A 72089-nucleotide genomic window follows, 5' to 3' on the forward strand; every position below is an offset into this window, starting at 1 on the left:
CCGCAGTGATACTCTCGCACCGGAAACGGTTGGCGCGTACTCTCGAACCCGGACATCAGCGATATTTTCCGCCGGGCTACCAAAACGGCACGAAGCGCCTTTGGGCCATGCCTAACAAGCGAGTTTTGTAACCTCTGCGACTGCTTAGGAATGTCAGTGCCATCCTCCTTGAAGTAAAATAAGTCATCTGGGCCCCACTGCGTTGTCTGTGCATGCATTAACAACCAGACGAAAAGAAGGAGCCGGGTTGTGGGGCGCTGTGTGCGATGTGCGCGACGTTTGTGGAGAGTTCTGCCGGAGAGGAATGATCAGCCTGCATCGCTTACAATCAGGCACAAGAATGTCAATGTGCTTCAAGTATGGATTGCTGCGGTGCATATAGAATGATATACGAGGCAAATACGAAACGAGAAGGACCATACAGCCCACCTGGTCTCCAATTTTGCGGAGTTTGTGCAATGTTGTGTCTACTCTTCTTTGGTTATGGATTAAGAGTCCGAGAATTCGAATCTCTTTGGCCTCATGTATGGGGCCATTTGTTAAGGAGAGATGTATTTTGGTAGTGTCCTTAGGGGATGCCCTAAGGTGTACAAATTCAGATTTGCAGGGTACGCATTGGAGACCTCAGTGCCCTGCGTAGCGATTCACTACGTGAGCGGCTGTTTGCAGGCATTCCACCATGCGTTCTAAGTTTTACTCTGTGGCCCAGATCGTGATATCATCGACATACAGCGCATGCCGTATGCCTTCAATGCCCTGCAACTGGTCTGGGAGATATACCATCGCCAAATTAAAGAGTATGGGGGAATAGCACCGCGCCTTGTGGTGTCCCCCGCGTACCCATTTGATGCGGACCATATTCTGCCTCTTGGATTCTGATTAGGGCTGCTCGATGGGTGAGAAAGTCTTTGATATAGTTAAAAGTGTTGCGGCCACAGTGGGTCTCATTGAGGTGTGTCGGTATGACGCAGTGTTTGATATTGTTGAACGCTCCTTTCGATTCCAAGGCCAGGATAACCTTGTCATTATGTGGGTGTTCAACTGGTTGTATTAGTCTCTGTTGAGTTGGAGGAGTATGTCCTGTGCCGACTTATGCGGGCGAAAGCCGAACATAGTGTCTGGAAATGTGTTTCGTTGTTCCAAGTATTTAGAGAGCCTATCCCCCACCATTGTCTCCATTAGCTTGCCCACACACGAAGTGAGTGAGATAGGCCTCGAGTTGTCTGTGTTGATTTCCTTTCCCGGCTTGAGGATTAAGGTTACTAAAGCTGTTTTCCAATCTAGAGAGAGCGCAGTTTCGCCCTTCCAGCGTTACAGCGCTATCTTTTTCCTAACCCGCCGCGGTGGCTCAGTGGTTACGGCGCTCGGCTGCTGACCCGAAAGACGCGGGTTCGATCCCGACTGTGGCGGCTGACTTTAGATGAAGGCGAAATTCCAGAGGCCCGTGTACTGTGCGATGTCAGAGCACGTTAAAGAACCCCAGGTGGTCGAAATTTCCGGAGCCCTTCACCACGGCCGCTCAATGGAGGCGCACTTGGTGCGGCCCGCCGCGTCGGGCCTCAATGGCTGGGGAAGCGCATATTGGGAGAAGTTCAAGTTTCCGCCGCTATTCTCCGCGGGGGCGCCACCACTCCGTGACAAGCCGCCGACGCGGAAGGAGTGCGCTGGCTATGTTGGCGTCTGTGTTTTCGCTCTAACTGCTCTGCATGACCGCGTGGTTCAGCTAGTTCTGCGTGCTTTTCATCGGTGCCTGTGTGAACAGCGTCGCTAAGCGCATGCGAAACCATGCCACGCAACTTCTGCGTGCCGCTGTGCACCACAAACGCAAGAAAAGATCCGAAGATCGGTTACCCTGAGTTCCCGCAGAAGCAGCAAGCTATGCAACATGGTGGTTTCAGCCCTTCATCCCTATTTTGAGCAATGTCCGGAGTTGATTTGCAAGAGAGAAGACCGCAGTCACACCGAGGACCTCTGCAAAGCTTTTCTAGCCAAACTAATGCGACCACTGCTGACCGATTGGGCAGGAAACATCAATCTTACGATGAAAAAAATCATACTTGCTCATAAACCTCTTCCTAGGAAAGTTCTTCGCTTGTAAAATAGGCTTGAATTCCCTCGGTGCATCACGTGGCTTCAAAATAAAACGAAAAATATAGGCTGGGCCTGCTGGCGTCTAGTTCAACTGGCTGTCTAGAGTTGTTTCTTTTGCAACAGTTCGTGTCAGCAGTATATTTACGAGGGCAATCCCATAAGTGAGGTCTTCAAAGGGCTGCGGCCGCAGAGAAACTATATCGGTGGCTGCTCGCTGTACTGCTGTGCTCGTTGTTCCCCGTCTTCCAAACAAGCCATGACTCAGCGCGAAAGGGACTGTCACTCTTGGTCCGGCAACCATTTGAAATGGAGCTTCCTTTTGTCTCTACCGCCAGGAGCGAAGTTCACGCAAATGGCATGCAACCAATCGAAAATTATCGCCTGTTGAAGGTAGAGTACGGAGAGTCTTGCATGGATGTTAAAAACTCCGCAATTGGTGTAGGAAGTTCGCAGCGGGTCGCACTTAAATTTACGACGAAGAAAGAAGCGGGAGGCCGTCAATTTCTGATCAAACAGTCGCGAAATGATGCGGCAATATCGGAGGATCACACTCGACGAACTCTGCATTTTGGTTCCTAGCGTTTCTAGAAGCACTATTCATAGGAGTTTAACAGCAAAGTTGAAATATCAGAAGGTGTGCGCAAGACAGGTTGCGCGAATGCTCACAGACGACCATCAACAACAATGCGTTGACTCCTCCCGCGAATTTCTTCCGCGTTCTGGAGATGAAACGGAGATATTTGTATTCTATTGTTACGGGTGATGAAACCTAGACATTCCACTTCTCGCCTGAGACCAAACAAGAATCACGTGAGTGGCGGCACTCATCTTCACCCAAGCCGCGAAAATTCAAGCGAACACAGTCTGCCGACAAAGTCATGGCAACTGTGTTTTGGGATCGATTGCACTTCTTGGCTCCTGGCTGGCACCACAGTAAACGCGGACAGATATTGTGAGACCCTTAAAAAAACTCAGACGGGCGATTCAAAATCGCCCGTCTCACTCGCCCCCACGTTGCCTGTCAAACCATCGCCCTCCTAGAACAGTTTGTATAGGACGTCATCAGCCACTCACCCTACAGTCCAGACTTGGCACCAATTGACTACCACTTCTTTCCAAAGCTAAAAGAACACCACGCTGGAAGGCGCTTTACTGATGATGACGAAGTGAAAGATGTGGTCAAACGCTTCCTCAACGGCATAGCGGCGAGCTGGTATGACATGGGCATACAAAAACTGCCCCAGCGTCTGTAAAAATGCCTAGACCCCAACGGCGATTATGTGGAAAAGTAGAATAATGGTGTCCCTTTTAAGTGATTTGTAATTTGCTTAAAATAAACATATCTTTCGATTTATAAAAAACTGCAGTCCTTAATTTTGGGATCACCCTCGTACGGGGTGGTACCCACTTGAAACTATTTCCAGCAAAAACGGAGCAACAGGCTGAACTATAATGCTGGACGTTACGACCGCAAACGTAAGTTTACAAAAAGTGCACATTGACTAAGTGGCCCGAAACCTTGTCCCGAGTTCAAGATTGTAATATGTAATAAGTTATTACAGTGGTTGAAACGCCCGTCACTGAATGGGTGAACGCTCGGCGAAGCGCACTTCTGCCTCGATTCTCGGTGTAAACGCACGTGCGATTTGGAAAAGCGCAGTGATGGTGACATGCCGCTATCACGCTATCCATAGCAAACTTGCACGTGGCATCACCATAATGTGTGAAACGCAGCTCAGAAAGGCTAAAATCATAAAGCGCCTACCGTGCAGACGCCTAAACGAAAGCACTGCCTCGGCCGCTGCGCGTAGCTCTCCGCCCGGACTCGTCCCGGAGCGGTGGCGCCGCAGCGGTGGCGATGAGAACTAGGCGTAATACGGCTCTTTCGGGCGACGCGACGGGCCGCACCCAGTGCGCTCTCCATTGAGAGGCCGTGCCTGAGTCGCTTTGGGACGTTAAACCCCAATAAACCAAACCGAAGCAGGCTTTTTTTCCTATTACAGGAGTGAATAAGACTACAGAGAATTTTCGCCGACCCTCCTTACATGAAGTTGAAGATTTTGACTACAAATATAGAAAATACAGATGTAATGTAATCAATGAGTGTAGGTGAATCGACATTAGACTGAATGGCGGGTGCAATAATGAAGTAGCAGAACTCTAAAGCTTCCTAAATACTTCCGCTTCGTTCATATGGCGTCGAATTCTGCTTTTTATGCGAGCGAAAATATTTTGGAAACTGGAAGAGAATTCGTGCAAACGCTTTCACTCAGCTTTTCCTTAGGAAGCTGAGTATATCATTCAGGAAAAATTTTTGCAATGGTTTTTATACACTAGGCAGTGCAGAATTTGTCAAATAACTCTTTACTGTACAGGGTGTTTCACCTAAGACTTTATGCAATTTTTAAAAATAAGTTATTTGAATTAGATGCGCGCTTTTTCTGGCACACCATTGTCATTGGTGTAGTACATCATAATGCAGCTAAGACGGGCTAATTAGCAGGCTTTGTTAACCAATATTTAATAGTTAACTTTTAAACTATTACCGTTGGGCTCCTTAATTACTGAGAGGCATGTAGCCCACCGCAAGTAATACCCATATCAGTTTTTAGAATTTCGAAAACGCGGTAACCCTTGGCGCTGTGGCCCAAGGAATTTCGCCTATATCGCGCCAAAATACATGCGATTTGAGAAGCTTGCAGGCAAAGCAACCTCTCCAGCGAACCTAACTCGCCGAGATAGCCAAAATTTGTTGGGCCACAGCGCCGAGGATAATGGCGTTCTCGAAATTCTAAAAACGGATATGGACATTACTTACGGTGGGCTACATACCTCTCGATAATTAAGGAGCCCAACGGTGATAGTTTAAAAGTTAACTATTAAATATTGGTTAACAAGCCTGCTAGTTAGCACGTCTTAGCTGCATTATGAAGTACTACACCACTGACAATGCTATGCCACAAAAAGCGCGCATCTAATTCAAAAAGCTTATTCTTAAAAATTGCAGAAAATCTTAGGTGAAACACCTTGCATATACTTTACTTTATATCCGTTCCCTGGTGTCTCTAGCACATTCTAAAGGCCGAAGTTGCAAAGGTTCTAGGGAAAGCAAGCAAAAGAAATGCCTCGATAAATGCATTCATTCCGCGGTTGCATGCGACCTGATGATACTTAGGGTGGTGAGAAGATATACAAAAAGGCGTTGAAGCATTCGTCCTAGGAAACGGACGAAATGAATAGAGGTTGCATGTCTGTAGCTACCAGAGAAACAGTGCCTCAGGAAATGGAGCTACAGTACCTTTGTGGTACCTGTTTCGGGGATATTATTTCCTACTTAGAAAACGGGGACTTTTTTTTTTCTGGGGATAATCTTTGCGGGTATATTTTAGCCCGGGACGTGTCTTCCGGATCCCCGGAGCACGGCTTCTTCGAATTATGGCGCCGAGGCCTGGGTACCTTTTAGCATGTGTGGGTACTTTTAGCACGGACGCGCAAACGAGACATTCTCGCAGTCGGAGGCGAGTGCGTGCAATTGCACACACTGCGAAACGCAATCTTGCAAATCTTGTTTTGAACCAGCGCTGGCTTCGACAATTATATACGGTGTTAGAAATTTGGCTTTGAGGAATTTCTTAAAACACTAACGATTAACTGCAAACATGCTCGTTTGCGTGCACAGTATACACGGCCAGCCGAATATTAAGTACGAGAATAATTATAACATTCATTGGCCCAGATAACTTAAATCAATTGCAAATCATTTCTCATTCATTCAGGTTTGCGCGTACTACTCTGGTTATAAAAGAGATTGTATTCGTAAGCTACGTAATTTGGAATAATTTTTCAAGGACTCAAGTGTTAGGAGGTATTCCCTCTCAAATCGTAGATGTATCAAAGGCTTAAGCGCAGCTCAGTACGCAAACACTTTGCCGGTAATTGCGCATGTAGGGCATAGCTGACAAGCGCTGAAACGTCGGCATTATGGCGCTCTGAGATGTCGTGCTTCTTGCGCGGAAGTGAGGAGAATCAGGAATACAGGAAACCTCTTCCCATTCACTTTCACCAAATTAAATCTAAGCAATGCACCGTTCACCAGTCGCTTCATACTAGGGAGGAGATTCCAGGTGATTATCACTATCTTGCATGCGTCATACCAGGGAAGAGTTTCAAAACGATTGTCTCTGTCTTGCAAGCTCAAGCACAGGAAATCTGGACATTCATTTCTAGTTAGCACGGCTTTCCCCGTTTCAGATCTTTTCGATCAACAAATATTACATCGTGAATTTCGACTATTGGGCACGTCCCATTGGTTTGCTGTGGCCGTAGGAAATGGCAGATGGGAGTACAGCTAGGATTTCATAGGTGAGATTTTTTTAGCGATGAGAGGCAGTCAGCCGTGCTAACCAGCACCTTGGTGTAGAACCACTGGGGACGGTAGTTTTATCATTACTGCACGTTCAAAATATCCCCATTTAAAAGGTCAGTCGATATTCGGCAGAAGGGGCACACCGATAGCGAGAGCCAAAGAGAAGGACATCTTCATTGTGGTATCCCTCAGGCATCTCAGGGCACGAACGAGACACTCCATTAAATTTATTAGGCTATGTCGACGACACTGTTTTCCAATGAATTGTGCAGGGTGGCTGCAGTTATTGAAAAGCTTGCTAATATACAAAATTGGTCGAAAGACGATGAAAATTTTTTGCATATTTCATGTTTCCCTTCTTTGAATAACACACATGATAAATATTTCTCGTGTATGTGGCTTGTGTGGTTTTCATAAAAATCGTTATCTCAAATTTACATCATTTATGATAACGATAGGCTCGCTTGCGAGCCTTTGGTGAAAGTACACCCTTGTGATCGGATCAGATAAGGCCTCTTTGGCCATAAGAATGTCAACTGCATGTTATATCAAATCCCCTTGTCTGCAGCTAATATCCCTGCCATAAAGAGCGCATTTAGTGGTCCTTTCAACGCGCGACATTCGCCTAAAGTGTCATTCACGCGGTGTCATACGCTGCGCTCTCTTTCTCACTCCCTGCAGAACGCGATTGCCCCGCGGTGAGTTTTGGCGAACTCCCTCCACTTTGTCCGCAATTGCGAGTGCGTAGTGTCAACAGCTGCGTGCCAATATAAAAAAAATTGTTTTGAGATTTTTTCTTTGCTTATTTAATCTGATATTTCAATGTAACCCACCCCTTATGCAATACCCCCAATCCTGGGGGCCTTTAAGGTAATAAAGTGAAGTGAAGTGAAGTGAAAAGTATTAAAATTCCCATCTAAATTTCTTCATTGTGCTTTTTAATAAAGACTTGTTTTGAGTCGTCAGCCACTAAACGTAATGCGCCCACTTGAACAGCTACTCTGGCTCTGCCAAGTGACGACGACCCACTACGTGGAGAGCAAATTTAAATTTTACCGAATGCCCAACGAGTATAGTTTAGACAGCAATGACATGAAATCGACCGTTTCTTACTTTGCAGGAGGCACATAAGATGAACGCGAAGCGCCGTCTGGACCCAGAAAGCCGCACAATGCTAAAAGCGGCCAGCAGCAGTCATCGCCAGGTACACCAGAACTTTTCTGAGCTGTGGCGCAAGAATTACACAGTTTTGTGTATTTATTCCCAGTTTTATTTACAGCTTAAAGCCTATGTTTCTTGTTCATATTTCACTTAATTTTAAATTTTTCAAAGGTGCATATGTTATTGTGTATAAGGCTAGAATTGAAATGAGCAGCTTTGTAAAGGTTTACACACGGGGACTGATTCGCTGCATTGAGAAAGTGTGCGCATAGTCTGTTTCAAATTCGCTGACCAGCACAATGAGCAGGGTCAGGCAATCAACGAATTCCCTTTGCACATGAATTGTTTAGAAGGATGAGTTTGCCACACTTTTTTTCGTAGCCTTCATGGGGGAAAGCCTTTTTTCTTCTTAATCATTTTATTAGATTAAGTCACTGAATACAAATGCTTTACAACTGGCAAAGCCAAGGAAATCAGTCCCCCAATGTTTTAAACTAGCAACGATCAAGAAATGAAGCATCTGTCAGAAATTAGATTGGAGTTAAAGTAGGTAGAGACTTGGGGCGCTGCCTCATCTGAAGAAATGATGATGGGGCGATAGCTCCGCCCCCCCCCCCCCCCCCCATCTTCCCCCCTTTTCTGGGGTTCCTTGTCAATGTGGTATCTAGTAGATAACAAATAAGGCCATTTCAGTTATTGCGAATGGTCATCAAACACACTTCTGGATATAGTGATTTAAAATTAAATAACTCTCACTTTCGAAAATAAAGAAGAATTTGAGAGAAGCGCCCGACCTTCCCAAGTTCGGTAAGCCGGCTACCAAGTGTCGCCCAGGCACGCGATCGCATCAGCGCTTCCCAAAAAGGTGTCACGTTGCGTAAACAATTAAGTGCAAACTGCAAAAAAAAGCTGGTTAATATATATAAAGCGAAGATTGCGGTTTATATCATGGACATGAGCCCTACCTGCTTGTACAGAGCGCTGTAAACAGAGAACTGCAGTGAAGACGACCTGAGAGGTGGATTTCCTGGAAAATTTCATGCTTATGCGGTAAACGCTCAGTGGTGCGCTTTATTGTTAATCACTCATAAGGTGAGTGCTCAAAATGTTTGCTGAAAAAGCAGCAGAAACTATGGAGGACGCTTAAGCTTCACCTTGAAGAGAGCAACGTGAAAGTGTCATCCTGCTGCCACTGCTTATCAGCAGCCGCTAGTGGGAGGGTGGGAGTGGTTCGGTTCGCTGTTTACCAGATGCCGCTATCAACAGCACCAGCGCGAGGAGGAGGAAGGGGGTCGTTTCCCCACTTATCGGCAGCCACTATCTATTGCCAGGCGCGACGTGAAGGGTCCCAATTCCGCGCATTCACCGACCAGCTATGCGAAGCCTCCGCAGCTGCACCTTCTGGGATTTTTTAGACATGAACGACGCAGCAGAGCCGGAGAAGCCCTACACGTGGACAGTCTATGGCGACGTCGACAACGCTTTTTTCCGCCGCAGAAGTTCCTTAAAGCATTCGCGTTAAAAAGGTGAGCAGCACATACGAAAATCAATATCCACAGAACCAAAGCAGTCGTCCGGCTTGGCTGCGGGCGCGGAGAAGCGATGGCAACGGCTCTTAGTGAGCTGGAATATCCTCTCAGAGCTTCATTGGCTCGACCGGGTCCCAGCTGAATGTCGTTGAAAAATTTGTGTGGACCACAAGGCGGTAGTGGAGTGGAATGCCATTCGGTTGGGAGGCATAAATGCCCGTGTAGCAGGGGTATTACTTTTGATGCTTTTTGTAGCTAGTAACATGTGTTGAAATTTGGAAATGAAAATCCGAAAATTTACTTGGAGTGATTAGATTTCCGAAAAAAAAATCTATAGGCAGGTGTTCAAGAGAAAACACATTCATTTCGGCAATTTTTTGCAACGCCCATTGCCACTGCCATCATTTCGAAATGACACTTATTTGTGCTGGATTACAGCGCGCACCACGAGCGCCATCTCATCGAGAGAAGTGTACTCTGTACTAGTGCCACTAAACTTGCTTGTGTAACATAAGAGACACCAATTTTAGGTATCAAGCAGCCTTTATTGGTGTTTAAGCGGCACAGTTGTTGTTGTTGTTGTGACTGGGAGAAGAATGAAAAGGAAATTGCACGGGTCTGCCTACTGGCTGGAGCTGAGCCACCACCGCTACCGCGTGCAGATAGAAGAGAATAAAAAGGTCAGAGGAAGGAGAAAAAGAAAAGAAAAGACGTGCGTCGCAGCAACAACCGCGTCCGCCGAAGCGGACGCTGCTGAAAAAACAGATAAGCGGCCGAAGCCGCGATCACTCCACCACCTCCTCCCTACCTTGCGTAGTCGGAGGTGATACATCACGCTGCAATGTGGGTGTGCCATAATCTATGGACCACAGTAGAGCATAACAGCAATCGTTAATTATTACCAGGCGGCTACTAGTGGCCTGTAGAGTAGCGACAGCTTCCGCATCTAACATACAAAGATGAAGCTACGATCGTTGAGCCTATCGCATATTTTTAGGCCTGAATTAGTGATATAAAACTCCACACTATCCTTAGCCCGTTCTTGTATGATACTTCTAATTTGCGCCACAAAAAGCAGATATATCAATAGCGAATAACCATTTTCGGCCCGCAGAAACACGAATAATCTGGGGCTCTCGGCAGCAGATACGTTAAGCTTCCCCTGAAGGAGTGGAAGTCGACAGCGTGTTGCAGCGCTGCCAGAGTGTCCACGGAACACCATCACCCGTCCAGCGCCACGCCATGCCCGTTGGAAACAGCTTTGGACGGAGCGCATTTGTGAGGAGAGGAAACGGCTCAGTAATTGTCTCACATATCGGTGGACAGCCGAACTTTTACAGGTTCATCACGAGGTTCTCGAACCCATAGAACACCCACACAACGACAAAATAGTCCTAGCACTCGATCTCAAGGGTGCGTTTGACAATGTTAAACACGGCGTCATACTAAAGCACCTTAGCGAGACCAACTGTGGCCCTCGTACATTCAATTACATCAAAGATTTTTTAACAGACCGCTTGGCCTATATACGTATAGAAGAGACCGAGTACGGTCCGTTTGAGATTGGAACGCGGGGCACACCAAAAGGCGCTGTGTTGTCCCCGCTTCTCTTTAACATTGCTATGATGTACCTCCCGGCACAGCTGGCGGCTATCGGCGGTGTTCAGCATGCGCTGCACGCCGATAACATCACCATGTGGGCCACCACGGGAAACATAGTAGAGATGGAGGAATGCCTGCAAGCAGCGGCGAGCATAGTTGACCACTATGCCACGTACTGCGGCCTCGAGTGCTCCCCGTCCAAGTCTGAATTTGTGCATATTCGTTCTTCTCCGAAATGCAAAATCTCCGTTCAGCTTTCTCTCGCAAGCGGCCCCATCCGTGAAGCGAAGGAGCTACGAATACTCGGTCTGTTCATTAATCAACATCGTAAGGCAGACAACTCTTTCCAAACTCCGCTAATTCAACCGTCTGATTATTCATTCGGACAATGAGGACAGCTGCCCCGCTCCTTCCGTCATCATCTCCTTGATGGCGTAAGTAGCTGGCTCCGGAGCAGCCATTCCCTACCCTCCCCCCCAAGAATTTGAAATCATGGCGAGAAACCTTAATCAAAGGAGTTCCGCCATCTCCAATTCGTCCATATCAACTTCCATAACACAATGGAACTGTAGAGGCTTTACAAACCGCACTAAGCGGGCCAATTTTCGCCTCTACCTTGAAACCTTCGAGTCCCTACCAGCCGTGGTTGCCCTCTAGGAGCCAGGCCTGGGCGCCACACTTTCAAATTACACGACGTTCGAACAGGATCCCGCGTCTTGTCTTCTCGTTCACAAAGCCTACGCTGCCAACTTAGTGGATCTCGACCTCCAGCTCGAGTATTCCTAAGTAATGGTGACTATCCTACAACTCCGCCGCAGGGACCCGCTGTTACATATACTCAACGTGTACTGCGCTCCCAAACTCAAGCGAGAGACTTTTGCGGACCTCTTTAGCCGCGCGTTAAGAGTAGCGGGTCGCGATCCCTTGCTGATTGTGGGCGACTTTAACGCTGTCACTCAGCTGTGGAGGTATCGCAAGGAGGAGTAGCGCGGACGTAGGCTGGCGGAGCTTGCGTCCACGTTCGGCCTCACCCTCCACACGGACCCCGTCCACCCAACACGGCTAGGAAACTCCGAGACACGGCATACGTGCCCGGACTTAACCTTCACTCGCAACATACAACACGCAGACTAGCTCAACACCGAGGAGACCCTCGGTAGCGACCACTGCATCCTTAACACTACACTACGCGCACGCCCGTAAAGCGTCCCAGAACACAAGCCCGTATCCCAGATTGGACGAAATTCAGGGAAAATTTGAACTCACTTGATAACACACCCATTTCCGCGCAAGGCTACCCAGCATGGTCCCAACAGCTGCTGACACACCTTTCCTCGTATGAAACACACATCCAGCTCTCAGAGGCGGCCACGGACGTAGATAACCACCTTCTACACCTCTGGGAAGCCCGTCGCAGCCTCGTTCGCCGTTGGCGACGCCAGAAACACAATAGAAAGCTTAAAGCTCGGATTGCAGAGCTTACCCAGAGAGCGGCAGAGTACACGGTCCAACTCGCCGACTCTAACTGGGTGGATAGATGCAACACGGCCGCACGAAAAATGTCCAGCCGAAACACGTGGCTTCTTTTTCGAGCCCTAATCGACCCAACCCAAACACGAACCGAAACACAAAATCATTTGCAGCGAGCCATGCACGCTTTTCCTGGCAACACGACTCAACTGGCAAAGAAACTTCGGGACCAGTATCTGTGTACAGCCCAAGACCCCCGTGGATCTGCGTACTCTTATGCAGGCAGAGAGAACACGGAGCTGGATGAACCTTTCCGGCTCCATGATCTGCGGGCGGCTCTCGCCAAAATGAAACGAGACGCTGCGCCAGGACGGGATAAGGTCACTGTCAAGCTTTTGACGAACCTGCCCGACTTGGCATACCAGTCCCTCCTGGAATACGTCAATATGGCGCGGGTACACCCCCCTGCCAATCGAATGGAAAACGGCTTTGGTCACTTTTATTCCTAAAGCTGGGAAACCAATTGACACAGATAACCTCCGCCCCATCTCTCTCACCTCATGTGTGGGCCAACTAATGGAGACGATGGTGCGGGATCGGTTATCTACATATCTTGAACACAAACATGTCTTAGCGAGCACCATGCTCGGATTCCGCCCACACAGATCCGCACAGGATATCCTCCTGCAACTCAATCGGGAAGTCCTTGAGCCCCTCGAATGCCCCCATAATGACCGGGTAGTACTCGCCTTGGATCTTAAAGGGGCATTTGACAATGTAACACATGAGATCATACTCACTGACCTAAGCCACACCGACTGTGGCGTCAACACATTCCGATACATGAGGCAATTTTTAATGGATCGTCAATCCTACATTCGAGTTCAAGATAGAGAGCATAGTCCTTACCTACTCGGCACGCGGGGAAACCCCCAAGGTGCGGTAATTTCCCCGCGGCTCTTCAATCTGGCCATGATGCATCTACCGGCCCAGCTGAGTGGTGTCACCGGCGTGCAGCACGCCATGTACGCCGATGACATCACTCTGTGGGCCACGCAGGGCAGCAGAGGGGACATTGAAACCAGCCTGCAAACAGCTGCGACGATAGTAGACCGCTACGCCCGCCGCTGCGGTCTTCAATGTTCCCCTCAAAAATCGGAATTTGTGGACCTCCGCCCCTCACAGAAGTGCACAACTAAAATGTCTCTTTTTCTTGAGAGTGGTCCCATACGCGAAAGTGATGTGATGCGGGTACTCGGACTCTGCATCCACAAACACAGGCTGCCAGACACTACATTGGCCAAACTCCGTAAGGTGGGGGACCAGGTAGGCCGCATGGTCCACCGGGCTTCCAACAAACGCGGAGGGTTACGAAGTTAGGATGCCTTGCGGCTGGCAAACGCCTTCGTAACTAGTCGAATTCTCTATTCGACTCCTTATCTCCACCTACGGAAACAAGAGGAGGACGCCCTTGAGGTCATCCTTCGCAAGGTTGTTAAACGTGCCCTTGACCTCCCCATCACTACTTAAAACAGCCGGCTTATGGCCCTTGGGGCGGTGAATACTTTCCAGGAGCTCCGGGAGGCGTAGCTTACAAACCAGTACACGCGCTTGTCACTAACAGAGTCGGGTCGCCGCCTTCTTGCTCGACTCCATATTCAACAGACCCCTCCAATGGAAGATAGGTTTCACACCTCGAAACTGTGGAGACGTGCCCTCCACGTGCGGCCTCTTCCAGCAAACATGTCACATGAAGACCATAATGATCGGCGCCTGGCACGAGCGGAAGCGCTAGCCCGATATTATGGCATCAAAACAGGTGTATACTACGTGGACGCCTCCGGCCCTCACCACGGGGGATGGTAAACGGCCGCGGTAGTTCACCACAGCAACACAGTTAACGGCCTCACTTTCAGAGCCCGGAGTGCAACACAAGCAGAAGAGGTCGCGATTGCTCTCGCGGCCTCACATTCCAATTAAAAATACATAATCACCGACTCGCGAGGGGCCTGTCGGAACGTCTAACAATGCTGCACTCCCTTCCTAGCCTATCGAATATACCAAATTGCATACGGGATACAGACCCCGCACACCGTTACCTTATATGGGCCCCTGCTCATCAGGGGTTGGCAGGAAACGAGGCAGCAGACGCAGCCGCCCGCGCGCTCTCTCACCGGGCTGTTTTCTCCTCACTACCTGATCAGGAACCCGATTTTAATCCGGTCTATACGTTCAAAGATATCACAACGTACTATCAAGATAGCTATCGCCTTTACCCTAGCCCATGTAGAGGCCTCAAGAAGACGGATGAGCGGCTCCTTCTCCGCCGCTTCACCAATACATTGCTGTGCCCGGCAGCCCTAAAACATTTCGACCCCTCCTTTAGCGCAACTGCCCGCACAGTAGTGCGGTGTCTTCGGACGCCTATCACATGGTGTGGGCCTGCCCCTCCAACCCCGCTATTCTCCCCGTCCCCAACCCAACCCGGGAGGACTGGGAGGCGACCCTGCTCGGCTGCCTCGACTTACAGGCCCAACAAGCCTTAGTCGGGCGCGCCCGGGCGGCGGCTACGGCCACTGGGGTCCCAAACTAGGGACCTACACCTAGTGTTTGTAAGGATCGGTCACTTACGGGCAGATCCAAACACCTCCTGTCCGTTCTGAATAAATGTTTTCACCACCACCACCACGCCAGTCGGGGGCCAGGTGGGCCGAATGGTTCGCCACGTTTCCAACAAGCGAGGAGTGTTGTGAAGTAAGGATGCGATGCGGCTCGCGCATGCCTTCGGAACTAGTCGAGTACTGTACTCGACTCCTTACCTCCGCTTACGGAAACATGACGAAGATCACTTGGAGATTGTACTCCGCAAAATTTTCAAGAGAGCCCTCGACCTCCCGATATCCACTTCCAACGCGCGACTCCTCGCGTTGGGGGTGGTGAACACCTATTGACAACTCCGCGAGGCGCATCTCGTTAAACAATACACGCGTCTCGCCCAGACCGTGTCCGGTCGCCGCCTCTTGGACTGGTTACATACGAGTGTCAGACATGATCACTATACCATGGAACGGGTTCGAGTGGCCGAACTGTGGAGAAGCGCCCTCTACGTTCGACCCCTTCCGAATGAGATGAACAAGGAGGACCATAATTTCCGGCGCCAGGCGCGGGCGGAAGCCCTGCACCGCCACTGTGGCTCAAGGAAACAAGTCTTCTACGTCGACATTGCAGGCCCCTACCGCTCCAGGGGGAATGGTACACGGCTGCAGTCATGTACGAGGGAAAACAGGTGGACGGCCTCTCGTTCAGAGCGCCCAACTCAACGCATGCGGAGGAGGTGGCGATCGCCCTCGCAGCCTTCCATCCCGACTCTAAATTCATCCTCACAGACTCTCGCGGAGCCTGTCGTAACTTTGAGTTCGGTTGGATCACTCCACTCGCTCACCAAACTTTACGCCGCAGTACTCGCAACGGCGATCCAACTCATCGCTCAATCATATGGGTCCCCGGCCACCAAGGCATGTTAGGTAACGAAGCCGCCCATGAGGCAGCCCGCGCACTCACTCACCGGGCACCAGGCGTCCCGTGGGAGGAGCTTAACCCAGATCACAGCTTTCTCCTTTCTTTTAAAGACATTACCGAGCACTATCGTGCCGAACACCACCGATACCCAGTTCCTATGAAAGTACTGGGTAAAGCTGGCGAACGAAGTCTCCTCAGGCTCTCTACAAACACCCTGCTGTGCCCGGCGGTTCTCAAGCACTTCAATCCTTCTTTTGACCGCCGCTGCTCATTCTGTGGGGAGGTGGCCGGCACCTTCCACATGGTGTGGGCATGCAGAAAAAATCCTTCTCTCCCCCCATCACCCCTTCCCCTACCCGAGAGGACTGGGAGGCGGCCCTGCTCAGCTGCCAGCAACTATCGGCCCAACAGGCGCTGGTTCGGCGGACTTGTGTAGCGGTCTCGATCAACGGGATCCCGGAATGAGGGACTCAGCCTAGTATTGTAAGGGGTGAGACCCATTAGGGGCCTCTCCCTGAGCACCTATCTGTAAAATACTAAATAAATGCTTTTCACCACCACCACCTCCGCCGTAAGGAAAAGGAAGGTAGGTGGGAGTGAAAGAAGAGAGAGAGAGATTGACAACGGTCGCGTATTGAAGGAAAGGCAAATTGGATTTAAGGCAAGGAAGCTGCAGTCACTGTCTCAAATATCTCGGTCCACAATCCGGCATGCGCCCTATTGCCAGAACCATTCGCCTCTTCCCTCCACATCCTCTCACTCTGCCCCGCGGGACCCACCCCCGCGGGACCTAGAGAACCTCAAGACCTGGGAGGTCTGGGAGCCCCCGCTGTGCTCGTAGGACCCGGCCGTGCAGATTATCCCCACCGGCCGGGCTGCAAGTGTCATGGACCTTAGGAACATAAACACTTGAATGCAGTGGGGTCATGCGGGGACCCTGGGGCGTGCCCCGAATTCCTTGTACATTAAAGTTTTTTCTCTCTCTCTCGGTGGACACCTGCAGCCCGGAATATAGACCGCCGGTTCGAATTCCTGCCCCAAGCTCTCTAACTACTAAGTTTATCCTGCTCGAAAGGCTGAATCATATAGCACCATGTAGAACATTCTGCGGCAGGCGGTTGGCATGAAAGGATTTCTACGAACGAGCGGTTCCGGCAACTACAACTACGACGCCGACGGCTTTTCGACCGAACGAGCTGTATACGGTAGTGCGTAAACGACTGTGTGTGGGATACTGAAAAGGGCACCATAGAACTACAGATCAAATCAAATCAAATTTATTTTCCAACAAGTGGATGGTCGCCTGGGCTAAAAGCATTATAAACAGCTTGACAAAGGCCCAGGAAACCAGTACACAACATAGCAGGAGCATACAGTGTTATACAAAAGTGCTATTACATTGCATAAATCCCTGTAGCACGAGATGAAAACGAAACAAAACGTTGATCAATAATAAAATCACCGGAAAAACCTAAACAAGGCAGAATGTTTGGAATTGCGAGTGTAATATTTAAAGTAAGATTACATGTTTGTATAGATTATATTACCACGAAGTAGGTTCTCAATTGCTTAGGACTAAAACCAATAGTGTCTTTATATTTGTTGAGAAAAACGGGAAGATTATGAGCCAAGGATTTTAATTTGTAGTATGTTCTAAAATGTGGTGGGGACCATGTGTCAGTGCATCTAGTGTTTGCTATTGCAGTGCGGTGTTCAGGAGATGCAAGTTTTACCAAGAAATTATCCGTACCTGCCGAACCGCAATAAGTTAATTGTAACCCGAAAGACGCGGGTTCGATCCCGGCCGCGGCGGCTGAATTTCTTGAAGGCGAGATTCTAGAGGCCCGTGTGCTCTGCGATGTCAGTGCACGTTAAAGAAACCCAGGTGGTCGAAATTTCCGGAGCCGTTCACTACGGCGTCTCTCATAGCCTCAGTCGCTTTGGGACGTTAAACCCCAATAAACCAAACCATATTAAGTGATGTTATTATGGGCTGAATATTTGACGTTGGTTCTAAGTTTACGAGTTTACGATGAGAAGAACAATTTTTCTTTGTTAGACAAGAAGCTTGTTCATATTTGTTTTAGTTGTTGTTGCCCATACTAGAGTACAGTAGTTACTAGAGTAGAGTAGAGTACAGTAGTAAAGTACAGTAATACAGTAGTACTAGAATACAGTAGTAAAGTAAGGCCTGAAGTGATGGCATATTTGCACAAAGTATCCCATGGCCTCTAAAAGGTGGCAAACCGGCACAACGTGCCGTTGGTCTTCTCAGCCCCTCGGGAGCTTGTCCAGTTTGCCCGACGCATCTCAGGTGAAGACAAAAAACCTGGGTGTAAAAAGGGGCACATGAACCGCTTTGCGGAATGCGCCACAGGCGTTGTGTACGAAATCCCCCTGACGGGTGGGAGATCGTATATCGGGCAAACTGCGCGCTGCGTCAACGACCAGCTCAGGGAGCACGCAAGAGACCTAAGGAATGGGGAAGGTGCTAACCTTGTCGAGCACTGCGCTACTTGCAAGGATTGTACACCGGTGTTTTCGGGAGTGAGGATTCTGAGCACAAGCAAATCAAAAACAACCCGTGAAACTATAGAGGCATATTATTTATTTATTTATTTATTTATTTATTTATTTAAGAGAGCAGGGTCAGAATGTGTCCGCCATACTTCTGTTCATCTGTACGCTGCGAAAAAGATGTTCCTATCAAAGTTTTTGCGATAAAGATGTGAAAGGAGTTTTTTGCTGTTTACCTTGCACGGTGTGCGCCTGCGCTGGTCTGAGTGTATTTAAGCTGTGTGTGCGTCCCTAAATAAACAGTTGACAGTCAGCGCTGTGTTCGTCCTTCTTCTCTTCCTGCTTCTTTTCTTTGGCCGTGTGCCGTTGCGCTGAAAAACTATGAGTGTAAATCAAGTATACCAACTAGCCCAAGAACTAACTCTATTATTGTACTACAGTAGTTAACCTGAGAAACGAACAGAGCATAGTAAATTTGCAGTTTAGCACTTATGGGGAGCAATGTGCAACAGCGTGAGATTACACCAGTAACAGCAGAGAGCTTTTTAGAAATATGGTGTATATGAGCGTCCCATTTAAGATGCGGAGAGAAGTATGCACCTAGAACCTTATGCTCGTGAACTATCTCTATGTGCTGGTCCTGGAAAATGAGTGGATCTAGGGGAGAAACTTCTTTCTTATAAGCTCGAAATATAATGGCTTTGGATTTAATTGGGTTTACCTTGATTTTATTTGCTTTGGTCCAGGCTGAGAGTTTAGTAAGGACATCATTAGATCTTAACACTAGTTGGCTGATATTATTCGCAGAAATAAGTAGGATACTATGATCGCCATAGATTACAAATCGAAATGAGGTGTCAATGCTGACAATATCATTTATATATGTGTTAAATAAAAGGGGGCCCAAAGCACTTCCTTGTCGTACGCCACATACTATTGGTAAGAGAGATGACCTTTTTTTACTGATGCAGACAAACTGGTGCCTATTTTCCAGGTAAGATTGCAGTAGAGCCAAAGCTGTTTCACGAATTCCATAAGGTGAAAGTTTATTAATGAGAATACTGTGATCGATGTAGTCAAATGCTTTGCTGAAATCAATAAATATTCCAACTGTCAGTAAATTATTATCAATATTTTCCAAAATTATTTCCTTCAGGCTTAGCAAAGCGGCCTCAGTCGAGCGACCCTTCTTGAAACTATACTATGAGTCTGTTAAAATTTTTTTCTTATGAAAAAAGAGGTCGCGCTCATACTCTCAACCACAACATATCGCATTAACAGCGGTCGCTGAATACTGCGTTGACACGTGGTGACATATTGTTTTTTTTTAACCTTAACCCCCGAGTAAGAGATATGCGGGTTGTGAGGCATCACACGCGAGCGTGAAGCGCTAGCCTTCAGTCGCAAGGATGCAGATGAGCAGTGGGAGTAGAAATCAAAACATGGCCGGGGCACTCACGCGTGTTTTACATTGTGGTGCAGGGGCGCCAGTGTGTGAAAGCGACTGGTTGAAGCAGCAGTAGGTCAAAATCGGGTGTGTCGTTAGGTTGGAAATGAATATTGCGGTAAAGGGAGCACAAATGAAAATATACTCTAATAATGGTCTGCGGCTGAAGATAAGTCCTACTCTTTTAGGATCGCCGACAACGGGAATTGAAAGTCCTTGGTTCTTAATAGGCACACCACTGTCAGCGGCCCATTGTGCTTAGAATTTTGTAGAGGTACCCGGCGAACGCGGTAGCCGCATTACTGTACCGACGAAAGCCTGCACGTACCGGTAAGCAAAAAAAAGTTGGCAGTGGCTTACCTCAGTTAAGCCTGGATATCAGAAGCGAAAAGCGTCGGCGATGATTACGGTTTAGCTTAAAGTTATGCTATACAATACTTCTCGCCTTGTGAAGGTATGCATTTGCTTATCAATGATATATATTGCCACGCGCCTAACGCGCCGCGCGGCCTCCGCGCTGAGTCGAAGACGACGACGAAGCGGCGGTGGGCTCTCGTGGCGCGCTGTTCTGTTCTGTGTCGTGGAAGCTGGCTCCATAATTAAAAGAAGGCTCCCGGTCTTGGGTTCTTCCCGACGTCTACCTTCACGGCTCCTCTGGTCGTGACACTGGTGGAGGTGCGGCCGATGCTCCCTACTCCTGAGGACGACTCGACGCGTCCGCCTCTTGTGACCACCCCTGTCCATCGTGCCAGCCGGAGGATCCGCGGCCTGTCCCCCGAGGCCCTTCCTATCGTCAACGCGCCTTCAACTCCCACTCCACTCATGGCGACGCCACTGCCCGCCCTGCCTACGACTGTCCCTGCAACCAGCCCCACCTATCTCACCCTTCAGACTCCACGCACGCCTAAGCCCTTTCACGGCGACCTGTTTGAAGATGCCGACGACTGGTTGGCTCAATACGAACGGGTCGCGACCTTTAACTTCTGGGACGACGCTACAAAGCTGCGTAACGTTTACTTCAGCCTTGAAGACTCTGCACGAACGTGGTTCGAAAACCATGAGACTACTTTCTCTACGTGGCCGGACTTTCGACGTCAGCTCCTGAGTACGTACGCCAACAGCGACCGCCGGGAGAGCGCAGAGCGTGCACTGTCCTCTCGAATTCAGCTTCCCAATGAGGGTGTTGCCATGTACGTCGAGGATGTGAAGCGTCTTTGCGATCGCGCCGATCCGGCCATGCCTGAAGAAAAAAAGCTGCGGCACCTGATGCGCGGCGTAAAAGACCAGCTCTTTTCCGGCCTCGTGCGGCACCCGCCCAACACCGTCGCGGAGTTCCTGGCCGACGCCGTGCACATGGAGAAATTGCTGCGGCAAAGATCCCATCAGTACGACCGGGAACTGCGCCAAACGTCGACTCTAGGAACGTTGGACCGGTTCGACCATGATCCCAGGACGAATCCGGACTCCCTTCGCGAACTCATCCGTTCCGTGGTCCGCGAGGAGCTGCAGCACCTTCAAGCCACCTTTGCCCCTCGCGTCGATTCCGTCACCAGCGTCATCCGCGAGGAAGTCCGACAGGCACTCAGGGCACAAGACGCTGCAGCTTTGCCGGCGCCGCAACCGCCCCATACGATCCCGCGCCGTACCCGACTCCTGTCCAGCCAGTCACGTACGCGGACGTCGTGCGCCGCGCGGCCCCATCTCCTGGGCCTTCGCCTTACACCGCACCATTGGTCGCGGTGCACTCTGCCCAGCCGACTCCTTACTGGGCGGATAGGCGCCAGGCACCGCGGAAGACTGACATCTGGCGCACTCCGGATCAACGCCCGCTCTGCTACCACTGTGGTGAGGCCGGCCATCTCTACCGGCGGTGCCCCTATCGCGAAATGGGACGACGCGGTTTTTCTGTCGACAGCCCCCGTCCACGCCCTGGAAAGCGCCCTCAAGATATCGCCGAGTATGTCACCCGTCAGCGTAGTTCACCATCTCCTCCGCGCCGCGAGTCGCGATCGCCCTCTCCACGCCGGTCTTCGCCCTCTGGGTCCCGTTTCGCCTCGGGACAACGTGGTTCCTCGAGCCCTCGTCGGGAAAACTAGCTCCGGCGGCCTTTGGAGGCGAGGCCGCCGAACGCCGTTCCGACGCAAAGCTTCCACCGCCGCAGCAACTGAATCGCCCCGACGTCGCACGCCGCATCGCTGCACAGTTTTCCCCGACGCGCCTTTCGTATCGCCGCGATGCCGCAACCCCAATCGCCGACCCGCTTCCGCCGCCACACCGACCCAATCGCCCCGACGCCGAACGCCGCATCGCCAAAGAGTTTCCCCCAACGCGCCGCTCTAATCGCTCCGACAGCGCAACCCCAGTCGCCGACCAGGTTCCGCCGCCGCACCGACTGAATCCTCCACAACAGCCATCGATGGGCCGTGCTGACGGCAGGGTCTCTTTGGATATCCCTGTTCTCGTCGACACAAAGGAGGTCAGCGCGTTGGTTGATACGGGCGCAGATTACTCTATCCTTAGCGGACGGCTTGCGACGGCCCTGAAAAAAGTGACGACACCCTGGGACGGTCCCGACATACGCACGGCAGGCGGACATCTTGTCGCACCACTCGGCATGTGTGCGGCCCGGGTTACGGTTCGAGGCTGCACATTCGTTGCCACTTTTCTCGTTCTCCGCGAATGTTCTCGCGATGTCATCCTTGGCATCGACTTTCTTCGCGAGCACGGTGCGATCATAGACCTCCCGAACCGCTTGGTGACGTTTTCTACCGCAATGGCCACAGAAGAGCCTGCGCACCAGGGTTCTCGGTCCGCCCTGCGAGTCGCCGACGATAACGTTACGGTGCCACCACGTGCCAGCATTCTCACGAGAGTTACCTGCAACGAGCCACATAGGGGACTCCACGTTGTCGAGCCTAATGTCTCCCTCGTACTCACTAAGGGGGTTGCGGTGGCACGGGGCCTTGGATCCTTTCATGACGGTTGTACAGAGGTCCTTGTCACCAACTTCTGCAACGAACATCGACATCTGTTCCGTGGCACAGCCATCGCTTACGTCGACCATGTTCAGGAAGTGGCCGAATGCTTTGCTTGTGCGGAGGACACACCTGGAGCTGACGCAGAAGCGGTCACCAGCGTAGACATAAATCCTGGCCTTCCACCCACTGAAAAGAGGCAACTCCAGGACCTCTTGCGGGAGTTTGGTGCGTGTTTCACGTCGTCGTCCAAAGTGCGCCAAACGTCGATAGTTAAACACCGCATTATCACGCATGAAGGAGAAAGACCAATCCATCAGCAGCCCTATCGTGTGTCCCCTCGTGAGCGAGATGCTATTCAAACACAGGTCGAAGAGATGCTCACAGACGGCGTCATCCAACCGTCAAGCAGTCCGTGGTCGTCTCCTGTCGTCCTCGTGAAAAAGAAAGACGGGACACTACGGTTCTGCGTCGACTACAGGAAGCTGAACAGTGTGACCAAGAAAGACGTGTACCCGCTCCCGCGTATCGACGACTCCCTCGACCGACTTCGTCAAGCCAAGTACTTCTCTTCGGTCGACCTCAGAAGTGGTTATTGGCAGATAGAAGTTGATGAGAGGGACCGTGAGAAAACCGCCTTCATTACACCAGACGGGCTGTATGAATTTCGCGTCCTCCCATTCGGGCTCTGCTGTGCTCCTGCCACGTTCCAAAGAATGATGGACACCGTTCTCACCGGTTTGAAGTGGCAGACCTGTCTTGTTTATCTTGACGATGTCATCATTTTTTCCGCAACGTTCACGGAACATCTGCACCGCCTCGAGACTGTCCTCAAAGCCGTTCGATCCGCCAACCTCTCCCTCAAACCAGAAAAATGCCACTTTGGGTTCACCGAATTGAAGTTCCTCGGGCACGTCATTAGTGCTGACGGAATCCGCGCTGACCCAGAGAAGCTTGCTGCCGTTGCTGCCTTTCCGGTCCCCTCCCACAAAAAAGCAGTCCGACGTTTTCTGGGCCTGTGCTCCTATTATCGCCGCTTCATTAGAAACTTCGCCCAGCTCGCCAGCCCTCTGACGCTCCTAACCCGTGATGACACGTCATTTTCCTGGGGCAACGAACAACAGACTGCCTTCGACGAGTTACGACGCCTACTCCAATCACCGCCCATCCTGGCACATTTCGACGAAGATGCCGATACGGAGGTGCACACGGATGCGAGCAACGTCGGTCTTGGCGCCGTTCTAGTTCAGCGGCAAAACGGTGTCGACAAAGTAATTGCCTACGCCAGCCGCGCACTGTCGCGTGCTGAGTTGAACTACTCTACCACGGAAAAAGAATGTTTAGCGGTAGTCTGGGCCGCCGCCAAGTTCCGCCCATACCTCTATGGCAGACCGTTTCGTATCGTCACCGACCACCACTCGCTGTGCTGGCTGAAAAATTTAAAGGGCCCTTGCGGCCGCCTAGCACGTTGGGCATTACGCCTGCAGGAATTCGATTTCACCGTCACCTACAAGTCAGGCCGGAAACACACCGACGCTGATACCTTGTCACGCTCTCCCGTCGAACCTCCTCCGCAAGACACCACCGACGATGATAGCTTCCTTTGAGCGGTCAGCACATCTGAGCTCGTTTCCAGACAGCGTGTCGACGCCGAGCTCCGTCTGCTCATCGAACATCTCGAAGGTGGGTGCCCTGAAATACCACGAAACCTAGCTCGTGGACTATCGTCGTTCTGCCTGCGGAGAGGGGTGCTTTATAAAAAGAACTCTACTTCAAGTCCGACAACTTACCTGCTCGTCATACCGTCTGATCTGCGGGATGAAGTCCTCCTTGCCTGCCATGATGAACCGACTTCCGGCCACCTTGGAGTTACCCGCACCTTATCCCGAATCCGCCAGAATTATTACTGGTCCAACCTGACTTCAAGTGTCAAGCATTATGTCCGGACATGCCGGCAATGCCAGCGGCGGAAAAAACCCGCGCTCCAGCCTCCTGGACTGCTTCAGTGCATCGAGCCGCCACAAATACCATTCGACAAAGTCGGCATGGACCTTCTGGGGCCATTTCCTCTCTCGTCGTCCGGCCACAAGTGGATCGTTGTCGCCACAGACTACTTGACCCGCTACGCTGAAACGAAGGCCCTTGCGCGAGGTACTGCCGCCGAAGTTGCCCACTTCTTTATGCACGACATCGTGCTTAGACACGGCGCCCCATCGGCCATCATTACTGACCGAGGCAAGGCGTTTACAGCCCGACTCCTACGCGACATCTTAGCGCTTAGCCATACTGCTCATCGACCAACAACAGCTTATCATCCCCAAACCAATGGTCTAACGGAACGGCTCAACAAAACATTGGCGGACATGATCTCGATGTACGTCGACGTTGAACACAAAACCTGGGATGAGGTCTTGCCGTACGTCACCTTCGCATATAATACCGCGACGCAGGAAACCACCCAGTTCACCCCGTTCCGTCTCGTGTATGGCAGAGAGGTCCGCATGATGCTAGACGCCATGCTGCCGTACGGCGACGCAGAGCTTCCCCCTGAAGCTGGCCACTTCGTGGAGCAAGCAGAGCAGGCCCGTCAGCTGGCCCGCTTGCACATCAAGGACCAGCAATCCGCCGATGCCCGACGCTATAACCTTCGGCACAGGGACGTGCACTACGAGCCGGGCGACCACGTGTGGGTGTGGACACCAGTGCGCCACAAGGGATTGAGCGAAAAGCTTTTAAATAGGTATTTTGGCCCGTACAGAGTCCTGCGCCGCCTGAACAGCGTCAACTACGATGTTGTCCCCCATGGAACTGTGGTCGCCGGCCCTCAGCGTCAACGGCCTGAAATCGTGCATGTAGTGCGCTTAAAGCCGTACTTTTCGCGTGACTGAGCGCTGTGTTCACGCTGTTTCGTACCTTTTCCCCTTACCCCACGTGTGAACTTGACTCTACCTGCATGTCATCTAGCGCACACTGTATAGTTCACCTCACCGCCAGTCTTTTTTTTTTTTGTTCCTCCTCCCCTCACTGTACATACCCCATTCCACATCGAGACGATGTTTGCTTTCGCGGGGGGGAATAATGCCACGCGCCTAACGCGCTGCGCGGCCTCCGCGCTGAGTCGAAGACGACGACGAAGCGGCGGTGGGCTCTCGTGGCGCGCTGTTCTGTTCTGTGTCGTGGAAGCTGGCTCCATAATTAAAAGAAGGCTCCCGGTCTTGGGTTCTTCCCGACGTCTACCTTCACGGCTCCTCTGGTCGTGACAATATACCACAATGAAAGAAGTCAACAGCCACAGAAACCAAGGGGCACAGGGGATTTTTTTTTAAATTAATTTATTTATTTTGTGGTGTTGATCAATTTAGAATATTACTGAACATGTCATCGCTTAAAGCTAATTGATTAGAAAAGCAGAAGAAAAAACAACCACTGCCGCCGGTGGGATCAGAACCCACGACCTCCGAATTACGCGTTCGGTGCTCTACCTCTGAGCTACGGCGACGGCTGTCAAATCTTCTGCTTTCGGGGGTATTTATGTTTACAAGTAACCTAACCTTGAGAGTGTTCATCAGCGCCACCCACGTTCATAAGCGGCGGACGTAGAACGTCCTGAGTAACCGCAGGTAGTGACGTAGAACGTCATCGAACGGAGAGGGTGGAAGCTGCGTGAGAACCCTCTTATGCTTCCTATGGAGTCAAGGCTGCCAGAACCGAGGCCCTCGCTAAGCAATTAAGCAAACAAGGGAAGGGGAATGAGGGGCTCGTTATAAATATGAAAGAAGTCAACAGCCACAGAAACCAAGGGGCACAGGGGATTTTTTTTAAATTAATTTATTTATTTTGTGGTGTTGATCAATTTAGAATATTACTGAACATGTCATCGCTTAAAGCTAATTGATTAGAAAAGCAGAAGAAAAAACAACCACTGCCGCCGGTGGGATCCGAACCCACGACCTCCGGATAAATTAATTTAAAAAAAATCCCCTGTGCCCCTTGGTTTCTGTGGCTGTTGACTTCTTTCATATTTATAACGAGCCCCTCATTCCCCTTCCCTTGTTTGCTTAATTGCTTAGCGAGGGCCTCCGTTCTGGCAGCCTTGACTCCATAGGAAGCATAAGAGGGTTCTCACGCAGCTTCCACCCCCTCCGTTCGATGACGTTCTACGTCACTACCTGCGGTTACTCAGGACGTTCTACGTCCGCCGCTTATGAACGTGGGTGGCGCTGATGAACACTCTCAAGATTAGGTTACTTGTAAACATAAATACCCCCGAAAGCAGAAGATTTGACAGCCGTCGCCGTAGCTCAGTGGTAGAGCACCGAACGCGTAATTCGGAGGTCGTGGGTTCGGATCCCACCGGCGGCAGTGGTTGTTTTTTCTTCTGCTTTTCTAATCAATTAGCTTTAAGCGATGACATGTTCAGTAATATTCTAAATTTATCAACACCACAAAATAAATAAATTAATTTAAAAAAAATCCCCTGTGCCCCTTGGTTTCTGTGGCTGTTGACTTCTTTCATATTTATAACGAGCCCCTCATTCCCCTTCCCTTGTTTGCTTAATTGCTTAGCGAGGGCCTCGGTTCTGGAAGCCTTGACTCCATAGGAAGCATAAGAGGGTTCTCACGCAGCTTCCACCCTCTCCGTTCGATGACGTTCTACGTCACTACCTGCGGTTACTCAGGACGTTCTACGTCCGCCGCTTATGAACGTGGGTGGCGCTGATGAACACTCTCAAGGTTAGGTTACTTGTAAACATAAATAACCCCGAAAGCAGAAGATTTGACAGCCGTCGCCGTAGCTCAGAGGTACAGCACCGAACGCGTAATTCGGAGGTCGTGGGTTCGGATCCCACCGGCGGCAGTGGTTGTTTTTTCTTCTGCTTTTCTAATCAATTAGCTTTAAGCGATGACATGTTCAGTAATATTCTAAATTGATCAACACCACAAAATAAATAAATTAATTTAAAAAAAATCCCCTGTGCCCCTTGGTTTCTGTGGCTGTTGACTTCTTTCATATTTATAACGAGCCCCTCATTCCCCTTCCCTTGTTTGCTTAATATATACCACAAGTTATACAAGAAAAATTACGAGGAACTTTAGCGGCTAAATAGTGAAAGGAGAAGGCCTGAGTGCTGAATTCTGCTACGCGATTGTTTACTGCACATTTTGTTGGTGCTTTAATTAACTGCCAATTAATGACTCTTAAGCTTCGCCTTTAGGAGTGGAACGCGACAGCGTGTTGTTGCGCTGCCACGGAGTCCAAGGAACGCCACCACCCGTTCGGCGCGATGCGTTGCCCTTTGAACGCAACGCTTTTTGAGGAAAGGAAATGGGGCTGTAATTCTGTCATATCGGTGGACACCTGAGGCGCACCGTACAGGAAGGGAGGAAGTGTGAGAAAGAAGAAAGAGGGGCCGTAATGAAGAAACTGAAAATTGTATTTGAGGAAAGGAAATTACGCATTAACTGTCTCACATATCTCAGTAGACACTAGTCGAAAATTGTATTTGAGGAAAGGAAGTTGCGCACTAACTGTGTCACATATTTCGGTGGACACCCGTCAAAATTCGCGCGCGGTGACGTCACGACAATTTGGACCAATCTGAAACGCGGACAAATACGCCTTGCTTTGAGGAAAGGAAATGTGTCTCTCATATCTCGGTGGACACCTAAACCTCGCCGTAACGGGAAGGGAGGAAGATGGGAGTGAACGAAGACACCGTATTCACTAGACGCACCTTTGTTCATTCCAATTGGATTGGATTGGAATAAACTTTATTTGTGCCTGCAGTTGGACGCTCGCGCGCCCCGACGAGGGCCTACGTCGTCTACGAGGCTGCCGTTACTCGGCGCGGGTCTCCGCTCGCCGTTGCCGGCTCGCTGGATCCCTGCCTTTTGGGCGCCCCGAGGACCTGCTGGACGGCCCATAGCTGTTGGTCATGGTCGTTGCTCTTCGCGGCTGCCTCCAGCCGCGGCGGGATTGTTCCTGATCTTGCTTCCTTTGGATTTTTGATGCAGTCCCACAGGATGTGCGTGTGATTTGCCGGCTCCCTCCGGCAGACTCTACACGTATCGGTCGGGTAGGTCTCGGGGTACATGCGATGCATCAGTCTCGGGCTCGGTAGCGATCCGGTCTGGAGCTGTCTCAGTAGTACCGCCTCCGCTCGACTCAGCCTCGGGTGCGGGGGTGGGAGAGTCCTGCGAGCCAGGCGGTAGGCCTTCGTGATTTCGCTGTAGTCGGTCATGCGGTCCTTGGCTCCGAACCACGTCGGACGGTGTGTTGCCGGGGCGCGGTTGGTTAGCGCTCGCGCCGCTGCATGTGCCGTCTCATTGTGGTTCGCACTGCGTTCCGACGCGTCGCCCGCGTGCGCCGGAAACCACTTGATTCTTACTCTTCTGTCTTGCAGTTTAGTCGCTCGTAGTACGCGCTCGGCCTCCCTGCAGACTTGGCCTTTGGCGAAGTTTCGCACCGCCTGTCTCGAGTCACTCAGCACCGTGTAGCAGTCTGCGTCGGCAATGGCCAGGGCGATGGCCACCTCCTCCGCTTGTTCCGCTCCGGCGCCTCTCACGCTCGCTGCCGTCCTCGTGGCGCCGGTCGACGCCTCTATGACGACCGCTGCGAAGGCGTTCCGTTGGTATTCGGCCGCGTCCACGTACCGCGCGTGCTCGTCGTTGGCGTGCAGGTCGATGAGAGCCTTGGCCCTCGCCGCTCTTCTTTCCTTGTTATACTCGGGGTTCATGTTCTTGGGTATGGGGTCGATTCTGGTCTGGCGTCGGACCTCTTCGGGGACGGGGAGCTTCGTCTGCGCGTCGTTCGAGTGTCCTATTCCCAGGTCGTCCAGTATCTTCCTCCCGGCTTTGGTCGTGGACAGCCGCTCCAGTTGAGAGGTCCGTTGCGCTTCGGCTATTTCTTCGAGCGTGTTGTGGATCCCGAGTTGTAAGAGGCGGGTCGTGCTCGTGGACTCGGACAGGCCCAGCGCCGCCTTGTACGCTCTCCTGATGATTACATTAATTTTGTTGCGTTCGTGTTGCAGCCATCTATGGTAGGCTGCAACGTACGCGACGTGGCTGATGATGAAGGATTGGACGAGCCTGATTAGGCTCTCCTCTCTCATGCCAGCCTTCCGGGAAGTGACTCTTTTGAGGAGTCGCATAGCGTTGGCCGCTTTTGCCGTGAGACGGGCGATGGTTTCGCCGTTTCTTCCATGCTTTTCGATGACCATGCCTAGGATCCTGATTTTGCTGACCTCGGGGATCACGTTGCCGGATTTGGTTACGATTCTGATTTTTTCGCATTCGCGTTGTCTGGTCTTGCATCTGCCATTGTTGGCAGGTGGGTGTATGAGGAGCTCCGATTTGCTCGGCGAACATCTCAAGCCGGTGCCTTCCAGGTGGTCTTCTATCGCGTCGACGGCTGCTTGCAGAGCGCCCTCGATGTGGGCGTCACTGCCGCCGGTCACCCACAGAGTGATATCGTCCGCGTAGATGGTGTGCCTGACGTCTTCGATGTCCGCGAGCTTCTCGGCCACTCCGATCATTACCAGGTTGAACAGCATCGGCGAAATGACCGATCCCTGCGGTGTGCCGGTGCTCCCGAGCTTCTTCTCTTGCGTTTGTAGGTCGCCTGCTCGTAGCTGGGCGGTCCTGTCCGTGAGGAAGTCCTTGATGTAGTTGTAGGATCTTTCGCCCATGTTGAGCTTAGAGACTTGGGACAGAATCGCCGAGTGTTTCACATTATCAAAGGCGCTCTTTAGGTCGAGACCCAGGATTGCCTTGTTGTCGCGGGCGCTGCCGCCATTGTCTATGATTTGGTATTTGAGCTGCAGCATCGCGTCCTGCGTGCTGAGGTGCTGTCTAAAGCCGATCACCGTGGCCGGATACAGCCCCTCTCGTTCCAGGTAGTCTTGCCACCTGTTGAGCAGGACGTGCTCCAGCACCTTGCCCACGCAGGACGTGAGCGAGATGGGCCGAAGGTTGTCCGTGTCCGGTGGCTTCCCCGGCTTGGGTATCAGGATAGTCTTGGCTGTCTTCCACTGCTTTGGTAGCGCGGCCGCTCTCCAGCACTTGTTGAAGTATTTTGCGAGGTTCTCAATCGAGCCGTCGTCGAGGTTCTTGAGCGCCTTGTTCGTGACGAGGTCCGGGCCAGCTGCCGACCGGCTGTTGAGGGCGTGCAGGGCCGCGCGGACCTCCTCGACGTCGATGTCACGATCGAGCTTCGCGTTGGGTAGGCCGCCGTACGGCGCGTGTTGTTCGGTGGGCGTAGTGGGCAGGTATTTGTCATTGATGCGCCTGGTGACTGCATCAGCACCCAGTACCGAGACAGCCCGATGTATGAGCTTGGCGAGTCTATCCCTTTGGTGCGACTTGGTCTTGGTTTCGTCCAGCAGGTGCCGCAGCAGGTTCCACGTCTTCCCGCTATGCATCTGCCCGTCTGCCGCGTTGCAGATCTCGTTCCACTGTTGCGTGCATAGAGCGCGGCAGTGCTCCTCGATCGCTCGGTTGACCTCCGCCACCTTCTTTCTGAGTCTGCGGTTGAGCCGTTGGTTCTTCCAGCGACTGAGTATCGACTGCTTGGCTTCGATGAGATGCGCCAGCCGGCTGTCTACTTTATCAATCGCAGTGTCCGTTTCAATTTCTTTGGTCGCGTCGCGTACGCTCTTGGTGATTTCGGCCGTCCACGTCTCTATGTCTTCGATCTCGCCGTCAGCGTCTGTCTTCTGGCTTCTGGCGTCTCGGAAGGCATCCCAGTCTACCCATCTGTGTGTTTTGATGCTGGTGTCGTTGTGTTCCGGTATGCTGATTTCCACGATGGTGTGGTCGCTGCCGAGGTCGGTTCCCGTGTTTCGCCAGGTGATCGCGCCCCGGACGTCGTTCTTGACGAACGTGAGGTCCGGGGTGGTGTCCCGGGACACAGAGTTACCGATTCTCGTCGGGTGCGTCGGGTCCGTGATGAGGGTGAAGTCGAGTTCCATGGCGTCTTGGTACAGGTCGCGGCCCTTTGCTGTGTACTTGTTGTAGCCCCAGGCTGGGTTCATCGCGTTGAAGTCGCCGCAGACGATTAGCGTGTTGCGGCCTGCCATCGAGCTGGCATGGCGGAGTGTACATTAGTGGCGATGCTCCGACCCTTGATACCGCAAGTTTGATGACTCCCCACTAGCATGGTTATGACGCCCTGAATTCGCTTTGCAGAATCTTCATGAATATCTTATAATCTACGTTGGCGAGGCTTATCGGGCGATAAGACCCCACCAACAGACGTTTTTCTGGCTCAGCAAACTTCGTTATGAGTACAGTGTGCGATGTTGTGAATGAGAATGGCGTACGCTTTTTCTCGTGCGCTTCGACAATAACTTTCAGCAGAATTTGGGCGATTTCTGACTTGAAATATTTGTAAAAGTCGCCTCCTTAACCATCAGGACCGGGTGTTTTACCGAATGGCAGTTGATCTATTGCTTCCTCTAGCTCTTTTACGGTTATTGGCTGTTCAAGACGAATTCTGACTTCATCGTGGAGCCTTGGCATAAACGGTAGAAAATCGTTATGGAAACTGCCCTTCGCCGTTCTCGTGTGACCCAGCAAGTCACTGAAATGGTCTCTGATTACGCCCATGATAATGACGCTACCGGCCGATACCTCGTCACCGTTTTGTATCTGGCGTATTTCTTTTTGACAAGCGTATCTTTTTTCATCGCCTAATGCTCGTTTTGTTGGCGATTCCCCTGCCCACAGTTTCTCGGCGCGTGCACGCACCACCGCTGCTCTGTACTTATCTGTGTCTATTTTTTCCATGTGCACTTTTGTATTTCTTATTTCTTTAAAACAAGTTCCTGGCTGAGTGCTTTCTACATTAATGAGCAGCGCAAGCTGCTCACGGAGCTGGATTTCTATCTGCTTTTCTTCAAATCTTGTAACACTGCTTGTATCAATTGCCCTCATTTTGACGAACTGCTTAAATTCTTCCCATTGAATAGCGTAACTTGACGGTCGGTCCATGAGCAGCTTTTCTAGCTCTTTTCATACTGTACTGACAAAGCGTTCTTGCTCCAATAACTTTACATTGAGTTTCCACAAAGCCCAATTAGACGGCTTTTTAAAGCGTATCATGCCAAAGTTTGCAACCACTAGACAATGGTCGCTAAATGGAACCGGTTTGACTTCGTACGAGGTACACAAAGGAACAAAGTCTGACGACACATATAAACGGTCCAGTCGAGCATGGCTGTCTCCCTGAAAGTGCGTGTATTGCGGTCGCGTTCCAGTCATATAAACACTTCCTATATCCTCTAAAGAATATTGCCGCCGCGGTGGCTGAGTGGTTATGGTGCTCGGCTGCTGGCCCGAAAGACGCGGGTTCGATCCCGGCCGCGGCGGCTAGAATTTCTTTGGAGGAGAAATTCTAGAGGCCCGTGTACTGTGCGATGTCAGTGCACGTTAAAGAACCCCAGGTGGTCGAAATTTCCGGAGCCCTTCACTACGGCGTCTCTCATAGCCTTAGTCGCTTTGGGACGTTAAACCCCATAAACCAAACCAATCTAAACAATATTCACTGACCAGAGCATGCAAGAATTCAGCACTCTTATCAAGTACGGGAGAAGGCTTGGTCCGGTCGACTGTCTCACAGACACAGTTCATGTCACCCAAGAACATAACAATCTTGTCACATTTTATAAACGACTCAATTCGCTCGAAAAACAATTTACGTTCCCTTGCTACATTTGGTGCATACACACACATAACTCGAAAATGTAGATCGCAGTACAAAAAATCGGCGACCAGGAGACGACCGCTTTCACACGAAAAGAGCGATTGCATTGTTATGCCTTTGTTGTTCCTAATACAGAGAGCACAGCCGCCTGACGCACCAACAGAATGACACACACACACATCAAAGTGCATACGAAAGGTAGACACCATTCTTTCAGTCGCTTCTTGTCTTGCTTTTCCTAAAATAGAATCCCGCTAGGGGGCCGTGGAGTATGGACGCACCCCACATCGGCTCCACACAAAAACGACGGAATTCACCATTCGCCAGCTTCATCGGCCCAGATTTCACCACCCACTGATCTGTGAAGGTGAGAGCCGCACGCTGTCAGTTTTTGGCCCGACTGCGCCATTTTTCGGGCACCCACGGCCCCCCCTTCATCCCTCTGTGACCGCTTCGCCTGAGCTAGGCCTCGCTCCGCTGGGTGTTAGGCCTACTCCGACGGACGCTTCCGCCACCAACGCCAGCATGGAGGTGCAGGTGCAGGGAGAAGTTCTCAACCCCCGCGAATATGACCCAAGGGACTGGAATCACATCCTTGGTGTGGCTGCCCGCGCCAAGGAAGTTCGTTCAGCAACCCAAAGCCAGGAGGCCGCAGCCTCTGCTACCAGTACCCCCAAGCCTGCATGCCTTGACAAGTTGGCGCACATGAAAGCAACGCGCTCAGCTGCGCAGCGTTCGCAGCAGCAGCCCCCGCTTCCTGCTGCGGACCACAAGGTCGTTTTTAGATCAAGAGGCGGGCTGCAGCTTGACCTGCTTCCACCCAGACTACTACGGGAAGCCATCCTCCAAGCGACGTCCCAGATTCACGAACCAGCGCGTACTCAAAGCAGGGTACACCCGGTCAACAATACCTGCACCGTAAGCACGCCCCTAAAAGATGACGCGCTCGCTCTGGTTCGAGTAACCACCATCACAATCCAGGGCAAGGTATTCGCCATCGCACCTTACATAGCACCGCTGGACGGAGCAGTACGCGGAGTCATCTCTAATGCGTACTGGAATGAGACCCCGAAAGAGATCCTACAAGACCTGATCACCGGCAACCCAGACGCCCTCATCGTGGACGCCCGCCGAATAGGCTCCACGCGTTCCATCCTAATAACTTTCCGGGCTGGACCTGTCCCACGCGCTGTTCTGTACGGAGGAGCCCTCCACAGATGTACACCGTACCGAGGGCATATAGACGGCTGCACGAACTGCCGCGTCCCAGGCCACCGGGCGGATGTGTGTGTCCAACCAAGATCAAATAAGTGCCCCCGTTGCGGCCAGTCCCATCCCAAAGAAGATGTGCCCTTATGCACCCCCAGCTGCATTCTCTGCGGAGGCCCTCATATGACCGGCACCGGGAACTGCAAGGCACGGGGCCGCAAACTAGCGTCCACGAGGAACGCTCTCTCTCCTCCAAATACATCGCGGCTTTCCCTCTGCGCTCAACCAAGAACAGCCAGCGGACGCAGCTCGACGGCTTCCCGGTCGCCTTCCACAACCCGGCAGCATGGCAGCAAAAACGCCTCGCGTCTCACCTGGGCAGACCGCGTTTCCGGCAAAACCACCCGTCAACCAAAACCACCCCAGTCCTCCAAGGCAGACCCGAGAGACCAGGAACTCAAGGCCTTGTGTGACGAGGTAATCCGCCTTTCCTCCCTTCTAATCACCCCTTCTCCCTCCATGCCCCCTCAACCCGCACCCCTGTCATTAACTAGACTTCATCATCCACAGACACTTCGAGCATCCCTCCTGCAAAGAAGCAGCGCACCTCAGACGCCACACCCCCTCCAGTGCCCCCAGAAATAGACGCTAAATTAGCAGCCCTAGAAGCCAAATTTGGCCACAAACTAAAAGAGCTAGACGCCCGCTTCGAGGCCAGATTCAATCACCTTGCCGCCACCCTCACCGAAAATCTTGAGCAGCGTATGGACGCTATGCTTAGCAAGATGATGGAACTCTTGTAGCATAATCTTACCCATCGCTTCACCCAACCTCAAACCCCCTCCACACCCTTCTCCTACCTCCGCAAGCACAAGCCACCTTTCCTGAGCAACACATACCATTTGACACCCGTCTTACTACCATCCTCAATCCCCCTACTATCCTATATGGCAGGAGGAGCAATAATTATCTCCCCATTTTAACTTGGAACTGACGCGGCTTCCGGGCCAAGCGCGCACCTCTGCAACCACTTCTTCCTACAATCACACCCACGCCCCACATACTTCTCCAGGAGACTGCACACCGGGCAACCCTCCCGAGCTACACATCTACACATTCAGATACCACTAACACACCCAGGGCGTCCACATCGTCCATCGCAGCCTCACCTAAAAAACTCATCACATCACGTCTGAGACGCCCTGCGTGATCACTGAACTTATACATCACACACATTCACTTCCTTCTATATTTATAGCAAACATATACCACCCCCCCCCTCCCCCTCCCAGCCGATGGCCTCGCTAGAATCATTCTGCGAGACCTACATCATCTAGCAGGGAAACATCCCCAGCTCATCGGTGGGGACTTCGACATTCAGCATACTGACTGGGGATACACAACCACGACACATCGAGGTCGCAGGCTCTGGCTGCTCCTGCAGAACCTCCAACTCACTGTGCACAACACGTTTCAGACGCCTACGCGGATTGGCAACAGTGTCAGCATGGACACCAGTCCGGACCTGACGCTGAGCCGCTGCATCCACGGCGTTACTTGGAACAGAACACAACATACACAGGGCAGGGATCATAACATTATACAAATCACTGCCCCAATACAAACCACCCCGTCACGCAAATACAACACACAAACTCATTAACTGGGATGCCTTTCGCGCTGTACGCACCGCCCTCCCAGGCACTCCCATCGCGGACATCGACGCATGGGTGCAATCACTCACGCATGACGTTTACCACAACACGCGACACATTGAAACTACAACCGAAACCCCTACACTCGACACACGCCTAGCCCACCTGGGAGGCTTATCACAGCCTCCTGGAACGCTGGAAAGGCAACCAACTTAACAGGGGACTTAAAGAGCGGCTCGCCGCGCTGCAGACACAAATTCAACAACACTCTGAGGAGCTCTGGCGGTCCAACTGGGGACAGATATGTGACGGAATCGCAGGAAACCTATCCAGCAAACGCGCATGGCAACTCCTCCGATACCTCATTGTCCCCACACACACCAAATCAGCGACAAAACAGCACGTGACATGCCTCACACACGAAAACATTGACGATCCCGACACCCTCCTAGACAGAATTCAAACCATGTACACCTCTCCAGGCGCCCCCACACCTTTACCTTACTACACAGGACAAGCAAATCCCACACTCGACACCGACATCACGGAGACGGAAGTCAGAGCGGCCTTCCTGATTCTCCGCGCCAACTCCGCACCTGGTGCAGACCAAATCACAAACTCCATGCTCCGTAATCTGGACGACCGATCAATCAACCAGATTACGAAGTACTTCAACCAGTGCTGGAGGGTGGGTAGCCTCCCGCAGTCGTGGCGCCACGCTGAGGTAATATTCATACCCAAACCCAATAAACCACTTACCATCCAAAACCTTCGCCCTATTTCGCTAACCTCATTCCTCGGGAAGCTCCTCGAGCATGTTGTGTTACCGAGACTCACAAGCCACATGGCGGACACCATTCTTTGCCCGCATAGCATGGTAGGATTCCGCCCCCATCTATCCGCACAGGACGCCATGCTGCAACTCACACACGACCTTTTTGACCCGCTTCTTCCAGGTCACACCTAGGCACTCTTAGCTTTGGATCTTTCCAAAGCTTTTGATCGCATTGAACATCAGGCGATCATGACTGCTCTATCCCCATTGAATGTGGGTGTGCGCACGTATGCCTACATTCAAGCATTCCTCACTGACCGCACAGCTGAGATACACTTCAGCCCTGTGTCTTCCCCCTCCTACACGCTTCAGGGTATCGGCACCCCTCAATGGTCCGTCCTTTCCCCCTTTCTCTTTAACATTACCCTCATCCCCCTCGCCCGAAAATTGGCAACTATTCCCCACCTGAAGCACACTCTTCATCCCAACGATATCACCCTGTGGACCACCCACAGCAGTGACGGCGGCATATAGAACACCTTACAGGAAGCAGCCACACTCACCCAAAATTATGCACGGACCATCGGACTGTCTTGCTCCCCAGAGAAGTCCGAACTGCTCCTCATCCATGCTAAGAACCACCGCTGTCCCCGCTCCCCCATTGTCATTGAACTGAATGGTGATCCGGTACCTGAGGTTGGCACCCTCCGTATATTGGGCCTGCACATCCAGAACGATGGCAAAAACACCACCACCCTCAAGAAACTCAAGCAGGTTGTAGGCGCGATATCGCACCTCATCCGAAGGGTTTCGGGACATCACAGAGGCATGAAGGAGCGCGACCTGTGTCGCCTCATTCATGCCTTTGTCCTCAGACGTGTGCTGTACACTACCCCATACTTACAACTATCCAAACATGACATAAATGCTTTGGATGCTTTGATTCGCAAGGCATTCAAGATAGCACTTCATCTTTCCCTCAACACACCCACAGACAGATTACTAGGCCTGGGCCTCCACAACACGATCGGGGAACTGGTGGAGGCCCACCGACAGGCCCAATACATCAGGCTCACACAAACCTCCACAGGTCGGTATACCTTGGACTCCCTCGGAATCAGAATACCGGCCATCGACCCAACCCTCCTCGCCATCCCACGACCCCTTCAGCAGGAGCTCCTCATCAGGCGGCTCCCGAGGAATGTGCACCCGTCCCACCATAAGCAGCGCCGCACAGCCCGTGCGAAGGCACTCCATCGATCGTACGGCCTCGAGCCGGACGCCGCATGGGTGCACGCTGCCTGTACGGGTGATGAAGCGACAGCAGCTGCGGTGGACTCCTCTTTATCCGCCCTCCTCACACTACCTCTCCCTCCAGACACCTTCCCAGAAGCTGCAGAGGAAGCCGCCATTGCACTTGCTATCACCATCACGGAAGCCCGGTACATTTTATGTGATTATAAAACTGCGATTCTAAATTTTGCTCGAGGCCGAGTCCATGACCCTGCATTTGGCATACTAGACTCGCCCGATGCACCCCCGCCCCGCCAAGTGGAGCTGATATGGGTGCTCGCGCACTCCGGGAATCCCGGAAACGAGGCCGCCAACCTTTTAGCCCGAGGTTCTTTAAACCGGGCTCAGGTGCCCTCGGATCGGGGATTCACAAAGGAGCGCATGCACTCATTCAGCAAGCTGACGCAGGCCTACAGAACCTCACGCCAGCTCTACCCCGCGCCCCACCTCTCCCTAGATAACAAACACGCAACGCTCTGGCGCAGACTACAGACACACTCTCTTCCCTCACCCCTTACCCTAGCCCACTATCATCCCTCCTTCCCCACTCCGGCATGTGCCCTATGCCCAGAACCGTTCGCCTCTGCCCTCCACATCCTTTTCATCCTTTTCCTCTGCCCGGCGGACCCTCCCCCGCGGGACCTAGAGGACCTCAAGACCTGGGAGGACTGTGATACCCTGCTGCGCTCGGAGGACCCGGCCGTGCAGACCATCGCCACAGGCCGTGCTGCCAGTGTTATGGACCTTAGGAACATAAACACTTGAGTGCAGTGGGGTAATGTGGGGACCCTGGGGCGTGCCCCAAATTCCTTGAGCAATAAAGTTTTTTTCTCTCTCCCTTCTTGTCTTTCAATTTTGGTTTCCTGGATTGCAACTACGTGAAGGTCATTCTCAAGAAGAAGGCGACTTAGCTGACATTGCCGCGAAGTGTGCTTGAATGCTGCGATGCACTAGGCGATAGGGTGGCAATGATGCAGCTAGATCTCGCAAAGGCCTTTGACCGTGTATCTCATGAGGTTCTGTTCAGCTTGCTAGATCAGGCTAATGTGGGCTGTGTAATAACGGAGGGCGTACGAATGGTGTACGCGAACTGCACAACGCGCGTCATTGTTAATGGCGAGCTGACTGAAAGCCTACACATATGATCTTCAGTGAGGCAGGGATGTCCATTGTCACCCCTCTTGTTTGCAATTTATCTTGAGCCCCTTTGTCTGGCTATACTAAACTCTAAGTGTATAACTCGCTTCAGGTTACTGTCAGCGCATGTTAAAATCTTAGCTTATGCTGACGACATCGCCGTGTTCTGCTCAAGTAAATAGAGTATCTGTGAAGCCACGGCTGTTGTTGAGAAGTTTTGCAAATGCACCGGGGCGCAAATAAATTGTGAGAAGAGTTATGGATTCTGGCATAGTGACTGGGAGGAAACGCCAGCCTATTACTCCCGACTTCGGTGGGCCAGAACTCCTACGATGTATCTGGAGTTCCGCTGAACTCTTATAGCAACCCCGAACCATAATGGAATGAACAGGTGGCAATGGCAAAGGAAAAGGCCAGTGGGTGGCAGGGGCGACGGCTATCAATGTTCTCGCGCGCCACTGTGTGTAACCTGTTCCTCATCTCCAAGTTATGGTATGTCACGAATGTGTTGAGCGCCTCGCGGATCAATATTCAAAGGATTCATCAGGTTTTTGCGGTATTTATTTGCGCGTCGACATGCGAAAGAACTAGTCGAACATACTTATTCTTGCCCGTGAAGAGAGGAGGTCTCGGTCTTGTTCATTTATTTGTACGCAAATCGTGTCCCGCTTTATGTTTCTTCGCGACCAGAACGATATTTTTCTTCGCACAGTTATGAAAGTTCGTTTATGTCGATTGCTACCAGGTGTTATAGTATGCACGGTTGAAATCAAGCGTGGTACAGTGAGAGGTTAATTGCGTGAAGTTGTGCTTGCGTACAGAATGTTACAAGTGCAATTTTCAATGCAGTACCTCTCCAATGTCACTAGAAAAAATCTGTATAAAGATTTAATTGAATCACTGCTCCCTGTACCCATTTACCGATTGTCAAACTGCGGAGGCCCAGGAGCAGATGTGCTCAAAAGGGTTAAAAGAATACCAGTTTACCCATCTTTGAAAACTTTCTTCAAACTTCACACCGGAACACTGTCGGTCAAAACATGGATGCATGACAAAGGACTCTTTGTCCCTTGGTCAACAGATTGTTTTCTATGTAAAAAACCTGAAACAATAGATCACGTGTTTTTAGATTGTTGGGATGCGGTTTTCTTCTGGGATGTGCTTCAAAGAACCTTAAAGAAAGATTTACCGCTACAGCCGCATAACATCAGGTTCTTACTGGTAGGAAAACAGGACATCCCTTATGACACTATTATGCTCCTTGGCCTCCATAGTTTATCGAAAACAAGGACACAATTCAAAAATGCAGAAGTAGTTGTGAGATCTCCGCGCGAGCATTTCATTGAAGGTGTCATACGTCTGAGGGAAGTGTATCAGGCACTGCCTGATCAGCCAACTTGGTTAAATGTGTTGGATGACATGGTTGAACTGAAAAAATTTTAACCTGCCGTGTCAGTGCAACTGTTGCTGACATGTTTTACTTCTTTGTACCCGTTGTGAAAATGCAATAAAGAAAAAAAAAGCTGGCATGGCGGAGTGGTAGCTTGCTCGACTCGCACTCTGGAGACCGGGGTCCGATTCGCAAGCTCGGCCAATTGCTTACTCGGTTTTATTATTTATCTGGTAACGGACATTTACGAAAAATTGGACTTTTTACCGAATTGGTTTCCTCTCCTGATGCGCTGTATATCCTTGCCGACCTTTTAGTTATAATATGTTCCTATTACGTTTCTGCCACGTAGCGTCTACCAAGGTGCTCTGTAAAAAGTTGTTTTTTGTGTGTGTGTGTGTGTGTGTGTGTGTGTGTGTGTGTGTGTGTGTGTGTGTGTGTGTACACACACACATATGTATATATCTGCTTTCTATACAAAACAATGTAAATAAATACCATGAAAGAAAAAGAAAAAAGAGCTGGCATGGCGGAGTGGTAGCGTGCTCGACTCGCACTCTGGAGACCGGGGTTCAAGTCGCAAGCTCGGCCAATTGCTTACTCGGTTTTATTTATTTACTGGTCTGACTAGACAGGTTAATTAGACTAATTGGTTAAGTAAGCAATTAACTAAACTCATTCAAACTTACTTGGAGCATCACTATACGATCCCTTTAATTGGTTGCATGGTTAGTAGCCAAAGTACAATTGGCCCTGTTTTAAATTCGCGCACTGTCACGTCACGACCGTTTCGACCAATTGAAAAGCGTGACATTTCTGTCGACAGCTCCTGCTTACAACGATGAGGCATTAAAGGCTTCCGCCTTAATATTAAACTTCTTAATTCATCATTGTTGGGCACATTGTCTTTACGATTTCTGTGCAGCCATAAACAGTGAATACGGCGCTGTCTTAGAAGGTTGCTTTAGAGACATGTACTGTGATGTCCATTCTTTTCGGGTGTACACCAAGATATGAGAGACCATTTCTTTTCCTCAAGGGGAAGCTTTGGGCCAGTCGGTCAGACATGTTGGGGAGGAGGGATACCGCTCGTCCTGTCCTCTTCTCGATCTTCAGTCCTGTCAAGTTTGCGGTTATCCCTCCTCCCCAACATTTCTTTTCCTTAACACCAATTTTTATTTCATTTTCCTTAAGTCTCTTACGGCACGGTTCGAGTATCCACCGAGATAGGAGAGAGACAGGCGTCGTTTCCTTCCCCTAAATCCAATTTTCTTTTCGTTTCATTTTCCTTAAGGCCCTTACGGCGCGGTTCCGGTATGCACCGAGATATGAGAGAGGCAGGCCTCGTCTCCTTTCCTTAATCCAATTTTCCTTCCATTTTATTTCCCTTCCGGCGCGGTTCGGGTGTCCACCGTGATATGACAGTTTCCTGGCGCGCTGTCTTTCCTTTGTGTTTTTTATTTCTGATATTTTATTTCTTCATTCTTTGCCATCCCGAGGCAGGCCTCGTCTCCTTTCCTTAATCCAATTTTCCTTCCATTTTATTTCCCTTCCGGCGCGGTTCGGGTGTCCACCGTGATATGACAGTTTCCTGGCGCGCTGTCTTTCCTTTGTGTTTTTTATTTCTGATATTTTATTTCTTGATTCTTTGCCATCCCTTCCATTTTGTGGCAACAAAGTTGCAACCACCACTGCCCCCATAAACCTAAAAACCTTTCACTCCTTGCGCAAGGCATTTAAGGTAGCACTTCATCTTTCCTTCAACACACCCACAGACAGATTACTAGGCCTGGGCCTCCACAACACGATCGTGGAACTGGTGGAGGCCCACCGACAGGCCCAATACATCAGGCTCACATAAACCTCAACACGTCGGTATATCCTGGACGCCCTCGGAAGCAAAATACCGGCCAGCGACCCAACCATCCTCGCCATCCCACGACCCCTTCACCGGGAGCTTCTCATCAGGCCGCTCCCGAGGAGTGTGCACCCGTCCCACCATGAGCAGCGCCGCAGAGCCCGTGCGAAGGCACTCCATCGAGAGTACGGCCCCCAGCCAGACGCCGTAGGGGAGGACGCTGCCTGCACGGGTTATGAAGAGAAGCAGCTGTGGTGGACTCCTCTTTATCCGCCCTCCTCACACCAGCTCTCCCTCAAGACAGCCCCCCGCCCCCCGGAGGCTGCAGAGGCAGCCGCCATTGCACTTGCTAACACCCGCACGGAATCCCGGTACATTTTAAGTGATTCTGGAACTACGATTCTAAATTTTGCTCGAGGCCGAGTCCATATCCCTACTTTTGGCATACTGGACTCGCCGGATGCACCCCCGCCCCGCCAAGTGGAGCTGATATGGGTACCCGCGCACTCCGGGAATCCCGGAATCGAGGCCGCCAACCTTTTAGCCCGAAGTTCTTTAAACCGGGCTCAGGTGCCCTCGAATCGGGGATTCACGAAGGAGCGCATGCACTCATTCAGTGAGCTGACGCAGGCCTACAGAGCCTCACGCCAGCTCTACCCCCCGCCCCACCTCTCCCTAGATAACAAATACGCAACGCTCTGGTGCAGACTACAGACACACTCTCTTCCCTCACCCCTTAACCTAGCCCATTATCATCCCTCCTTCCCCACTCCGGCATGCACTCTATGCCCAGAACCCTTCGCCTCTTCCCTCCACATCATTTCCCTCTGCCCGGCGGACCCTCCCCCGCGGGACCTAGAGAACCTCAAGACCTGGGAGGACTGGGAGACCCTGCTGCGCTCGGAGGACCCGGCCGTGCAGACCATCGCCACCGGCCGTGCTGCCAGTGTTATGGACCTTCGGAACATAAACACTTGAGTGCAGTGGGGTCGTGCGGGGACCCTGGGGCGTGCCTCGAATTCCTTTGTAAATAAAGTTTTCTCTCTCTCTCTCTTAAGCTGCGGGAGCTTGGAAAACAGAGGGGGAATAATAGGTAAATTGGTTTGTGAGAAAAGGAAACAGTGCAGTATCTGTCTCACATATCTCGGTGGACACCGGAACCTCACCGTAAGGGAAGGGAGGAAGGTGGGAGCGAAAGAAGAAAGGACGGCGGCGAGACAAACTGCTTGTATTCTACGACGGACTGCCACTGATCCAACACCCAAACGAATCATTTGGGCTCCTGGCCACCAGGGCTTACGAGGTAATGAGGCCGCTGACGCGGCTGCCCGAGCGCTTACTCACCGGGCTCCTCATCCCAGCTCTTCTGGCTCGGAGACTAACCAGCCGCTGCTGCGATTCAAGGAAATTATAACGCATTATAGTGACATCCACCGCCTTTTTCCGGCCCCTGCAAAGGGGCTGAGTAAGACGGAGGAGCGAACTTTAAGGCGCCTGGAGACAGGTACTCTACTCTGTCCTGCAATCTTAAAGCATTACGATCCTAACACGGATGGGCGATGCCCACACTGTGGGGAGACCTGTGATATCTTCCACACGGTGTGGGCATGTACTCAAAATCCCCACCTCCCCCCTTCCCCTACCCCTTCCAGAGAGACATGGGAGACTGCCCTTCTCAACTGCTCTTCGCTTGAGTCCCAAAGGGCTCTGGTGAAACGGGCTAGAGACGGGGCATTGTCATGCGGTGTCCCGGACTAGGGACGCCGACCATGTAGCGGGGCCACTCTGTGGCTCCCAAACTCTATTTCAGTAATTAAAAGTTTTCACCACCACCACCACCACGCCAGCTCTACCCCCCGCCCCACTCCTCCCTAGATAACGAACAAGCAACACTCTGGTGCAGACAACAGACACACTCTCTCCCCTCACCCCTTACCCTAGCCCACTATCATCCCTCCTTCCCCACTCCGGCATGCGCTCTATGCACAGAACCCTTCGCCTGTTCTCTCCACATCATTTCCCTCTGCCCGGCGGACCCCCCCCCCCCCCACGGGACCTAAGAACGTCAAGACCTGGGAGGACTGGGAGACCCTGCTGCGGTCGGAGCCCCCGGCCGTGCAGACCATCGGCACCGGCCGGGCTGCCAGTGTTATGGACATTGAGAACATAAACACTTGAGTGCAGTGGGGTCGTGCGTGGACCCTGGGGCGTGCCCCAAATTCCTGTTACAATAAAGTTTTTCTCTCTCTCTCTTCACTCCTTGCTTCGTTCGCGATTTGCTTTCCTGAAGAAAAAAACGAATTTTGTAATTTTTCCTCGCAGGGCTGTTGACCTTTATTCGTTCTCTTCCTGTTTTCCATCGAGAAAAGGGGGAGTCTTGATGACAATACTAATTATAAAGTGGTGGAAAGGGAAAGGGAAAAGTTTATTTTCACTAATGCTTTTTCCTGCGGTTAGGGGGCATTTTCAGAGACGTCTTGGTTCTACCCCAAGGAGAAAACATTTCGAAGGGACAAGAGGTATGCTTAGATCAACCTTTAAAGGACCGACCGATCCTTATAAGCACAAGGTGGAGGTCCCTAGATTGGAACCCCAGTGGCGGTGGCCGCCGCTCTGGCACGCCCGACTAAGGTTTGAGGCTTGTTGGGCCTGCAAGTCGTGGCAGCCGAGCAGGATCGCCACCCAGTCCTCCCGGGTTGGGTTGGGGATGGGGGGAACAGCCGGGTTGGAGGAGCGGGCCCACACCACGTGATAGGTATCAGAAGGGTGCGCTACAGTGCAGGCAGATGCCGCTAAAAAACGGGCAAAAATGTTTAGTTTTGCCGGGCGCAGCAATGTTTTGATGAGAAGGAGCCGCTCATCCACCACCTTGAGTTGTTTTCATGGACGAGGGTAAACGCGATGACTGGGGTGCACGAAATCAAAGTTTCGGAGCCGTCTGCCTCCAAATACTGCGTGGCGATGCTGCAGCGTAGAACGCTCGAATGTGCACTGGCCGTATGAGCGAATGCATATATTTCTTGCAATGTTTGTGCATTCTGGGTCCTGCGGGAAATTTAAATTTAGCCAACGAGAATATCAAAATTGTGCAACCAGAAGCCAACTGTTGCAAGGATAGCGGGCTGTTGTTGTGTAGGCTCCCACAGAGAGGCAGCTTTGCCTCTACGTCGTCCCAGTTTCCGCCTAAATTATCCCAGGAATGTGTGAAGGTGCTACCGGAGAGAGAGAGAGAAAACTTTATTTCAACAGGAATTCGGGGCACGCCCCAGGGTCCCTCCACGACCCCACTGCACTCAAGTGTTTTATGCGAAGCATATTAACGTAGGTTTCGGGCCTTCGCGCGACGCCCGGCGGTGGCCACCATTGACCTTGAAGTGAGATCACATGAGGTGACGTCACGTGATGACGTCACACCGGCTGCAGATGGGGCCTCATATCGCGCCGTCGGACGTCGCTCGGCGGAGGCCTCCACGCTTCGATTCGCGCCGTCGCGCGCGACGCGGCGGCGGCGCCACCATCGCTGCATGAGGTCATATGTGACGTCACGCCAGGGATGAAGAGGCGCGCGCCCGCCTTCGCGTCAGTCTCTGTGCCCGCAACCGCGCCAGCGTGTTTGCTCCGGGCGTGTATGCGGTCAAGATGCCTCCAAACGCTAAGTACGTTAATAATAAGAATGCAAAACGAAGGCTGCTTCGCATCCACTGGGGCTTAACGTTGATAAGCCTCCAACTTTTTATGTTCCTGAGGTCCGTAACACTGGCAGCACGGCCGGTGACGATGGTCTGCACGGCCGGGTCCTCCGAGCGCAGCAGGGTCTCCCAGTCCTCCCAAGTCTTGAGGTTCTCTAGGTCCCGCGGGGGAGGGTCCGCCGGGCAGAGGGAAAGGATGTGGAGGGAAGAAGCGAAGGGTTCTGGGCATGGGCCACATGCGGGAGTGGGAAAGGATGGATGATAGGGGGCTAGGTTAAGGGGTGAGGGAAGAGTGTGTGTCTGTAGTCTGCGCCAGAGTGTTGCGTGCTTGTTATCTAGGTAGGGGTGGGGCGGGGGTAGAGCTGGCGTGAGGCTCTGTATGCCTGGGTCAGCTCACTGAATGTGTGCAAGCGCTCCTTCGTGAATCCCCGATCTGAGGCCACCTGAGCCCTGTTTAAAGAGCCTCGGGCTAAAAGGTTGGCAGCCTCGTTTCCGGGATTCCCGGAGTGCGCGGGCACCCAATCAGCTCCACATGGCGGGACGGGGGTGCATCGGGCGAGTCCAGTATGCCAAAAGCAGGGACATAAACTCGCCCGCGAGCAAAATTTAGTATCGCAGTTTTAGAATCACTTAAAATGTACCGGGCTTCCGTGCGGGTGATAGCAAGTGCAATGGCGGCTTCCTCTGCAGCATCTGGGGACATGCCTGGAGGGAGAGGTAGTGTGAGGTGGGTGGATGAAGAGTCCACCACAGCTGCTATCGCTTCAACACCCGTGCAGGCAGCGTCCACCCATACGGCGTCCGGCTCGGGGCCGTACGCTCGATGGAGTGCCTTCGCACTGGCTCTGCGGCGCTGCTCATGGCGGGACGGGTGCATATTCCTCGGGAGCGGCCTAATGAGAAGCTACCGGTGAAGGGGTCGTGGTATGGCGAGGACGGTTGGGTCTTTGGTCGGTATTCTGATGCCGACGGAGTCGAGGATACACCGACCTGTGGAAGTTTGTGGTTGGTTCGTAAACATTTATTAAAGCAGTCAAGGGGCCGAAGGCCCAGATCTAGGGGTCGGCCAAGACTCTTCGGAATCAGGCAGCCTGTAGAGTGAGGCCGATGAGCGCTCGTTGGTCGTCTAGGGGAGAGCTGCGTAGAAGAGCCTCCCAGGTATGTTGTGTGGGTGTTGGCATTTGTTGTCGTGGACTAGTCCCAGCCATATGAAGGAGGTCTGCTGGGATATTGAGAGTTTACACATCGGCATATACCGTTCAGGAAATATATTATGAAATCTTTTAGGATTGGAAAAAGTGTCCGTCTGTAGTTGGCGCCATATGGCGGCCTCTGTCTTTGTTAGTTCTTGGTGCGGACCTGGATAGAGTTGGCGAGATAGACGATAGTGTTGGAGCAGGTCGCGTGTAGTGATTATTGTGTCCTTCCTGACCAAGGCGGGCATGTTGGGGCGGGATGATAAGCGGCTCGGAAAGTGAGCCTTCGAGCTAGCTCATGCGCTCCCTTATCACTCTTCAGACCCATGTGGGCTGGAGCCCATATCAGGAGGGTCAGGTGTTTAGGAGGATTTGACATGAGTACGCGAAACACTTCGACTGAAATACGGCGATGAGTAAAACTAAGAATGACGTGCTGTGAGTCACTTATGACTACTTTAGCTTTAGAAGTGGAGAGCGCGAGAGCAATAGCTACTTCTTCCGCTTTAGTGATATGTGAAGTGCGTACGGAGCAGGAGGCATGAAGAGTCATGTTCTCATCTGTGGCAGGGACGATGTCCAGTCCACTGGCAGGGTGCCAGAGGTCCAGGCGTCGTTGATGACTTTAAGAAATGTGTTGGCTTCGGGGGGAATGTTCTTAAGAGTTGTGTACGTGATTTTGTCTGCACCGGAGGCAGAGTGTTTGTTACAACGCGCGAGAGCTGTGTCATGTTCTGTGTGCGTGAAGGGGTCTTCTAGAGCGGGAAGGACTGGGCCATGATATGGTGAGTTTAAAGAGGATTGTGAGGGTGGGAAATAAAGTTGTTGGAGGTCAGTGAAAACCTCCGTTAGAGTATGGAAGGCGTAGAGGCGTTCAAGAGTGGGTGTGGGATGAGGTTGAGGTCCGAGAAGGGAGCGGAGAAGGTACCAGGATAATTTTTGATGTAAAGTTCCGTCTAAGTGGTCGCATGTTCGTGTCCAGTGTGCGGGGTCGAGTGTCTTGCAGTGGGGGATAATGTCGTTGCGGAGTGCTTGTGCCCTGTCGCGGAGCTGTGTGCTGTGTTGTTGTGCAGCTAATGTGCGTTGGAGACGTTTTCTCCGCTTCCACAGTCGTAGAAGGTGAGGGTCACGGCTGTCGCGGGGAGTGGGATTGGAAATTTCACGTGTGGTCCGTTACAAGGTGTTTCTTAAATCAGTGACCCATGAAATGTAGTGGAGGGATTAGTCGGATGTGGGGGTAAGAACCGGCGAAAGTCTCACCACGAAGTGTGTCGCACCTTCGCCCTGCGTCGGTGGCGTTGTGTGGGTATGTTCATAACAAGGATGGAATGGTTGCTAAGTAGGTATGTGTCAGTATTGTGCCAAGTAGCATATGGAATGCATAGAACGAAGGCCAGGTCGGGCGTGGTGTCTCTGCGATAGAAGGAACCCTGTCTATTGGTGTGTACAAAGTCATTCAGCAAGGAGTAGTGTCGAGAGTATATATGACCGAGGAGTAAACGCCCTCCTTTGTCTGTGGTTGTGTAGCCCCACTGTGTGTGTGGTGCGTTGAAGTCGCCTGCCACAAGGAGCGGGGAAGTGATGGTTTGGAGGAAGTCAAAAAGTAGGGGTAGGATGGAATGCGGTTTGGGGGGGCGGGGTTGTAGTAGTTAACGAGACTGGTGGGAGGGAATGTAGGTGCGAGGAAGAGCGCCATTGCAACTAGGAGCTGTGTGAGTATAACAAGAATTTGGAGGACTGAGAATTTGAGGTCTCTTCGGATATATGTTGAGGCCAATGGTGTTCGATCTGTAGAACTCGCATGTATCGCTTTGTATCCCGGGAGGGTGTGTTCGCCTCTGCTTTCCTGTAGTAGGAGACCAGAGAGGGGGGATGGTGAGGAGATGCTGGGAAACGGGCGTACGTGCCGTGCGGATGCATCGCCACCAGTTCCATTTACGAAAGCTATGGAATGGGGGGCGTCTATTAGTCTGATATGTCCGGGGGGGGGGGGGGGAGGGTTGCTCTGAGGACGGCCACAGGGCTTTTTCTTTTTAAGGAGTGGGGAGTCAGATGGGGAGGAGAGGGCTATAAGTGTATGTTGGGATTGGTGGAGAAAAGAAGACGATGACGACGACGACAAGGATGACGTGTACCAACGCCAAGGTTATAAAAGCGCGAGTGATAGCGTGACATGGTGGGGAAGAACAGAGAAGCGATGGTTCCCGCTGGTCAAGAACACCTCGGCAGGAAGAGAGCAAGCTCCGGCTACTGCGCCGGTGACCTCGAGTGCTACGGCGTCGCACCGTAGACTTCCTGCCGTTCCAGAGCCCGTTCCAGGGAGTCAACGGCCGACACAACCACCTGCTACGACCAGGGGTGCCTCCAGCGCTGTTGCCACATATCCGGGTGGGGCCCACTACGCCAGCATCGCCTCTACGGGCACTTGGACCAGGAGCTCGTACGACGCCGCCAAAGACGCTGCCAGCGACGACAGCCTGAGCACTTCACACACCACCTCGACGCCGGCTACCTGGATGCCATTGATTGGACACATGCAATGCTTCATCAGCACCGAACCGTGAGCACGAACGCCGAACGCTAGTAGACTGGGTTTTCCCGGGTTATGTGTATTGGTAGTCTGTGTTTTGTGTTAGTTTTGTTAGTTAGTTTTGTGTGCTAGTGTTTCTGTCGCGTCAGGTGTATTAAATGTGCGTCTGTGTGGGTACACCTGTCGCCTAGAACATTCTTTCGGCGCCAGTGTTCTCCGGGAACCCGTGACAAAGTTGTGGCGAGCTTTCCAGGATTCATTTCCTTTGTTGTTTTGTTTTGTGTCTGATCTTTCCGATCCTCGACAGCAGAAAGCATGAATTTTGCAACAAATTGGGCAGTGGCTTAGCTCTGGTTAAGCCCTGATATACAAGCGAAAAGCTGCAGTTGTGCTAGGTTTGACGTCATGGTTGTCGCAGTTCGCGCACAATGCATTGGGAGCACCACGATTACGGTGGAGGCGTTCGGACGTCCACCCACTCCCATTGTGGAGACGGAGGAGGAGACGGAAATCGGACGGTTAAAATTCAGGGGGCACTATGAACGTCTGGGTGCTTCTCCTTCCATGGCGAGTGCGACCGCCTATTTTCTGACAAGCGCATTTATAGCCCAGTAGCGTGCAGCTGCATCGAAAGGTCAAACAGTGGCGAGGAGGAGTATCACGCGTAGCGGTAGCGGCGGAGCACATGCGCAGTAGCGCGCGGCTGCGGCGAAAGGTCAGGCGACACAGTCGGCGGCGACGGCTGCGGCCGCCGGCGCCGCGTGTGACGTCATTTGGTTTCGTGCATGCGCAGAACTCGCAGATATGTGCACCGGCTCACGCGAAGCTGGGCTCCGACCTTGGTAGTGAGGCTTTTCGCTTCAAAATGTTACAACTGGCTCTCAAGCGAGGTTTAACCAAGCAAGAGGCGATGGGTCTCTATGAGGAGGAGGCAAAGAGGCAGAGAGAGGAAAGGGCACAAGCACGCGCAGACACTCGCGAGGCAGGAGAATGGGAGAAAAGAAGGATAGAACGGGAAGAGGTGTTTTTTTTTTCTGGAAACAGGCGCATGCCGCGGGAGGATATGAGGAGACACAGGCGATGATCAGCGTTCCTTAGCGGGTACAGAATTTCCTAGACCAGCCAGAGTTCGTCCAAGAAAGCTTATGGCTCCTTTCTTGACAAAATAGATGATTTGGACGCATATCTGCAAAGATTCGAGCGGACAGCTTTGGCCAAGGCTGGAAGCGCAGTAAATGGGCCACGGCGTTGAGCATGTGTTTAGTGGGGGAGGCGCTGAATGTGTTTGAGAGGATGCCTGCTGCTGATTCCATGGATTGCGAGAAAGTCAAGAAAGCGCTCCTTCAAAGATTCCAGCTTACGGCGGAGGCTTTTCGCGAGGGATTTTGCATCGCGAAACCTGAGGATTCTGAAACCGCTAAGCAGTTTTCCTGCAGGCTGACCAACTGTTTCGACAGGTGGCTTGATAAGTCAAGCACAGAAAATAGGTTTGAAGGGGGGCGTGACAAGCTGGTGACGGAGCAGATTTTAGCATTGTGCAGTCCAAGGCTAGCGCTATTCCTGAAAGAATATTGTGTTCATGGGAAGAGTTTGCCGACACTGCAGACCAATTCCTCGAGGTTCTAGGGTAGAGAAATATGAGTACGGCAAAGGAGGAAACTCAAAACGTCCTAGAGACAGATGCGACAAAGCCAAGAGCCTATGGCGGTGCATCTAAGGCGCCAGTGAGGTGTTCCCAGTGTGGCAAGGTGGGACACCGTGCAGTTGACTGCCGTACTAGTAGCGTTGCCGCAAAGACACAGGTTGTGTGTCAGGGTTGTAAAAGGAGAGGTCATACTGTGGATGAGTGCCGATATAGAACGCAGGACCGAGCTGCATGCGTTGTCGACTCTCAGGTAGAACTTGTCACACCACCTGAAGTTCCACAGCTAAAAGGAGAGCAGACGTCGCTGGAAAATGAGGTCGTGAGTGGAACACCCAAGTCGAAAGTAGAAATGCCGGAGGTGATTGGGCAAATAGGAGACCGTTCTATAGTGGTGATTAGAGAAAGTGGAGCCAAGACAGTTTTGGTTCGGAGAAGCCTCTTGAAGGACGAGAATGTTACAGGGGAAGCGTCGGCCGTCACTCGTGTAGATAGCACAGTCAGGTATCTTCCCGAGACCAGAATTCTAGTGTGCACGCCATATTATACTGGACAGGTAATGACAAAATGCGTAGAATAACCAATCTACTATCTTATCTTGGGGAACATTACTGGTGCAAGAAGTGTAGAGGACCCCGATCCCGAGTGGAGGATGCTCGACATTGAGGAACACGCAAAGGAGGAAAGGCTCACGACCATTCATGCGGGTGATGGGGCAGTCACTTTCTCGTCGGCAGTGCAGACAAGAGCTCAAGTGACAGCACGAGCAACGCAGCGTCCGCTCTCTACTCCCGCTACGATGTGTCTGAGCGTAACACCGGGCGAAATTTCAATTAGGCAAAGAGAAGACCAAAGCTTGAAAGCCTCCTACAAAAGAGTTGGGGAATAGGTGTAAAGAAAGTGGAGTCCTACGTCATTCCAGTGTCACTTGGTAAACGGTCTTCTGCACAGGGAATGCATATTTAGTTCGGGAAGGTGGGTCCCACAGCTGGTGTTACCGAAAAATATGCGAGAGACAGTATTAAGCTTGGGACATGACGCCATTATGACCGTACACCAGGATGTTCACAAAGCGGTGTCAAGAATCATCGAGGAGTTCTTCTGGCCAGGTGTCCAGAGTGGCGTTAAACTCTTTGTTCGCTCATTTGACATGTGCCAGCGCAGAGTTACCAAGAGAACAGTTAGTCCCATACTTTGTGCAAGATGCCAGCCATCTACGTACCGTTTCAAAGATTGGCTATTGACATTGTGAGGCAAATCTCTCTAGTATCCGCCAGAGGCAATAGATATGTGCTTTCCCTGGTCGACGTGGCCACTCGTTATCCTGACGCTATTTCAATGAAGACTATTGACAGCATCCATGTGGCGGAGGGTCTTGTGGAGATGTTCTCGTGTTATGGGCTCGCGAGGGAAATTTTGAGTGGCCAGGGCTCGAACTTCACATCGGAACTAATGAAGGAGGTTAACCGCCTTTTGTCAGTAAGGCGTGTACAGCGATTCAACGGCATCCTGAAAAATATGATCAGGAAAATGTGCCAGGAGAGACATACTAATTGAAATAGATACCTCCCTGCTCTTTTGTTCGCTTACCGCGAAATACCGAAAATGAATCTTGGTTTCTCGCCCTTAGAGATGTTGTATGGGAGAACCCTTAGGGGTCCACTGGCAATAGTCAAGGAGCTGTTTGCTAATAAAGAGATTGCGTCAGATCTCAAGACAATACACACATACGTTCTTGAGTTGCGGCGAAAGTTGGAGGAAACATGCAGGCTTGCACATCAAGGCCTGAAAAGGGCGCATGAACGCTATAAGGGCTACTGTGACAAGAAAGCCACTCACAGAAATCTGAATCTGGGTGACAGGGTTCTCATCCTGCTACCCACGGATCATAATAAGTTACTGATGCAAAGGAAGGGCCCTAACCTTGTGACGTAGCAGAAAAATGACATGGATTATGAATTATTGATAAATAACACCACGAAGGTTTTCCATGCAAATATGCTGAAAAAAATATTAAGAAAGAGTTCCCGTACGGTACGCCCGCTAGATAGAATGCCCGGTAGTGGCAGAGGAGACAGATGATGTTGCAGAGGTGCCCACGTCCAGTGGGAAGAAAAGTGTAGGGTGAGATAGGGTACTAATGAACCCCAATTGGAATGAAGATTGGTTTGGTTTGGTTTATGGGGTTTAACGTCCCAAAGTGACTAAGGCTATAAGAGACGCCGTAGTGGAAGGCTCCGGAAATTTCGACCACCTGGGGTTCTTTAACGCGCACTGACATCGCACAGTACACGGGCCTCTAGAATTTCTCCTCCAAAGAAATTCAACCGCCGCGGCTGGGATCGAACCCGCGTCTTTCTGGTCAGCAGCCGAGCACCATAACCACTGAGCCACTGCGGCGGCTATTTGAATGAAGACAGATCACAGATAAGTGTTCTACTCCAAGCATTGGGTACGTGTTTGTGGATGTGCCGGGCAAAACTGATGTCATAAGCTGCAAATTAGATGTCTCTACAGATAGACCAATCAGTGTGAAAAAACCCACTACCTTCAGTAGTTCAAAAATCAATTGAGAATGACGTGCGGTAGATGTTGGAGCTTGGTGTGATTGAGAGGTCGGGGTCAGATTTCAATGCGCCTCTCGTGGTTGTCTAAAAGCCCGACGGTACTAGCCACTTGTGTGTAGATTTTCGTCGGCTAAAGAGCATCATAGTACCCGATGGGGAACCTCTACGAATAGCGGAACGCAGTGTTCGCTAAGGTAGCTCACAAAAAGTTTTTCTAAATTTGATATTGGTTAAGGGTATTGGCAAATACCAATGGAAAATTCGTCGGAAGAGAAGGCAGCATTTTCTTGCTCGGCGGGTTCATTTTAGTGTAAATTCATGCGTTTTGATTTGATGACCGCATCCGCAATATTCATGAAGCTGGTTCTGGAAGGTTTTGGATGGGCTCTGAAATGTAGAACACAATACTGATGACATCCTTCTGGCAACAAATGCGTGGGAAGAGCACGTAATTACGCTGGAAAAACTATTTGACAGAATTCCGCAAGCCAGGTTGACATAAAACCGGCAAAATGTGAGGTGGGCTTTGATGCCATTTCTTTTCTCGGACACAAGCTCGGGATGGGCCGCATCGCGACGAAAGACATCTTGGCCAAAATACAGCAAGCCAGAAAACCGACGACCAAGAAAGAAGTACAGTCTTTCCTGGATTTAACGGGATACTACAAGGAATTTATTCCCGATTATTGATCCGCTTGTCGAACTCTCTAAGGAGGGTGCAAGCATTCAGGTGAATTGGACTGCTGAACATGAGGACGCATTCGTGATGTTAAAATGGCATATGGAAAAACCGTCCGTGCTGCTTACTCCAAATTTGGATAAAGAAATTGTTCTTCACAATGATGCACCAGACGCAGCGTTAGAAACCGTACTTTTGCAAGTAGAGAATCGCATGCTACATCCGATATTTTTTGCCAGTAAGAGATTTTCGGCTAGTGAACGCAACTACTCCACTGTTGAAAAGGAATCCTTGACGGTCGTATGGGCAGTAAGGAAATTTCACTTTTATTTTCATGTGAGACATTTCAGAATTCAAACGGAGATGCAGTTTCGCCTTGCAAATACTCGTTTCAGGTGGAATATATTAAACGCAGAGATAACGTTGGAGCGGACTACATGAATACAGCCAACTAAAAAGCTTTAGCTATCTCTGAGAGGTATCTTATTGCTGTTGTTGTTGTGTGTGTATACAAGGAAGTGTGTTGTGTACATTAACCTCTTTATTAAGGATGCCGTACGGGCAACGGCAGTGGTGTGTTAATGTTCCGTAAATGCAAGTTTGTGTGCTGGGTGCAGAATCGTCACAGAAGATAGTCGGTTGGCTTGAAGGCTTGAAGATGGGGGTGATGTGAGCAGTTTTTTATGAAAAAACTCTTGAGAAAAGGAGCCCTTGGCACATATAATATGAAGCATGAAATAGAAGCATTGTAGTGCAGCAGCCGCGCTCGCTGACTGTCGTGAACTGTGGAGGTGAAAGACGACGACGATCCTAAGGTGTGAAGCTCGCTCGCAGCCCGAACGCTTGGCAGAACCTTTGCTGAACGTTGCAGAGCGACCTAGGTTCTGCTGAGTCACAACCCCCTCCTACATTTGGTGGAGGTGCTGGATGGCTTAAAGTCCTTTTAGAAGGATTTTACTAGCCGCCGTCTCCTCCGTGATGGCCACGAACACGTTGCCGCCCCAAGAGGCTAAAGCTTCCTGATGCTTCAGACACTCCTCGAACTGCGTCACATAAAACGGTGGCTGCAGCATGTCTGAGTCGGCTCCATCCGATATGCACACCAAAAGTATCACGTAGTTTGGCATCGGCTCCCGAGGCAGGGGGGAGCGATCGCCGGCCGCGTCTCGAGCGGACGCGCCTCATTTCGGCTCCGATAATTTTCGTCCAGATTACCGAAAAATTCCCTACGACCGCGAAAATTTTGCTTGTACTCGACGGTTACCGAACATCACCCGGCACCCGAAGACATCGCTCTCGACCGGGTGGGCCAATTTTTGGGCCTTTTAGGCCCATTTATGTCTTCATCCCGTGGGAGCCCCAGCCAGGCCTAAAGCCAAGCAGCCAGTCTCCACCGTTCTCCCCGGACGCCATGGCGGCCTCCGCTCGCCGCGGGTACGATCCCGAGACGATGGCATGGACAGAAGTCGTCGCACAAGCCCTGTCTTCTCCTGAAACCTCCACTCCGACGCAGGAGATCGTGGATGAAGGCCTCTTCTCGTTGGTGGCACTTCGCAAACGCCAGCAGCGCCTGAACACCTCGGCAGTGAACGGACCCTCCGTGAGCGCCCCTGCTTCTGTGCATCCAAATACTTCACGTTCCAACCATCAGCTCTCGCCAACAGCGGGATCGACGAAATGACGGCCTGCCGCTATGCCTCGACTCCGCAAAGAAGACTTCACGATCGTCATCAAGCCCAGAATGACGGTCTCCCTGAAGACGGTTCTGCAGAACGGTGACCTTGGTGCTTTGCTCTCCGCCTATGTTAATGCCTCCTCGGTAGACACTCTTAGTATCTGGCCCATCTGGGACCAGAATATCGTTATCGCCACCACTCAAGACGTGAACGCGGCGAACGCACTCGCTCGTGAATTTACTCTGAAAGCTTCCAAAGTCTCCATCCCGATGGTCGGTCACGCCAAAGTCAACGGTGAAGTCTGCAGGGGGATCATTACCGTCCATGACCAGGAAACTTCTACCACCCTGAAATCGAAAGTCCAGTGGCGCGGAGGAGAGATAGCCTTCATCCGCAAGCTGGGGAAGTCGACGATTGCCCTGCTCACCTTCGTGGGGCATAAAGTGCCACGTTACGTGCACTATAACAGTGTGGTGACCTTGGTACGCGAATACAAGTGGACTATTCGCGCGTGTTTCCGATGCGGCACCATCGGCCACCGTGTGGACTTATGCCCGGATCCTCAACGCTATCGCTGCGGACACTGCGGCCAAACGGTCGCAGTCCTCGAAGACGGCTACTTGGAGACCTACGAGTGCACCCCTCCCTGCATCGTCTTCGGTGGCGGCCACCTTACGGGTTCGCAAGACTGCAAGGCAAAATTCCGGCGGCTGCAACGATCGGAAAACCCAACCGGTCAATGAAAGCAACGTCAGTGTGCAGTGCCCCCGGGAACTGACACCACTCCAAAAGTTCCCCCGCCTGGCAACAAGCTGGTGCAAGGCACATCCTGACCAGCGCCACCGGCGGGCGCGTTGCCCGGGCGTGTCTTCAAGTCCCCTCCATCAACAAGCCAAAAGTCGTCACGTGATCCAGGCGCACCTGTATTCCAGAACGGGGATTTTCCGCCTCTTGAGGGCCGTCCGCTTGGCACACCAAAGAAGACATCACAGCCAAAGGTAGGCAGCCGAGACGGGCCTCCTCCGTCCCCCCGCATTCCCCTACCTTCTTCCCCACCAACCCTTCCTCCTCCTGCCCCCCTTAACTCTGAGGTTGCGGACCTCCGCCGTGAGCTCGAGACTCTCCAGGCTCAAAATGCTCAACTCCAGGCCAAAATTCATGCGCTGGAAACGGTTCGGTCCTCCCCGCCTATTGCCCAGGTAGCTCCGGAACCGATGCAACAAGTGCCGGTGGACCCGACGCCATCTAACTCTGACACGCGTTTCACCACCCTCGAAAACGCCCTTGCCGCATTAGCGACTCAGATGTCAAATTTCAGCCAAATTCAAGAAAACCTGTTCAAGTCAGTCACGGCCACGGTTACGGCCACCGTGACGGCCAATATTAAGACGTGGCTGGAGTCAAACCCCAGGCTTTTACGCCGAATGGGGCCCCTCAAAGACGCAAACCGCCCATCAATATTCAACCGCCCCATCGATCTAACCGAACTCACGGAAGAGCCGGAACCGATCCAGCCGCAGGTGACGGAACCTGCGGAACCTGACGGAAAATTATCGGAGCCGGCTCTCCAAGGCAGTCTCCCTTCAAATCAACATGGCTGCGTCCCCTCCCAACCAACACCCTAATGGGCGCCGCCCCCCGCAAAGACAGCAAGTTTTTTCCCTTGTGCACTGGAATTGTCGGGGTTTCAAAAACAGAACCAAACGCGCCCACTTAAGGGCGTACATTGACAACCTCGAACACCCCACCGCAGTCCTTGCGTTGCAAGAAACCGGAGATGCGGTTAAGCTCACGGGCTATAACACTTTTCAAGGAGACCCGTTCACCTGTATCCTAGTCCATAAGGGTTACACAGCGCAGGAGGTTGATCTCGACCTAAATCTGGAACATTCGTACGTGATGGTCTCTGTCCTCCCCCTGCGGCGAACAGATAGCCCCGCACACATACTTAATATCTACTGCCCCCCGAAACTCAAAAACATCACTTTTTCTAACATCTTTAGCGCAGCGCTAACGATCGCGGGTCGCGACCCCCTCATGATAGTGGGCGATTTTAACGCGCCCTGTCTCATGTGGGGTTATTGCAAGGAAGAGACGCGTGGTTGTAAGTTGGCGGAACTTATTTCTACGCTGGGCATCACTCTTCTAACCGACCCAGTCCACCCAACACGTGTAGGGAACTCCGTCACTCGGGACACCTGCCCCGACCTTACCCTCGTGAAACACATCCAACACGCAGAGTGGATCAACACCGAGGACACCCTCGGTAGCGACCACTGCATATTGAACACTGTCATTTACACTCGCCCCTTACGTCGGCCCCTTGCGCAAGCCAAACTTCCCGACTGGAACGCTTTCCGCCATGCCCTCCCAGTAACTTCTCTCATGGAACAGGACTACTCCACTTGGGCGCACGGACTCATGCAAACACTCCGTTCACAAGAAAATCATATCCAGCTTACGGAGCGTGCACCTGACGTGGATAACCACCTAAGGCACCTCTGGGAAGCTCGCCGCAGCCTCACTAAGCGATGGCGGCGGCAGAAACACAACCGTAAACTCCGCGCTCGCATCTCTGACCTCACCCAGCAAGCTGCCGAGTATGCGGCCCAGCTCGCAGACACTAACTGGGTAGATCGATGCAACAGTGCAGCAAGACAGATGTCCAGCCGCAACACTTGGCGGCTCTTCAGGAGTCTCATAGACCCCACACAAACACGCTCGGAGACCCAGAAACACATCAATTGCGCGATACACAACTTTCAAGGAAACACGAAGCAGCTAGCGAACACCTTGCGCTCACAATACCTCAATCAGGAGCAAGACCCGCGCGGGCAGGATTATTCGTATGCAGGCTCCAATAATCCGGAACTGGATCAACTTTTCTAGCTTCACGACCTTCGCGCGGCTCTTGCCAAAATGCGCAGGGGGACGGCGCCCGGGAGGGATAAGGTCACAGTCAAATTATTGGCAAACCTTCCTGATCGGGCATACGAAACCCTACTCGAATATATTAACGCCATTTGGACCGGGGACACTTCGTTGCCACCGGATTGGAAGACATCATTGGTAACCTTTATCCCAAATGCGGGGAAACCGGTAAACACAGACAACCTCCGGCCCATCTCCCTCACTTCATGCGTAGGAAAACTGATGGAAACGATGGTCCGTGACCGCCTCTCAGAATATCTCGAGAGCAAAAGCTCCTTTGACGACACCATGTTCGGTTTCCGACCCAGTAAGTCCGCACAAGACATCCTCTTACAGCTTCATAACGAGGTTCTCGAACCCATAGAACACCCACACAACGACAAAATAGTCCTAGCACTCGATCTCAAGGGTGCGTTTGACAATGTAAAACACGGCGTTATACTAAAGCACCTTAGCGAGACCAACTGTGGTCCTCGTACATTCAATTACATCAAATATTTCTCAACAGACCGATTTGCCTATATACGTATACAAGAGACCGAGTACGGCCCGTTTGAGATGGGAACGCGGGGCACACCACAAGGCGCTGTGTTGTCCCCGCTTCTCTTTAACATTGCTATGATGTACCTCCCGGCACAGCTGGCGGCTGTCGGCGGTGTTCAGCATGCGCTGTACGCCGATGACATCACCATCTGGGCCACTACGGGAAACATAGGAGAGATGGAGGAATGCCTGCAAGCAGCGGCGAGCATAGTTGACCACTATGCCACGTACTGCGGCCTCCAGTGCTCCCCGTCCAAGTCGGAATTTGTGCATATTCGATCTTCTCCGAAATGCAAAATCTCCGTTCAGCTTTCTCTCGCAAGCGGCCCCATCCGTGAAGCGAAGGAGCTACGAATATCGGTCTCTTCATTAATCAACATCGTAAGGCAGACACAACTCTTGCCAAACTCCGCAAAGTCGGCGACAAGGTGGGCCGAATGGTTCGCCGCGTTTCCAACAAGCGAGGAGGGTTGCGAAGTAAGGATGCGATGCGGCTCGCGCATGCCTTCGTAACTAGTCGAGTACTGTACTCGACTCCTTACCTCCGCTTACGGAAACATGACGAAGATCACTTGGAGATTGTACTCCGCAAAATTTTCAAGGGAGCCCTCGACCTCCCGATATCCACTTCCAACGCGCGACTCCTCGCATTGGGGGTGGTGAACACCTATCGAGAACTCCGCGAGGCGCATCTCGTTAACCAATACACGCGTCTCGCCTAGACCATGTCCGGTCGCCGCCTCTTGGACCGGTTACATATCAGACATGATCACCATACCATGGAACGGGTTCGAGTGCCAGAACCGTGGAGAAGCACCCTCTACGTTCGACCCCTTCCGACTAAGATGAACAAGGAAGACCATAATGGCCGGCGCCAGGCGCGGGCGAATGCCCTGCACCGCCACTATGGCACAAAGAAACACGTCTTCTACGTCGACATTGCAGGCCCCTACCGCTCCAGGGGGGAATGGTACACGGCTGCAGTCATACACGAGGGAAAACAGGTAGACGGCCTCTCGTTCAGAGCGCCCACCTCAACGCATGCGGAGGAGGTGGCGATCGCCCTCGCAGCCTCACATCCCGACTCTAAATTCATCCTCACAGACTCTCGCGGAGCCTGTCGTAACTTTGAGTTCGGTTGGATCACTCCACTCGCTCAACAAATTTTACACCGCAGTACTCGCGACGGCGATCCAACTCATCGCTCAATCATATGGGTCCCCGGCCACCAAGGCATGCCAGGTAACGAAGCCGCCCATGAGGCAGCCCGCGCGCTCACTCACCGGGCACCAGGCGTCCCTTGGGAGGAGCTTAACCCAGATCACAGCCCTCTCCTTTCTTTTAAAGAAATTACTGAGCACTATCGTGCCGAACACCGGCGATAACCAGTTCCTATGAATGGACTGGGTAAAGCTGGCGAACGAATTCTTCTGAGGCTCTTTACAAACACCCTGCTGTGCCCGGCGGTTCTCAAGCACTTTAATCCTTCTTTTGACGGCCGCTGCTCATTCTGTGGGGAGGTGGCCGACACCTTCCACATGGTTTGGGCATGCAGAAAAAATCCTTCTCTCCCCCCAATCACCCCTTCCCCTACCCGAGAGGACTGGGAGGCGGCCCAGCTCAGCTGCCAGGAATTATCGGCCCAAGAGGCCCCGGTTCGGCGGACTTGTGTAGCGGTCTCGACCAACGGGATCCCAGAATGAGGGACTCCGCCTAGTATTGTAAGGGGTGAGACCCATTAGGGGCCTCTCCCCGAGCACCTCTCTGTAAATAACTAAATAAATGCTCTTCACCACCACCACCCGAGGCAGCATAGTAATCACCTTCTAGACTTTTCCTGGAAACATCAGCGGACGTCGACAGCCTTGCAGAGGCGCAATCAGATAGAGTACCTGGTACCTCACGCTTGAATCGGGGGCCATGCCCAGCAGCGGTTCGTCTTCGCCCAGAGCCGAGAAGCACGCTTCCTCAGACGATGCTTTCGTCTTTTCCACAAAGCCCTTTATCCGGGACGTGGTGTCCACGAGCATGTGCTATTCTCGACACAGTTACTGACGTTGGTTCCCGCGCGGAGTCCCAGTAGCGCTCTCTCTCGCCAGTCTCTGCAGCATCGTAAGCATTAACAAAGGTGACCTGCCGCAACTAGCCTGGGCACTAGAGACGAGATCCCATGCCGACCAGCATGATCTTCACGACATACTTCTTGATGGCAGACTTCTTGGCGTACTCTGACGCACCGGATATTTTCGGGTAGTTGGTGCCAGAGGTTGAATTCATGGCGAGCTAAAACGTAGACAGCCGAGTCGCTCTGAAAATCAGTACTGCTCCTTAAAAGGCGGGCGGAAATCTACTCGGTCACCCGTCCCACCGATTCCCGTATACGACAGCGCTGCCAGGCGACCGCCCACTCGTCACGAAGGCAAACATGTGGCGCAAGCCGAACAACACGCCCCTGTGCTTTCTCTGCGGCGAAACAGGCCACATCCGTCGTCACTGGCCGCACCGCCGGATTGGCCTGCGCGGCTTTTCACCAGACGCATCCCCGCCACGCTATGGTGAACGACCCCGCGAGATCGATCAGTACCTAGCGGCCAACGTCGCACCTTCACCCACTGCCCAACGTCCAAGTCAAGTCCAAGTCACCGTCGCCTCGACGGTTGTCTTCACCAGCCCGCCAGTCCTTCGTCCGGCAGTCCTCCAGCCCGCGCCGGCAAAGCTGAGGACGGCGACCCCCGGAGGTAGGGCCGCCGTCACAGGACATAATGACGAACATCCTCCGCTAGCATGCGACCCGAACTCCGACCCGACGCCGCGACGACCTTTCGACGCACAGAGACGCCTTCGCTTGACGCTTCAATTGGACAATCCGAACGACCCTTAAGTCCGACGACCTTTCGACGAAAAGAGACGCCTCCGCTTGACGCCCCAACTCGACCGCGAGAACGATCCCCTAGTCCGACCTCCCCCACACAGCGTTTTCCTGAAGGTGACCAAGCTTCGGCTGAAATCCCGATCATCGTTGATGGCCGCCACCTGACTTCTCTCGTAGATACCGGCGCCGATTCCTCCGTGATGATTCGTGGTCTGGCGACTGTCCTGAGGAAAGTACTGACACCATGGCCTGGAACGCACATCCGGACAGCTGAAGGCCATCTGCGACACCGCTTGGCGTCTGCACTGCTAGAACGGAAACTCGCGGTGTAACCTTGACTGCCTGCTTCGCTGTGTTGGCTCAATGCTCGAAGGACCTAATGCTCGGGTTTGATTTTCTTCGGGAACACGGTGCGATAATCAACCTCCGCGAACATGTCGTGATGTTTCAACTCAGTGTGCCATAGCCGACAGCAGCGAGCCCGACAGGCGTGTTTTTCGCGTGTGTGACGCCAATGTCACAGTAGGGTAAGGGTGCGGGCTAATTGGTGATCCATAACATATAAATACCAGCGCAAAACAGCAGGACACACGACGAAGAACGAGGACACACAAGCGCTGACTTCCAACTGACGTTTAATGGGTGAAAATGGTTGGTTTTGGTTTGGTTTATGGGGTTTAACGTCCCAAAGCGACTAAGACTATGAGAGACGCCGTAGTGGAGGGCTCCGGAAATTTCGACCACCTGGGGTTCTTTAACGTGCACTGACATCGCACAGTACACGGGCCTCTAGAATGTTTCCTCCAAAGAAATTCTAGCCGCCGCGGCCGGGATCGAACCCGCGTCTTTCGGGTCAGCAGCCGAGCACCATAACCGCTGAGCCACCGCGGCGGTTGAAAATGGGCATAAATACTGGGCATAAATACTGGTTACAAACAACAGAAAATGGGCATAAATACTGGTTACAAACAACAGAAAGAAAGAGAATATCTTTGCTTGTCACTTCTTCAAGAAGCGCAACTCCGCATCTGACAAGGAGATTGACGGCGCGCTGACACAAGATTATTGCTGCTGCTGCAAGATAACCCTGCTTGTATGGCCGCCCGTTTCGGGTCGTGAGTGACCACCACTCACTGTGTTGGCTCGTGAACCTTAAAGACCCCTCGGGCTGGTTAGCTCATTGGAGCCTTCGCTTGCAGAAATTTGATGTTACAGTTGCCTGCAAGTCGGGCAACAAACACAGCGATGCAGACTGCTTGTCCCGTGCTCTTATCTCGTCCAGCTCTGATGACCTCGGAGATGACCCTCTATTTATTGGTGCTCTGACCACATCCGCCCTCGCTTAACAACAAAGGATAGGTTGGGGTAACCAAAAGGAAATAAAAATAATAAGCCCCTGCCTGCACCACGTACGTACAACAGGCTTAACCCAATTTGAAAATAAAAGAATAGGCCCGTAGGCAAATTATAATTTCACCACCCGTGGGTGGAAAAGTAAAATAAAAGGGAAAAAAGCTACTGTAGCGACCCATAGCCGGGGGAGCGAGCCCGGGCAGACTCCCCTGTTCTCCCCTGGGAAGTAGCGGAAGGGATGGGCAAAAGAATGGGATATTGGAAATTGGTTTGGGTTGTGGGAATTAGGTGGGATTGGGGACAGCAGGGATTTTGACCAGATTTGATTTGATCCTGAGTTCCTTTTCAGGCCTACTTGAAGGGCGAGCACTCAGTCCACCAATAGTGGGCCCTCGGTGTCGAGCGTACTCCCACACCACAGAGAACGTTTTGTGGGCAATCTCCGACCGTCTGAGACAGGGAAAACATACAGGGGCTCGACTAGGATCCCCTCCCCCAAGCCAGGTTCCGCCACCCCGACCGTCCCACAGTACTAAGATGACGGATTTTTCACACCACTCGTTCGGTGCTTCGGCTGTTACTCCACTGGAACTCGCACACGCAACCGTTATCCTTTCACGGTTTTCGCGGCGTTCGTGCCCACCGACGATCGCCCCTGGCATAGTATGTGAAACTCCACTCCATTCTCCCACGTCTTCATGGTTGAAGTCTCAATTGATGTCCGCAGTTATCATCACATGCTACCACAAGGTATAGCAGTTTGATGTCTCCCTGCGATTTCGCCAGGTCAACTAACCGTTACTCAGACAACCGCCGGAGTAAATTTCACAGGTTCTCTTTCCTCCTTGCACCAGAGGTGCCCCGCCAGAAACGGTTCGTTCACTTGAAGACATAAGCGTTCCTTCGCACCAGGGGTGCCCCGTTGGAGACGGTCTTGTGATCAGTTGAGATGCAGGGCTAAGGCGAATACTTGAAGTTTATATACAGCTATTTACATTGCATATACAAGTTTAGGCACTCGAGACAAATTAAAGAGCAAAAAGATTCAAAACAACAAAAAGGTGGAACTGGCTAACACTAGGGGAGGCCCCTACTCGGCGTAGCCGAAGATGCATAGCATCTCCCCTTAGCCCAGAACCTCCGCTTCCCGCTCCGGGGCCGGGTTTTAAAGCCCTAAAGGCCCGGCCCACATTTGGTAGCTTCCAATCATGTTGCCCTCTTAACATGATTGGATCTTCAAGCGCATGGCCAGCCCTCCGGCTTCTACAAGGTAAACCACCTCCTTACCACACAATAAAAATAAAAACAAACATAAATACACATTTGTGCCAGCACGTGCGCGAATCGGTAACGCGGGGCGGGGGGACACCCGTAGTTCTCGGCGCGTTCGCGAGCGGCCGCGTTCCAAGAAAGGAGACGCTTCGCTTTGAGCGCCCCCAGCCGCGTTCCGATGACCCCGCGTACAGTACCGATCCCTTACAGCCGGGCTTTCCCGCGTTTCGGAGCTTACTGGCCTCCTGAATGTGCTACTTATTCCATCACTTTTCGTGTTTTCGGGCCAAAGGCGACTTCCCCAAAACACAAGCTTGGTTCGCTCAGCCGCATGCCCCCGCGAGGCACCGAGCTCTCCGGAATCGGAAACCAACGCGTCCGCGGCTGGGTGGTACACCCTCGCACCGAGAGGGAACCGTGTGACTTTCGTTTTTTGCGAATTTCGAACGACCGCGTCTACCCGGGCGATCTCGTCGCTCGGCAAAACGAATAAGTCAGAACTGCGTCTACCAAGGCGCGAACACCAACGGCAAAACGACTAAGTCCCGACCGCGTGTACCGGGGCGTCCATGCCAAAAGCAAACAAGTCGTTCTGGTCACCAGTTCTGCTTTTGATCTGGATTCCACGTGCCCAGTCCGTCTCCCATCTCGGACCTGCCCTCCCACTTTGGGGAACGGGCATCGTGGGCGTGACACGCTCACAATAGGGTCATTTCTTTAACCTACACCAGCTACACCAGTGTAGCAAAGCTTCATTGGAGGTATTGGACGTTTGCTACACTGGTGTAGCTGGTGTAGGTTAAAGAAATGCCCCTAATGTCGCGGAAAGTCTGCTGAACCTTTCCTGGGGATTCGCAACCCCAAGAGTGGGTTGCGGCGGCTGCACTCACCGCTGTGCGTTGCACCGAAACAAAACCTAGCAGCCGAAACCGCACCGGTCCGTATTCGGTGGCGGGGGGGGGGGGGGGGGGGGGCTCGGCAACGAATCTGCGTGCGGCAAGAAGTCGATGCTCACCGCTACAACCTTCGTCATCGCGAAGTCATTTTCCAGCCTGGCGATCAAGTGTGAGTTTGGAGCCCCATCCGTCTGCGCGGTCGCTCCGAGAAGCTTTTGCGCCGTTACTTCGGCTCCTACGAGGTACTCCGCAAACTCAGCGACGTTACGTACGAAGTGCGCCTGTGTGAGGACTCTGTGAGATGATTGCAGGTCTTATTTTCAACAAACACCAAAGTACAAACAATAAACGAGGCGGCTTTTAACGGAAAGGAAACCAATTACAATATGAGCGAGAAGAAAGGAAAGGAACAAGAGAACAACGCAACAATACACGGGAAAAACACACGGGGGAACAGAACAAAGTGCTTATGATAAATGCAGGAAAAAGAGTCAAAGAGGAAAGTTCACACTACTTGTCTTATTCGAGCAACGAGCGGGGAGGACTGGCTGGGTGTCGGGCAGTCAAGGAGTCTCTTGGCGTTCCAACGTCGATGAAACGCTACCGCAGCGTCAGCGTTCGTGGGCTCCCGGCACGGTTCCCAGGTCTGGTATCCCGGAAAAGTCACGTAGGCGCCCGAAGCGGCCTATGTAGAGCAGCTGACGGATGGACGGAGAAGAGTGGCGCCTGGGCCTGGTGGTTGAGGCTCTCGACGATGGATGTCCAGGTCTGGTGGCCCGGACGTCTGCGGCTAAGGCCCAAGCCCGGAACTCGGGGAGCCAGCAGAACTCGTCCACGTCCGTCGCCCACCGCGCTCTTCTCTTCTCTGCCACGTAATCCTCTTCGACCTGCCCCGCGTTCCCCTCCGCACGCGCTCCTCGTGCTTTGTCTTCTCCTCACGAACGCCGCTGGGTGGCGCTATCTCCTTACAGAAGGCCCCCTCTTCGGAAGTTTTTTCCAAGGGAAAGAACTCAACTTCAGGAGAGCGACACCAGACGCGTTCGACGATCGCAACACAGAACACCGCACCACAGCGCGCACACTACACACCACACACAATACGACGTTCGTCAATGTTCGAAGCGTTCACAGACCTTCGCACACACAGCACAGAGAGCACATGGAAAGTCAACGTAAAGCGTCCATAGAGGGCGAAGAAACACGGAAAACATAAAAAGTAGATAGCCGACACTCAAAAACAAACATGAACAAACAAAAACAATTCCAACAATAGGTGTGGGCTACATTCTTCCGTATTCCATTGTTCCCATCAAACCACATCACCGTCGCGAGAACTTTTTCGGCTAGTACTTCCGTTTTCCTTTGTGAAACCGTTTTCTCCAAACCGACCTCGGTTTCCACCATGATTTTACATGTTCCCGTCCTACGATGTTATTCACTCTGTTCTCCCTTGCCTTCAACACAGTTTGCTGACACATATCACACGATCTGACATAACTCTTAATGTCAGCCTGTACACCGGGCCAGTAAAACTCACTGAGCACCCTAGCTATTGTTTGCCGTATTCCATGATGGCCGGATAATGCACTCTTATGTGCCAACTTAAGAACTTGCGTGCGTAAGCCCTTCGGTACCACCGCTTGCTCAACGACTTGGCCGGGACACACTTGGTACGACCGGAAAAGAACACCGTCATCTGTATCAAAGGAGTGGGCGGTCTGTCCCTTGCCATGAAATATTTGCCCCAACTTCCTGCGACACACCTCTAAGGTCGGGTCTTCTTCCTGTTTGAGGCGAAACTCCGGCCGTGACAAGTGGAGTGTGTTCAGAGTGGGGCTTTTACTACTCTCTGAAACCTTTGCTGTCACCATAAGGGAAGGAACATCGACCGCACCCGTCATGGCAAGGGAAACTGCCTGATCAGTGAGAACTGGCGGGTCAACCGGGAATGGAGGTTTAGCCCCGGGGACATTGCCTATTATAATGTCGTATAAGGGTGTAGACAAGCAGCGCGCGATGGCCTTACCCGAGAAGTATGGAGAAGAAATCACCACCTCCGCTTCCGGAACTTCTACACGGGTCCCATTGGCCAAGAATAATGTAGCCTTTTTCCCTGTTAGTGCTGCTGGCGGTACAAGAGACTCACGCACAACAATACCGGTGCTGCCCGTATCCCGTAATACCGAACCAGGCTGGCCGAACACCTCACCGTGCGCCACGGGCATAGCAGTTTCCACCGGGTTGGAAGGACAGACCATCTCCCCCAACTGGCCCTCTACGCGCGTTACCACTGCAGTGCTATCGGGATGTGAATATCGAGGTGTCATGCAACAGGCGGACTCTTCACGGTCTCCTGGCCTCTTAGCTTTGCATGACTGGGCATCATGTCCTACCTCGCGGCACCAGGTGCAATACGATTGCTTCGGCTTCGTCCGACAATCCGCCGCCTTGTGCCCAGTCTTCTCGCAAAGAAAACACCGCAGGCGAGATTGTGAACCTGAAACCTCGTCCTTGGCTTTATTCATCGTATGCTCCCCCTGTTCTTTGAAGAACAACAAGTTATTTTGCCGCTGTGCTTCAAGAAAATGATCGGCAGCCTCCGCCAGCTTGGCAACTGTCTTGCCCTCCCGCTCACGTAAGAAAAGGGCTAAACGAGAATGACAGTTGCTCAGAAATTGTTCGCTCACGACCATCTCGCGAACCACCTCAAAAGTGCGGCCTTCTCCCCGCATCTCGACCCAACGGTCAAAGAAGCTAAACAACCTGGCAGCATATTGCGAGGCCGTTTCTCCATCCTGGGGCTTGCTCTGGCGAAACTTCTCTCGGTACCCTTCCGCGGTGAACCTAAACCTCTGAAGCAAGGCAAGCTTCGCTTTGTCATAATCCACGGAATCCTCAGGCGAGAGCCGACCGAAGACCCTAAGTGCTTCGCCGCCAAGGCACAAGCTCAACGCCGTTGCCCACTTTTCTTTTGGCCAACCCTGCCCCGTGGCCACATGCTCAAATCTCTTTAAGTAGGCATCGAGGTCATCCCGCGCTTCATTGAACTGTGGTATGAGGCTGTGCGGGTTAATGGAGCTGGTCGATGAGACGCTACGCTCTCCACGGTCACTCGGAGGATTTGCGCCACCCTCCATGAGCCTTATTTGTAGCTGCAAGTTCCGCGCCTCTAACTCCAAGCGTTCCTTCGCAGCCTCTCGCTCAGCCTCTAAATTCCGTGCCTCTAATTCCAATTTCTGCTTCGCAGCTTCACGCTCCGCCTCTAAATTCCGTGCCTCTAATTCCAATTTCTGCTTAGCAGCTTCACGCTCCGCGGCTCTCTCTTCCCGTGCCTTACGAAGCTCGTCCTCCACCCACGCTCGTAACTCCGCGCCGCACAAGCCCATGCGCTCGCCTAAAGTAACCAAATCTGACGCGCTCATACTGTGCCTAAATTAACACAACAGGCAAAGAAATAATAACCGACCTCGTCCTGTCGTAGTGGACGCCAAATTTGTGAGGACTCTGTGAGATGATTGCAGGTCTTATTTTCAACAAACACCAAAGTACAAACAATAAACGAGGCGACTTTTAACGGAAAGGAAACCAATTACAATATGAGCGAGAAGAAAGGAAAGGAACAAGAGAACAACGCAACAATACACGGGAAAAACACACGGGGGAACAGAACAAAGTGCTTATGATAAATGCAGGAAAAAGAGTCAAAGAGGAAAGTTCACACTACTTGTCTTATTCGAGCAACGAGCGGGGAGGACTGGCTGGGTGTCGGGCAGTCAAGGAGTCTCTTGGCGTTCCAACGTCGATGAAACGCTACCGCAGCGTCAGCGTTCGTGGGCTCCCGGCACGGTTCCCAGGTCTGGTATCCCGGAAAAGTCACGTAGGCGCCCGAAGCGGCCTATGTAGAGCAGCTGACGGATGGACGGAGAAGAGTGGCGCCTGGGCCTGGTGGTTGAGGCTCTCGACGATGGATGTCCAGGTCTGGTGGCCCGGACGTCTGCGGCTAAGGCCCAAGCCCGGAACTCGGGGAGCCAGCAGAACTCGTCCACGTCCGTCGCCCACCGCGCTCTTCTCTTCTCTGCCACGTAATCCTCTTCGACCTGCCCCGCGTTCCCCTCCGCACGCGCTCCTCGTGCTTTGTCTTCTCCTCACGAACGCCGCTGGGTGGCGCTATCTCCTTACAGCCTGCAATGGAGTGTTCGCTCATCAAGACGCCCGCCGGCATCCGAAATTGTGCACGTCGCAAGACTCAAGCCATACCATGCCCGCTAGGAAAACTCTGGCCATGTTCAGTGCCTGGGACTCCGTTCACGCCCACACGTGGCTCCTTCCTCATTTTCAAGCATCGAGTCGATGCCTTTCCATAGGGGAGGGGCAATGCCACACTTATTTTAGACACCACTCTACCGGCGCCGTCGTGCGGTCTGTCTTCGTCCTTTGTCGCGCACCGGACTTCGTCCTCTTCTGCTCGGTTCTAAGGTCAGTCGGTTGCGCTCTGCCAAGTGTGCTTGCCAAGTACTCTTCTGCCAGGGAGAACGTTCTACCGGCGTCCGGTGACAATATGTACTCGAGATGGGACGCAGCCGTGCCGTCAGTGTGTCAATACAGGGGAAATCTGCCACACAAGTCCATTAGCAATCGAGAGGCAACTCTATGGAGAAAATTACAAGCACATAATCTCCCTTCTCCCACTTTTAGAGCGCAGCTCATTGGCGCCCGGTTCTGCGCTTCGCGGCGTCGCCGTTGTCCGTTGTAACCAGCAGTGGACACCTTAGTCGCGCTTTAAGCTGCGGGGATTGGCCGCTAGGGGGCCGTGTAGTACAGACGCACCCCACATCGGCTCCGCACAAAGACAGCGGAATTCGCCAATCGCCAGCATCATCAGCCAAAATTTCACCACCCACGGATCTGCGAATGTGAGCGCTGCACGCCATCAATTTTTGGCCCGCCTACGCCATTTTTCGGGCACCCACGGCCCTTTCTTCTCTGTGACCTCTCCGCCTGAGCTAGGCCTCGCTCCGCTGGGAGCTAGGCCTACTCCGACGGACGCTTCCGCCACCAACGCCATCATGGAGGTGCAGGTGCAGGGAGAGGTTCTTAACCCCAACGACTACGACCCAAGGGACTGGACGCACATTCTTAGTGTGCCTGCCCGCTCCAAGGACGTCCTTTCAACAACCCGACGCCAGGAGGGCGCAGCCTCTGCTACCGGTACCCCCAAGTCTCCATGCCTTGAAAAGTAAGCGCACCTGCAAGCAAGGCGCACAGCTGCGCAGCGTTCGCGGCAGCAACCACCGCTTCCTGCTGCAGATTACAAGATCGTTTTTAGATCACGAGGCGGGCTGCAGCTGGACCTGCTTCCACCCCGACAACTACGAGAGGCCATCCTCCAAGCGGCGTCCCAGCTTAAGGAGCCAGCGCGTACCCAAATCAGGGTACACCCGGTCAACAACACCTGCACCGTAAGCACGCCCCTAAAAGATGACGCGCTCGCTCTGGTTCGGGTGAACACCATCACACACCAAGGCAAGGAATTCGCCGTAGCACCTT

The 72089-nt window shown here is 52.2% G+C and overlaps 1 long non-coding RNA gene and 2 pseudogenes across 1 annotated transcript; 2 read left to right on the plus strand and 1 right to left on the minus strand.

The window, feature by feature from the left end:
- The first annotated feature begins 33904 nt into the window (after positions 1-33904).
- LOC149337403 (uncharacterized) lies at positions 33905-43674 on the plus strand (annotated as a pseudogene).
- Positions 43675-50976: 7302 nt separating this feature from the next.
- Positions 50977-52642, plus strand: LOC149337404 (uncharacterized; annotated as a pseudogene).
- Positions 52643-66839: 14197 nt separating this feature from the next.
- On the minus strand, positions 66840-70717 carry LOC149337405 (uncharacterized). Its single transcript, XR_016284401.1, has 2 exons — positions 69803-70717; positions 66840-69748 (listed from the first exon to the last, which is right to left on the minus strand). It is a non-coding gene; the product is annotated as an uncharacterized LOC149337405 (long non-coding RNA).
- Positions 70718-72089: the final 1372 nt, after the last annotated feature.

Source organism: Amblyomma mixtum, chromosome 7 (genome assembly GCF_055824585.1).
Source record: "Amblyomma mixtum isolate Tamu chromosome 7, ASM5582458v1, whole genome shotgun sequence".
Classification (NCBI taxonomy): domain Eukaryota; kingdom Metazoa; phylum Arthropoda; class Arachnida; order Ixodida; family Ixodidae; genus Amblyomma; species Amblyomma mixtum.